General features: G+C 36.7%; 8 protein-coding genes across 12 annotated transcripts; 4 read left to right on the forward strand and 4 right to left on the reverse strand.

Moving 5' to 3' along the window:
- Positions 1–1182: 1182 nt before the first annotated feature.
- LOC137748615 (3-epi-6-deoxocathasterone 23-monooxygenase CYP90C1) lies at positions 1183–9814 on the forward strand. Of its 2 annotated transcripts, none has more exons than XM_068488783.2 (9): positions 1183–1905; positions 4222–4549; positions 4861–5010; positions 5204–5485; positions 8021–8122; positions 8523–8601; positions 8822–8928; positions 9173–9303; positions 9399–9814. In XM_068488783.2, exons 1-9 carry the CDS (start codon positions 1682–1684, stop codon positions 9487–9489), a joined length of 1494 nt encoding a protein of 497 aa, XP_068344884.2. In that variant the 5' UTR covers positions 1183–1681; the 3' UTR covers positions 9490–9814. The 2 variants fall into 2 exon arrangements, with proteins under 2 accessions (XP_068344884.2, XP_088542941.1); XM_088686815.1 differs by having other exon boundaries at positions 1208–1905; positions 5189–5485.
- A 1048-nt stretch (positions 9815–10862) lies between these two features.
- On the reverse strand, positions 10863–12439 carry LOC137746411 (ribosomal RNA small subunit methyltransferase, mitochondrial). The gene is made up of 2 exons (XM_068486433.2): positions 11987–12439; positions 10863–11880 (listed from the first exon to the last, which is right to left on the reverse strand). The coding sequence occupies exons 1-2, from the start codon at positions 12377–12379 to the stop codon at positions 11131–11133; spliced, it is 1143 nt and encodes a 380-aa protein (XP_068342534.2). The 5' UTR covers positions 12380–12439; the 3' UTR covers positions 10863–11130.
- A 12942-nt stretch (positions 12440–25381) lies between these two features.
- On the forward strand, positions 25382–30951 carry LOC137748497 (beta-galactosidase 3). Its single transcript, XM_068488657.2, has 19 exons — positions 25382–25819; positions 25960–26055; positions 26187–26299; positions 26437–26503; positions 26639–26731; positions 26848–26991; positions 27160–27248; positions 27350–27455; positions 27557–27644; positions 27772–27890; positions 27978–28142; positions 28291–28469; positions 28713–28822; positions 28899–29008; positions 29095–29205; positions 29287–29400; positions 29486–29688; positions 29826–30162; positions 30260–30951. The coding sequence occupies exons 1-19, from the start codon at positions 25649–25651 to the stop codon at positions 30404–30406; spliced, it is 2562 nt and encodes an 853-aa protein (XP_068344758.2). The 5' UTR covers positions 25382–25648; the 3' UTR covers positions 30407–30951.
- A 725-nt stretch (positions 30952–31676) lies between these two features.
- Positions 31677–35127, reverse strand: LOC137748498 (thioredoxin H-type). The gene is made up of 3 exons (XM_068488658.2): positions 34962–35127; positions 32131–32253; positions 31677–32033 (listed from the first exon to the last, which is right to left on the reverse strand). The coding sequence occupies exons 1-3, from the start codon at positions 35049–35051 to the stop codon at positions 31890–31892; spliced, it is 357 nt and encodes a 118-aa protein (XP_068344759.1). The 5' UTR covers positions 35052–35127; the 3' UTR covers positions 31677–31889.
- A 924-nt stretch (positions 35128–36051) lies between these two features.
- LOC137748342 (protein RTE1-HOMOLOG) lies at positions 36052–38196 on the reverse strand. 4 transcript variants are annotated; one of them, XM_068488484.2, is made up of 3 exons: positions 38039–38196; positions 36660–36944; positions 36052–36578 (listed from the first exon to the last, which is right to left on the reverse strand). In XM_068488484.2, the coding sequence occupies exons 2-3, from the start codon at positions 36927–36929 to the stop codon at positions 36156–36158; spliced, it is 693 nt and encodes a 230-aa protein (XP_068344585.2). In that variant the 5' UTR covers positions 36930–36944; positions 38039–38196; the 3' UTR covers positions 36052–36155. The 4 variants fall into 4 exon arrangements, with proteins under 4 accessions (XP_068344585.2, XP_088542961.1, XP_068344586.2 ...); XM_088686835.1 differs by having other exon boundaries at positions 36660–36913; positions 38039–38175; XM_068488485.2 differs by having other exon boundaries at positions 36660–36947; positions 38039–38170.
- Positions 38197–39178: 982 nt separating this feature from the next.
- LOC137747317 (protein MICRORCHIDIA 2) lies at positions 39179–46405 on the forward strand. The gene is made up of 17 exons (XM_068487409.2): positions 39179–39579; positions 39668–39702; positions 39792–39870; positions 39978–40067; positions 40488–40563; positions 40930–41008; positions 41104–41232; positions 42132–42230; positions 42940–43047; positions 43175–43321; positions 43420–43512; positions 43865–43916; positions 44005–44116; positions 44811–45024; positions 45610–45698; positions 45833–45875; positions 46011–46405. Exons 1-17 carry the CDS (start codon positions 39279–39281, stop codon positions 46137–46139), a joined length of 1875 nt encoding a protein of 624 aa, XP_068343510.2. The 5' UTR covers positions 39179–39278; the 3' UTR covers positions 46140–46405.
- Positions 46406–47217: 812 nt separating this feature from the next.
- On the forward strand, positions 47218–52507 carry LOC137747033 (uncharacterized). The gene is made up of 13 exons (XM_068487029.2): positions 47218–47489; positions 47601–47759; positions 47846–48094; positions 48197–48316; positions 48885–48965; positions 49097–49192; positions 49477–49572; positions 49921–49974; positions 50077–50280; positions 50364–50489; positions 50785–50850; positions 51137–51436; positions 51570–52507. The coding sequence occupies exons 1-13, from the start codon at positions 47427–47429 to the stop codon at positions 52041–52043; spliced, it is 2088 nt and encodes a 695-aa protein (XP_068343130.2). The 5' UTR covers positions 47218–47426; the 3' UTR covers positions 52044–52507.
- Positions 52508–61035: 8528 nt separating this feature from the next.
- LOC137748611 (protein SHORT INTERNODES-like) lies at positions 61036–63558 on the reverse strand. The gene is made up of 2 exons (XM_068488778.2): positions 62316–63558; positions 61036–61724 (listed from the first exon to the last, which is right to left on the reverse strand). Exons 1-2 carry the CDS (start codon positions 63019–63021, stop codon positions 61321–61323), a joined length of 1110 nt encoding a protein of 369 aa, XP_068344879.2. The 5' UTR covers positions 63022–63558; the 3' UTR covers positions 61036–61320.
- Positions 63559–69950: the final 6392 nt, after the last annotated feature.

Consider the following 69950-nt stretch of genomic DNA (forward strand, 5'->3'; position numbering starts at 1 on the left):
CAATGCAAAAGCTTCTAAGATAATGTTAATTAACAGTTGCACTAAGTATCTTCATGTTATAATCACTCCACTATTTTATTTCTCATATTATAATTCCTTCATTCTTGTTACTTTTATTCTCAAAGAGTCCAGATAATAAGAGTCGGACTTATGTGGTGAGCTTGATTATAAAGTGTCTTACTAAACTACAAGACTCCCCCTTGTTAGGTTTCTTTCAAACCTAAAAAGCTATAAGGTGGTCGTTGTTGAATACCTTCCAAATTAGATACATCTTAAAGAGATTTTTTCTAAATTTCTTCCACCAAGATCACTAGATCACGTGATTTGGATCTTTGAAATTACATTTAAAAACCCACCTATTTTGATCCCTTAAAAACTATTATTTTTTTACTCCGACAATTTTCTTTATTTATTTGACAAGTTTCTTTATTTATTCTTTTAACAACTAACTTTATGATATTTGAATTACTAATTTCTTTGAAAAAAGTGGAGTTTGAGTGTCACAAAAGGAACTGGATCCTCTCCTGAGCTGAGGATGGGGATCCTTATAAGCAGTCCATCCGGGCAGTTCAAATTTGATCCAACAGCTGCAATTATTATAACTTTTAGAAGGTCCCCTGTTTGGAGCCGTTGGATCAAATTTCAACGGCCCGGATGGGCTGCTTAGAAGGACCCCCTTCCTGAGCTCGGGAGAGGATTCAGTTCCGTCACAAAAACCAAAGAACATACCGGCATCAAAGAGCTTATAGTTTCAATACTGAATATTTTTCGCAATTTAAATTAGCTGTAAATCAATCCTTGTCTAAAAACCATTTAAAACTTTTTCTCTAGTACTCTTCTTAGTCTTATATTTTTCCCTATTACTTGTTTCTAACTTCAGAGTCCTAAAAATGAAAGGGAGTGTATAACCAGAAAAAGAAAAGTGTGAAAAACAATTTCGAAAAAAAAAAAAAAAAAAAAAAAAAAAAAAAGCAAAGTATGATAGGGAGATTATAGTAAATGAAATTTTTTTAATTAAAATAATAATGTCATTTTCACTTCAGCATTGCTATCAAGAAAAAAAACATTATTATGAATATATTCAAGACCAATGAATATCATATCAAATTATAGAGAAATATTCCTCTTCCCCCTTTTTCCATTAAGTAAAATCCACTTAAAATCCTATAACTCTATAAAATTATGAACATGGAGGGGAAAATATCAAGGAAGCGTGTCGCATATTTGGTGCACCCAATAATGATAATAATATGACCACCTCTTTAATGACTGTTGAAACCTCATTGATCTGCCGAATCTCTCACTCGATCCTCCTCTCATTCAATTCAATTCATTTCACCCCTCAAAAACAACAACCTCTCTCTCTCTCTCTCTCTCTCTCACACACACACACACACAAACACTACGGTATACAGAGAGAGCTAGCTAGTTGGAGTTGCATGGAATAGTGAGAAGCTCATAACCAGCAGTTGGGTTGCTCAAAAAATCTCAGTGTTACTCAGCTTCCAACTCTGAACCTAACCTGCTCCTACTTATCATTCTATCCATCCTCGCCATTAGGCTAACTCCAGGGTTTTGAATCGTTGATCTAGCTAGGTTTCTACAACCAGGGTTTTACATAAACATCACAAGGAGTTCGAAAGAACCAAAAGTTCTTTTTATCCTTCTACTTTTTGTGAGGATGGGATGGATTTTGGGATGTTGGGTTTTGGTGGGAATTCTTGTAGGATCATTGTATTGGTTTAACAAGGAGAAGAAGAACCAGAACAAGAAGGATAGGGAAATTCAAAAGGGTCAAGTTCCAAAAGGGAAGTTAGGTTGGCCCTTCATAGGAGAAACCCTTGACTTCATTGCTTGTGGCTACACCTCTCGACCTGTCAGCTTCATGGAAAAACGCAGATCTCTGTAAGAATTCTCTCTCCTTTTCTTCTTCCCTTCTCTCTACCCTTACTAATATTAGATTATTTTGTCAGAAATTAGTACTAGTTTCTGATTTAATTCTATTTTCTTCGTAGTATTATTATCCTAGTCAGGGAATTATGTTCTTGAGGCTAAACTATATAAAGTATCCAAATATATAGACATAGATATAGTTTTTTTTCTTTTTTCTTGAAAACTAGATATAGTATATTATACAAATATATGTGTGTATATATTCCTCTGCTGTGCTTCAATGAACTTCAGACGTGAGTGCTCTATGGTGATATTCTTTTCAATTTTTAGATTTTTCCCAAACATTCAACCATGATTATTTGATGTTGTATAACTATTATGAAAATATTTTTGTTATTCCCTAAAAGTTAAGGGTTGGATCGGTTCATGTGTTGGTAAAGAGATTCGAGTTGGTAAAGGTATTGCTTTTAATGGGAATCATCTAACACGTACCAGAAAAAAGAGATAAGAAGAAAGAAAAGGATAACGTTAACCGATGGAAATTACAAAGAAAGGGATAACGTTAACCAATGGAAATATATGTTTTAGTTTTTTTTTTTTTTTCTTTTTCAAATATATGTTTTAAATATAAAGTGGTAATCAACGATGAGACATGAAATAATGATTTTATAGTATTTGTAGTTTAATCTGTTTTCAAAAGCAATTTTATTATTTTAAGCTACACTAAGAAGAGAGAAATTCGAGGTAGAGTGGGTTGAGAAGGAATGTCGTGGCCACCATAACAATTCATATAGTTCAAGTTGTTATTTAGAACATTTATTTCTCCAACCCAAGTTCCCCCGCGCGCGCCGGGGGGGGGGGGGGGGGGGGGGGCGGTGTTTATTCAATTGGGATTTTGAGGGATTTTGATTCTTTTAATAAATTTAGGGGTATTCAATCAAAATTTAAAGTGATTATCTTAAATTCAAGGTGTATTCAATTAGAATTTTAAGATAGTTTATTAAAATCCTTAGAAATCTGAGTGTATTCAAGTAAGATTTTAAAGAAGTTTGTAACAATTCCAGGTGTATTCAATTAGAAATTGATTTTAAAGAAGTTGAGGAATTAGAGGGAATTTGAGAGATTTCGTAGTGTATTTTAAGCATCCACAAATCTCACCTCTTCCCATGAGATTTCGAGGGAATTGAATCAAAATTTTATATGGAATCTTTACAAATCAATTGAACTCCATAAAAATTCATAGATTTATAAATCTATTAAAATCTCTCAAATTCTCTATTGAATACACCCCTTAAGTTAATATTTTCCTTTTACCACGTACCTCTTAGTATATAAAAAAATAATAATGACTCATTACATGGCAGCTTACGAGTATTTTTCTAATACTTAGTAGGAAGTTTCCATTTTAATTCACTTAGATGACAGTTTGGTATTTAATTTTTATGACAGATCAAATTTGTCTTAGTCCAATTCTTCCACCTTCTCACATTAAAATGGCGTAGATAAAACAACATTTGTTTACCACCCTAAATAATTTTAAAAAAAAAATGTTGGTTAGGTCGTTTGGCTTATAAAAGTATAAAATAGAATATTGTGTTATAAAAGAATTTAAAAACAAAGAAAATAAGAAATTAATGGGCAGGCACGGCAGGGCAACAAGAAAGTGTTACCAACATCTATAAATAAAGTAAAAAAAATAAAAGAATGGAATTTCTTCATTCATGGCAGATGGTGACCATAGCAGAAAAAAGAAACAAGGTGGGAAAGGAGCAACCACAAGGAGTTAAAAGAAGGAAAGAAAAAGCCTGCTATATATACTAATTAACTGGCTGGGAAGCCTTGAAAATAGACCTTCCCCCAACCTTTATTGTTTTCTGCAGTTCTGTACTAACTAACTAACAACACATCCTATTCTCCATGGGACCATAGTTTTCAGCCTCCCAATAAAAATGACCATACATATCCTATCATCAATGATAAACTAGCAAATTGAATTGGCTTGAGTAATTGGATTTTCTAGTATGTATCAACGAATCGGTGTATAGTATGTGCATCCTCTTTGATAATGTGTAGTGTGCACGTACAATGTGATTTTCTAGTATTCATCAGTATATGATATACATTGGCTTCTAGATCCTATATATATGCTCGCAATAAGATTTTCTAATATGCATCCGTGTATAGTATGTATTGGGATACTTAACTGTTATATTCTTAGTCTGTTCAATTTTGAACTGTATATTCAACTCTCTACTTATATGATGCATGTTAATAATAAACCGGAGTATAGGAGAATTTTTTAATAACAATATGCCTCTCTAAATATAGGTATGGAAAGGTGTTTAAGACTAACATATTGGGGACTCCTATCATAGTATCCACGGATGCTGAGGTGAACAAGGTGGTAATGCAAAACTATGGAAATACTTTCATTCCTGCCTATCCGAAATCAATTACAGAACTGATGGGAAAATATTCTATTCTCCAAACAAATGGAAGCCTTCATAAGAGAGTGCATGGACTCATCGCTGGGTTTCTGAAATCACCACAGTTCAAAGCTCGAATCACCGCCGACATCGAAAATTCAATCAAGCTCAACTTGGCCCTTTGGAGAGACATGCAGTCTCCTATTTACGTCCAAGATGAAACCCAAAAGGTCCCCCAACTATCTCTGTGCTCAAGTAGTACATTTTACATGCCAAAGTAAAAATTTTGAATAAAGTGAACCATATTAATTGGTTGTAACATAACATGCTAGATATACGATAGGAAATTGTCAGTCATTTCGCATAGAGAAGTGCAAATGTATGTCTGATCAATTGCAATGTGCATACTTTGGTTGTTGATGCATTCATGTACTAGCGACCGAGGTCAGTTTGAGTGCATGAGCGACTAAATGTACTATAGTACTCTTCTTTCATCATGAGAACATTTATAGAGTGTATACTATCGTTTTGGGTATTTCAGATTACCTTTGAAGTACTGGTTAAAGTATTAATGAGCATTGATCCTGGTGAAGACTTAAACCTTCTCAAGAGAGAATTTGAAGAGTTCATCAAAGGATTAATTTGCATACCAATCAAGCTCCCTGGAACTAGGCTATATAAATCTCTCAAGGTAACGTACGTGTGAATTATTTGCGTTTAAACTTTAGTGCATGCTTATATTTGCAAGGGTTTGTTCGCTCAATTAATTCACTCTTGCACCTGCGATCTCCAGTTCGATTTCCGCTAATACTACTCATATCTAGAGTTTTGTTTCAATTATTGCTGTTATTTGAGTGGATGTATCATAGTTCACACGCTGGCAGGCTAGAGAGCGATTGTTGAAGATGGTGGGGAAGATATTAGACACGAAAAAGATGGCAATGGAAAATACAATTTGTGCTCAAAAAACAATTCCTGTCAAAGACGCAATGGACGTGCTGTTAGAAGTTGGTGACCAAAAGAACGAGACTCAAGGCCTGCCGTTGGATTTCATCACCGGAAATATAATAGAGATGATGATCCCAGGAGAGGAGACTGTTCCCATGGCCATGACCCTTGCCGTCAAATTCCTAAGTGACAGCCCTGTGGCGTTAGACAAATTACGGGTACGTACTATATCCACATCAGTTGACATCACAACTTCACTCATTGCTTCTTAATCGAACGGCTAGGATTCGTTTTGTTCTGAGTCTGTGGGTCCAGTCACTTTATCTCTGAAGTCCTTGACTTTTCTTACAAACGTTCCTTTCGTTTCTTTAGAAACGGGTTTGGATTCCATCGGAATCTAAATTGTGAGTACCCTTAAATCTTAGTTATAAATTATTTGATTTTTTTAATTTAAAATTAAACATAAATAGTATCTGATGAAAAATGATCGAACGATATATGATAAACAGTTAAAATGTAAGAATGCCTAGAATTCTTACAAATTAATCCGAAAGGAATCATCTTCCTTTAGAAACTCGAATGCATGCACTGAGGATTGGTTTGGTATTGTTGTGCTTTGAAAAAAAGCTGGTTCTGCTGTGCTGTGAGAATAAGCAGCTGTGAAATAAAGCAACAGAGTGTTTGGTAGACTTTTTTGTAAAAGTGCTTTTGGAAAAAAAAACAGTATGATAATGTTTGGTAAACTTTTATGTAAAACAGCGATGACTATTTGAAATGACCAAAAAAGGTATAATACTATACTATTATTATGATATTTTATTTAATATTATTATTTTTATGTGAGGATTTTGTGTGGCCGTGGGGCCCACACCCCATTTCCCTTATCCCTGTGTCTTTTTTTCCCTCTACACTCTCGAAAACTCTCAGCTCTCTCTCTCTGCACTCTCCTCCACCGTGACAACCCCACACACAAACCTTCGATCTCAGACCATTTCACCTCAGCTCTCTCTCTCTCTGCACTCTCTTCCTCCTACTCGGAATCAACCGCTTGAGCTTGAGATGAGTGAATGTATCGGTGAAATGGAGAAATGGGTTTTGGGAAATTAGGGTTCTTGATGGGTTTGGAGCCGCCATAGCTCGGTGGACGAAACGACATTAGAGGCTGGGTCTGTTTTCCTCCGATTTCCGTTCAGGACGTTCTCCGCCAGCTCCCACTCAATCCGGTCCTGGTAAACGGCATCGTCAATGACCTGATCTGCGAGATTCGCCTAGTCCTCGAAGTCACAAGTGCGAAGATTTTTGGAGACCCACTTGAGGTAGGCTGAAGGGAGGGTGCCCAGCATCTTGCCCTTGTATTTTCCAAAGTTGATGACTTTGTCTCTGGCAGGCAGCGGTGTTAAGACAGATAGAGAAGGTGGTTTGGGGGGTTTTGTGGGTTTGAAGGAGCAGGAGAGGCGGAAGGGGTGCGGAGAGGTGTGGGAGAGTGGTGGGTTTGACGGAGGAGTGTGGAGGCAGAAGAGAGAGCTTAGGGTAGGATTGCCAGAAACTTTCATTAAAGAGTCACTCTTCACCCATGTTTTAGAGGTTTGCGCAGAAGCTGAAAAGCCAGCTTTTCAAAGCTGCATTTTGCTGCTTCTGTTTTTTAGCTTTTTTTCATCCAAAACTGTGAAAAAAAAACTGAAGCCGGAAGTTTACCAAACACAAAAATAACCTCTAACTTTTTTTGATACCAGTTTTTTTTAAAATCATCTCAACCCCAAACCATACCTGAATCGGACACGGAGAGTTTGTGTGGGGGGAATAGGTCCCCACTTTGTTGTGAAGTAACAGTTTTCAGCCGTAGGATTTGGAAATCCAACGGCTTCTGGATGGGATACCACTCTTATAATTAACGTCGTTTCTGTGCGAATTACGACCACTAGGGCAGAGTCGTGCAGTTACTATACGACACTTAGCTCGGGTCAGCAACCCTTTTTGTAAGTAAAATTATGCTAGGGTTTATAGTCCACGATTTATTGTATGAATTACATGAAATTTGTTTTCTCACTTGCCATTAAAGTTTATTTAGAAAAGTACATTATGAGTTCTAAACTGTGAACTCACCATGCACATTCAAGCAAAAACAAACATTGACTAATTCACAAGATTTACATTATGACAATATAAGTAACTTATGTTACGACGTTATCTCACTTTCATGTGAGAGAGTTGTGACAAGAATTGGGTTCCAAACTTAAAACCCCATGTAGGGCTAAAGGCAATATATTAAGAACATCATAGTGGAAGATGAATCTAATAACTGTTTGGTGCTGTACATTGTCACAAAATACCCAACGGGATCCTCTCCAGATCCTTTTGGTGAGGATCTTGAGGATTCGTAAATCGTGCGATCAGTTTTTGTTAGGTATTGTTTGTATTTAATTTTAAATAAAAATATTTAAAATGATTTCTAACTGCACGATGTTGACAAAAACGATCCGGATTCACAGAATACAACCTTTTGTTTCTCTTCTTCTCTATGACACTGCGAAATTCTGAGAAAGTGGGTGAAAAGGTGAAATACTTTGGGTGATCAGTTTGATATTTTTAGTATGATTGCTGTACTACAAAAGGTAGGTTTCCATATATACGTAAGAATTGATGGGCGTTTCAGTGAAAGGAAACAGACGAACATGAGTGTTCTTAAATTTCTTGTTTCGATTTAAAGGTGAAGGCTTATGTTGAATGCTTTTTGTTGTTATATATATTTGCAGGAGGAGAACATGGAATTGAAGAGGCAGAAGAAGAAGAAGAAGATTGATTCCACGGAAAATTATGCATGGACTGATTACATGTCCTTGCCATTTACTCAAAATGTGAGTCCCAATTTGTTTCAAAGAGAATATGAAGGGTGGTGGTATGCACATACCGATTTTTATCTCTCACACATCCTTCTCAATTTCTGATCGTTTGATCGAACAAATTGAAGACGTTCAATGGACAAAAATTAACAAGGATGTGTGGGAAGTAAAAATGAGTGTGAATAGCACTATCCAATATATATAAAATGATTCTTGATTTTTTTATTATTGTTAAGTGCTAAAATAACCGTTTTAAAAATATGATGGGTCTATAAGAGTGAAATGACGAGTCCATAAGGATTATATGATGGGTCTATAAAATACATCTAATTATTTTGACAATCGAGATTTGGTTTTCGTTTCGGTCAATTGCTCTAATTTTTATTTTCTCTTTGTTGTGTTTGTTTTCATTAAGGTGATAAGTGAGACTCTTAGAATGGCAAATATCATCAATGCTGTTTGGAGAAAAGCTCAAAAGGATGTTGAAATCAAAGGTATATATCACTATTTATTTGAAGCAAAAGGGAAATTAATTATTATTTTCGTTGATAGCTGTTATTAGCATTTTAAAAAAGTCCCATTGTAATCTTTCGCATGTATTTTTTCCTTCGTGTTTCTATATAACAGGAATTTAAGACAAATTTTTTAAAGTATCAATAATATCTCGATTTTGTTTTGCCTATGATTTTATGTTGGTTTTTTTTTTTTTTCTAGGTTATTTGATCCCAAAAGGGTGGTGTGTCTTGGCATCTTTTACTTCTGTTCACATGGATGAAGAAAACTACAAAAACCCATATCAGTTTGATCCATGGAGATGGGAGGTAAGATAAACTATCCTAGTTTATCTTGTTCTGGTAACCATGATTATACCACTCAAAAGATCATTTACGCCACCTAGCTGGAATAGTTGGTGTAACAATGATCCAATCGAGTGTTCGTCAAATCAAAGATCATACCTATTAATTTTTAGTTGTACTGCAAAGTCAACAAATCATAAGTAGAACGTCAGCTTTTTAATTTATTTAAAATTTGTTAATTTTTATGCAAATATGTTTTCTTTGACAGAAATTAGAAGCTGCTGTAAACTACAACACTAGTTTTACACCCTTTGGTGGAGGACAGAGGCTGTGCCCTGGTTTGGAGCTATCCAGGCTTGAATTATCAATCTTTCTTCATCATCTTGTCACCAATTATAGGTATTAAAATTGCTGTTAATTAAAAAAAAATGTTAAATAAAACCCAATTTCTGCAATTTCCACTTGCTGAAGGTTTTTTGGGTTCTTCAATTCAGATGGGTTGCTGAGAAGGATGACATTGTTCACTTTCCAATGGTCAAGATGAAGAGGAAATTGCCCATTAAAGTCACGTCCATAAACACGTAGAAAGTTAATTTTTGCCTGCACAAATCGCAACCAGTTGAATAAACAAAGAGTTACTAGGATCACTCACACATGCGTTTCACAAGCATCAGCGGGCAGGACTGGCTTCTCGCCGTACTGTCACGGGCATGCGCAACTGATCCTAGCATTTTTCCGAACTATAAAAGACCAATCATGTTAACTAACAAGCCCCCATGTAAGGTGTATTATAGGGTAGTTCTTGCGTCGCCATCTTGTAAATTGCAGGTGCTTTTGGGCCCTTTGGCTGGCTCCTTTTTCTTGGCCCTTGAAAAATTGAATGCAATTATACAAGTGAGGTTTGAATGAATCTAACTCCTATATTTTTAAAGGAAAAATAACGAAAAATTCTCAAAAATTTTAATGAAAATGAAAATGAAAAAATAAAGGTGTAAGTGCATAGTATCAGGAAAAGTAAAAATGTGGTTTTTCGTTAAAAGTGAACAGTACCGGAAGTGTTTTGTTAAAACTCCCTATTTTTAAGCCCCATCGATCTGATAACTTGAGTTGAGTGGTGGTTATCTACTCAAAGAAAGAAATGTTGCCTTTGGTCCTACCCTGCTGCATACAGGCTCCAGTTCCAGTACCACCATTCAATTTAGTTTTGAGCTGGTGGAGCCACACATAGTACCATAATTGTAACAAGGTGATCATGGTTGCACGTCGAAGCTTGCATCGTAGGTTGCCACGAAAACTTTCTGCAATCACGTGATAAGAAAGATAAACACATGATTGTCTAACTTGGTTAGTGGTTAAATCTAACTAGGAGTGAGCAAAGAAAGCAAGAAGTAAAAGCCGACCAAATCGATAGGGTATCGGACGTAAAACCGAACAAATAACCACTCCAATTATTCTCTTTGATGGAATGAGTTTCAACTTCAAATTTATCAAGGACACTTCCATCAATAATGTTCTAAGTCAAACAATCAAATGATGAATAAAGGATCCTTGATCATTTTGTTCATGAGATTACATTTACATTGAATTTGAGGAATGCACAAGTGCCTTGAGAATTTCAGGCACAAAATAATTGATCATTTTCCCAAGGCTTCTACAATAGTATAGCTTAGGGTGAAAAAAACGAAAACAAATAGACGCAAGGAACATTGACTGAAATGATCAATTTTACAAATCATAATTACACTAAATTGGTCAAAATCAAATACCGACTACATATCAAAGAAAATATAGAAAACTGAGCATTTCATTAATTGAGATTTATGAATTGACTGCTTCAACCAATTTAGCTAAACAAAAACTATTTACAATTATTTGTGAAGGCATCATAAGATCATTGTCATATTATCGTAAGGTTCTCCTATACTTAAGTGTGAGCGCCTCACAATCTAGAGAGATTCTAACATGTAATTAGGATATGTCCTTTATCAGTGTCTCTCTCGTCACGTGATGAGATAGATGCAGCTAACTGAATTATACTCCCTGATTGTATTCGAGAATCCTCAAAATGTGACATCCCACTAATCAGTGAAATTGTGACAACACCATATAGCTAATAGGTTAATAGCTATTGCAAGTTTGGACATAACCAAATTGACTAGAGCGGTGTGCATTTTTTCTCCATGCTCAAATTTGAATTTCCCTCCAAGTAGTTTAAGCTGATAGCTATCAACTGTAAGCAACAGTAAGTGATTCATTCTCTGCATTCCTACTCTTGGACTGATCATGAAAATATATTCCCGCTTGATTAAACAATGCCAGTAGATGAAGTAACTCCTCATTCGACAGCTTCGAAGGCCTCTTGTCTTCGAAATCAGATGATTTCAGAACCCCCATTAACTTCTCCTTGAAAGAACTTGCCCCCATTTCCGAGCAAGGAGACGGAGAAAACTCCTCTTCATCACTCTCTCCTTCATCGTCGTCATTGTCAGTGCTGCTAATATAATCTTTGCTGTCACCATTTGAGCCTGCCAGTTTGGACATCCCCAGTAGCTCCATCACCTTTTTCTTCTGCTTGAATGTAGCTCCAAGCGTCTTGTTCTTCTTACAGAAACAAGCTTTTGTGAAAGCCCACCATTCGTTTAGATCAACATTCGGAATCTCAGCTTTCGGCCTAATTATAACCACGGATGAATCGACTTTTGGGGAAGGAACAAACTCCCTCTTGCTCACATCCATGAAAAACTCCACATCCGCCACCAGGTTCACATTCACAGCCAAGCGGTTGAACTCCGAGTCACCTGGCTTAGCCAACAATCTCCTCGCAAACTCCTTTTGCAGCAGCAGTGTGGCGCTCCGAAACGGCCTTGCCCCGTACACCAATTTAGCCACCAGAGGCGAAGATATTCCGTATGGAATGTTAGCCACAACAAGATCGAACGGTGGAAACTCCGCCTTCAATGCATCTTTACAGATAACCTGCAAAAATACCAGTCATCAAACGCCTAAACCAATGCCATTCATTCCAAAAGCTCAAAACTTCGTTCAGGCATTTCATCGAACATTTAACCGGCATTTAACTTACAGTCAAACGATCTTGAACCCCACTCTCCGCAACTCGCTTTTGAAGAACCTCCACCATCCGCTTATCAAGTTCGACGGCGACGACCCTCTGGGCGGCTTCTAGAAGCTTGAGGGTGAGATTTCCGGTGCCGGGTCCGATCTCGAGGACGGTGTCGGTGGGTTTTATTGCGGATTTTCGAACAATACTGTCGAGAATTCGTTGATTGGTTAAGAGGTGCTGCCCTTTGCTCTTGTGCAACCGCAAATAACCATCCTTCTTCTCCTCTGTTTTCCAAACGCCGCCGCCGCCGCCATCGTTTTTCGGGTGGCGGCGATATCTGTACCTCGATTGCAGCTGCCCAATTGATTGTTGCTTGGGGCTGAATCCAGAAAGAGGTTTTAGGACTCGAAGCATATTACCGTTGAGATTTAAATTTCAGTTGGTGTGGTGGAATTTTGGCTTCGCAAGTTTGATGCTCGAAACTTGAAAAGTGAGAGGGGGTAAACTGCTAATTTGTTATTGGGCTAGTAACTGCCCCATTGTGGCCCAAACTCAGAACAAAAATTGGGCTAGTACGTTTAGTTTTTTTATTAGAAAAGTGTTGGGCCCTTTTTGGGCCCAAAGTACTTTATTTTCACAAATATTGTGGATTTAATACAAAAAATAAACCTATTTAACACGCGAAAAATCACTTATCTAAATATAGGTGAAACCCATATACAAAATGGTTATATTTGTTTGTCTATGTAGCATTAGGGCTTTTTGGTGGTTTGGTTAGGATAGGTTGTGACCAATTAAAATAGACTCGAGTTCAGTCCTTTATTTGTTGTGTCAAATGTGTGATGGACATAACTGAACATGATGGATTGTGAATTTACAATAGAGTGATAATAGAGTGGTTATTGAACCTATCTTTATTACGTGTTACAAGTATTGCCTTACATATCTTTGTTAATCAATTATATCCTTAAAACCAAATCTCTTTAAGCCCACTAAACGGCCCTTATCCTTTTGAGTAAAGGTGGACAAGATTTAGTTTGTTTTTCAGCCCAATTGGAATTTTGGTCTCTGAACTAAGAATACACGAGTATTGATCATTGAACTTGTTACAATGAGAAGTAATAGTCTTTTTTACTAACTCCGTCAGAACTAGCATCCATTTTTTGTTCCTTTATTTTGGATGGAAGTTATAACTTAGTTAGCCAAAAGAATCATTGCTCCATATTATAACAAATTGAAGGATTAATACTCATAAATTTTTAGTTCAAAACCAAAGCTCCAATTGAACTAAACTTCAGGGTCCGTTGCTCCAATTACCTTTTTTTTGGTGCCCCTTATTATTATTTGGTTTGTTGAATGTAATATTAGAAAATAAAGTGAAAGAGATGTGTGGAATCACTCCGTAATGTTTTGATACCCAGAAAAGTATGTGCATCCGTACATAATTATGTTGCAGTGGTCACAAGGCAATATACAACAAAGAGACATGATGATTGAGACTCACCCCAATTTAGTATGCAATTTTCTCTTCCTTTTTTGGGGGGTAGGAGTTAAATATGCAACAACCGGCAGGGGCACCGACAGAAAGTAGCCCCAAGTATATAATTGCTGTGCTAAATGCTACCATTTTATACGAACAAATGTTCCCAACTTCCCATCCTTGACAGTTACGTTTACTTACCCAAAGTCTGGTAAAAAGATGAGTATAATTACTCATCACAAAACAAAACACAAGCTCATCAGTTTTTATATATTCTTGTTAATCCATGCATGTTAAGCTTTTAATTGACAAACTAAAAACCATATTATAGCAGTTTGCAGGGGATCTAATATTGATTTGTATGCTTAGATAAGTGGACCCTTATTACGTAGCATATGAGACTAATTAACCATCAAACATGGTGAATAATGTATTGGAGGCATTGAAACTCCGAAATAATTAAAAAGTTGTTTGGACTCGATTTTGCACGCATTCAACCCATATACTGTAAGCTGTTAGATGAAATAAATATTAAGGATCAAGACTGGTTTCTGGATAAAAGTTGAATCCATCATATAATCAATCTAGGTTCAGAGTCCTAGTCAAAGACGGCGAGACAATAATTTCAAGTTTACTCATAAAATATGCTGAAGAATCGAAATATTATTCAGTAGACTTAGCCATCAGTGAATTCATCGCTATAAATACATGATGTTTTGCAACGTAGAGGCCTCTTTAACTCAACAAACAACTCAAACGATCTACGCAAAACCTTATCACAACCTTAAGAATACTACTAATTATCCTAAACCCTTGATCACCACATCTTCAATTCGTTGGAACATCAGTTGTTGGCAACATGCAACATATTTAGTTCGTTGGAACATCCATGGAGTTGTAGAACTAATTGCTTTGGAAGCACTTCAGTTCGGTGGAACAACACTACTTCTTGTTCGGTCGATTATCTATCTAAGTCTTAACCAGTAAAGAATATTTGATTCCTTCGTTGAAAGATGTCACTTTATTTGCTTTATGGCGCAATGAAATGTTCTATGATTGATTACTCTCAGGTTCATTTTGTAGTTTGACATTCAAACGGTCAAACCACATTTACCATAAAAACACTCATCTACTTTGAGTATATCTGTCCCTATAGCCTGACATTGATTTGGAGCACATATATTCTCACGAATATAGCACATATATTCTCACGAATATAGTTGATGCAGTCAAACCTAGTGCAGGAGATCCTAAACTTTGTAGTGAACTATACAACCTTGCATTCATGTTTTAGAACCCTAGGCCGAAAGGTGTTCCTTCATCAGCTGTAGGTACGCAGTTGCAAAAGTCAGCAGCGCATTCGACAACACCACCATATTTATTCTACTCGCCTAACCGAACTTGGTTGCGAATTGGGACGCCCGCATTCACAAAAAAGATATAATTAACTCATAGTTTCTCGACATGTGCACCACATAAGCTAGGCTTTATAATTTTTAGGATCAATATATAAACATAAATTATATGAGGAGATGGTGGTAGGTAAATTATTATGACCAGAGACTCCACATTCAACGGCAAAAAATCACTCAAAATCAACTTTAAGTAACGGTTTTTTTGTAAGTCGAGTGATGATGGCCCGCAAGACAAGGAAATGGGAAAAGTGAGGTATCCGATAATCTACTTTACAAAGTGTGGTGTTGTTGAAGCAAAGCAAATTAAGAAATAGTGGAACACATAAAGTGATTATCTTCTAGAGCGCAGGGGAAGTGAGTGAGTGCTTGATGTTATAATGCCATTACGCCATGCATACAACCGTAAGAGTAATGAAGGCCAACATCTGAGGCCCCAACGCAATACTGGGAAGAAGATTGTCGCCAAGACAATGATGCCTTCAAACAGTAGATTATATATCCAAACTAAAACTTGTGGGTGAAGGAATAGAATTGCAAGCGCGTGCCCAAAACCTAATCAATCACATTCAACGTTTCACAACTCGTGCGTGCAACTTATGCATTTGGGTTTGTGAGTTTGGTACAGTGGTGGATCTAGGAAATATTATTGGGGGGCCAGTAAAAATAGCGCGTGTAGTTTGTAATTTTATTTTTACTGAAATAGCATGCAAATTTCATCGAATCTTGGTAGGCTTAAAGTCATTTGTAAAGACATATTGCAGGCCTGTTAAGTCCTCATTTGTGTGCAAGCATGCCTTGCTGCCCAACAGTCCAAGCTATTTCTCTAAGGCAGTTTATCAAGCAGCTGAAGGGCATGCATGAAGAGCAACTACAACCTATAAAGAAGCAGACTCAAGTCATCCATGAAGATTTACCGAACTAAGGGTCAGATGACCTCCCCTTGCCCTTAAGTCAGTCCGCCCCTGGTTTGGTACCACAAAAACAAACCTTAATTTACTCTTAACCCGTGATTGGAGCTCATTTGCTCAATTACTACTTCCTAATCATTATTTTAACGACTTAATTACCCTTTTTATTCTTTTTGTTGTTAGCTTGTTATGTCTTGATTGGCTTTACCTAGTTTTCACCTTTTAGTTTCCATTTCCTTTTTGCCGTAAAGAGTGGGAAAACGAGGGTTAAGTTATGGTGTGTTTTGTGACGTACTTGTGTCATATTAGAAGTAATAATGTGTTTCAAAAGTGCAGAATTTGTAAACTTTATTGCTTATTTTACCTATGTAGGCAGATGTCAATTACAAGATTTAGTATGTTTGAGGTTTTGGTGCAACGATGTATTTCTTGATTACCTTACTGATTAGATGGGTCTGCTTATGTGACTTCGAAAACATTAGAATTTATTGCGCATGCATTTATAGATAGATTGTGATTATTCATGTTTGTATGACTCGCAAAGTAAAAACGACCATAACTATATCACATACGTGTAAATAACAATTATGCAATCTTTCTAGAGTAACAATTGGTAAATATGGTTCAAGAGAAATGCTAAGGGGACTCTCTGAAATGTATGACTCTTCATGAACTCTCTTACTGCACAATTTAACATCAATTTTTATGTCAATATTAATAGTAAAAAGTGGGACTCTCTTATAGCGAGACTCGTCATAGACTCTCTGTCAACTCATAGTTTTAGTACAATATTTTATAATAATTGCATAGAAGTAACATTAAATTGTCAAGTAACAGAGAATGTGTTCCTATTTTGAGATAATAACATTTCTCAACTTGTAAATTTGAGGTTTGACAAAAAGAGAGGAGCCTAAAAGCCTAACCCAACACGTGGCAGCAAAGCATGCATCCAAAACAATATTTGGATCCCATCCAGATCCAAATTGTGGGAATCCTGAAGATCATCACATCTTAGTCATTCATCATATATCATGGGATCAGAAATTATTTGAATTTTTTTATGTAAAATTAAACACAAATAGTTCATAACGAATACTGATCGCACGATGTACGATTAAAATGTGAGAATTCCTAAGATTCCTACAAAAAGAATCCGAAGAGGATCCTCTTCCTCCAAAACAGATCCCCTATTTGCTTTGCTACATTTGTTGTTTTTTAACAGTTAAATACATTTGTTTGGATAGACCTAATTTCGGTATTACCCGCTAAGACGCGCCATCACTCGCGGGACATGAAGCCTGCTGAAACAGCCAATAATATTCTTCCTCTCAGATTCTCACCCAGTCATATAACGACACGTCACTCTACACTCACCGAGTGGCAAGTTCGGGAACAAGCATAGAAAGAGAATCTTCCCGCGCGAGAACGAACCATAACGGGAAACGTTTCCACCGACGTTAACGGAAAGGAGGATCACGTGGTCCAGCCAATCAAAGCACGCCACCCATTAAGTAATGTTGGCGGGTGACGGTGCGAAAACGGCGCCAAGTTGATCTAAGTACCTCCTCAGGCAATAATGCACAGCACGTGCACCGACGCATCTCCTAACGGACCCCGCACCAACGACCGCACCTTGGGTCCCATCTTCTTTCACGTGGACCGTCAATCGGCCACGTTAGTGGCTTGCCGTCGCTGGGTGTACGGTGGTAGTGGTCCCTGTCACGATCTTTGTCTCTTTAATGGACCGGATCCTCTTCCTGAGAATTCTGAAAAATCTTCTAATCACATTAGTTTTTATCAAGTAAAATTTATATTTAATTTTAAATAAAAAAATTTATAATGATTTCTAATCGTACGATATACGATAAACAGATGTGATTGAATGATCTTCAAAATCCTTACAAAAAAAATCCAAGATCCTCCTGATCCTTAATGTATCAAGAAAAACATTGCACCCGTCACATGTGTGATGTGATATTATCCTACATCTTTTTAAGAAGAAAACTCTAAATGGAGGATCTATATAGATATTATTTTAAAATTAATCAGATAATAGCTATAAGCTTTTGTAAAATTATTATTTTACCCAATGGATTTAGTTACGTTATTACTTGACAGTCAGATATGATATTTTATGATTTTACTTTTTATTTGATGTGATCTTTATAAGAGTTTGTGTCATGTCTTATGTGTATACATATCGCTTTCATCTATATACTTGAAAATTAAATGCCTTGTTTTTTTATTTATTTTTGTGAGGGAGACATACCCATAGAGATGGGTCTGTATGATTTAGGTGATTAGTGGTGGGATTATATGGAGAAAGGAAGCGATTTCCGCAATCTTGTTTCACTTTATGCACTAGCAAAGATAATTAAAAAAAGGAGAGCAGAAGATGAAATTAAAAATGCGAAAATTACTTCTATATATGATTTTTTTTTTTTTTTGTATGTATTAATGTGTGGTGTTGCTGATTTACAAATCATAACATAAGTGAAGAAAAAATTTACAATTATTTGAACAAAAATATTGGGTATACCATATTCAAAGAAAGCAAGCAAGTGAACAACAGTGTGTACAAACAAAGCAAGATTAAATTACGAAATGCAACGAGTGTACCTAAAAGGCTAAAACATTAAAGGTAGTACTTCAACCTTCTCTTCAAAGTATTGCTACAATAATGTAAGATAGTGATACGGGGAAGATTGGACTGCTTTAATTTGATCATATTTCAAACCTTGAGCTGCTTACAAAAAGTTAACATAATTGTGCCACTAATTTAAACACCCGGAATAATATTGTGGAATATTTGGAATTTTGGTAAGAATTCTAGTGACAAAGTACCTGAAATTGCGTCCTCCGTGGTGGTGGATGCACTACTTTCTCTTTTATTCTATTTTCTTTTGGTGGGTTTGAATTTGACAGAAATTGGTACTCTTTAGCACTAACTCTGTACTTCTCTTTCCTGTAATCCTGTTCACTTGACCAAGAAAGCTGCTTCATTTGTTACTTTAATCAAGCCATGGAGGATGAATGTTTGATAGGTATCACAAACACAAGTCATTGTGTAGTACTAATAAAGATAAACGATACGGCCAACATGTTTTAATTTTAAGCAGGGTTCTAAAAGGTGCTAGGATTAGTCGGGCTATAGGCAGAGGCTTAACGCTTAGGCGTCTAAGCGGGGACCAAGGCAGTTTTTTTATTTTAATTAAATTTATTATATAACATATAAATAAATGTAGGGTTTTTATCACAAATGGTTCCTGAGATTGACCAAACTCATCATTTTGGTCCCTTACTTTCAAAATCAATTAATGTAATCTCTGACATTCATTACCTCACATCAATTTGGTCTTTCCGTTAAGATTTCATCAACTATTCTATTAGTCCACAAATCCAATCAAATGTTGACACGTGGATTACACAAAATGAAGGTTTTTATCGCAAATGGTCCCTGACATTGATCCAACTCCTCATTTTGGTCCCTAAGTTTCAAAAATCGATAAATTTGGTCTCTGACTTTCACTACCGCACATCAATTTATTCCCTCCGTTAATGTGGTCCTCCTAATCCAATTATATGGCTCAACGTGGATTAACTATAAGAAACTTTTTTTTTTTAAGAGTGAACCAAAAGAAAAGTATTCCGCGCTGGAATTTTTCTCGCATCCCACAACCCCAATTGGAAAAAAAAAATCAATCTAAATTCAATAAAATCGAATCCCAATTCAATTCAAATTTGACAGGATTTAGGATTATAACCAACTAGAGAGAATGAGGAGTGAGTTCGGGAGGCCAAGTACTTTAGTGGTGTCATGGTGCCTTCCTTTTCCTTTTGAGCATACCCTGATGAAGACCACGATGACTTTTTTTTCTTTTAGTTTTGGTTTTTAGTTTCTTATTTTACTTTTAGTTTGAAATCTTAAAAAAAAAAAGTTTCTTATAGTTAATACATGTGGCACCATATGATTGGATTAGTGGGACAAAAAATATTGACGAAACTTTTATGGAAGGATTAAATTGATGTGCGATATTGAAAGTCAGGGACCAAATATCGATTTTTGAAACTTAGGGACCAAAATGAGGAGTTTGATCAATGTAAGGGATCATTTACGATAAAACCCTTATTTTGTGTAATCTACGTGTCACCATTTCATTGGATTTATGGGTACCACATACAAACTAATAGAATAGTTGACAAAATCTTAACGGAATGATCAAATTGATGTGCGGTAGTGAATGTCAGGGACGTCATTGATTGATTTTGAAAGTGAGGGAGTAAAATGATGAGTTTGATCAATCTCAGGACCATTAAAAACCCATAAATGTATACCTATACTAAAAAATAGTACATAATTATATTGGGATACATAAATTGCAAAATAAAATGAGATATAGATTATAAAGTATTATAACACATTCAAAACATATGAAACAAGCATATAATGAGTGTTTATTCAAGTATTCAACAATTCTCTTATAATTTATTCAACAAGTCTCATCTAATTCGTTGAAAAAAAAAATGCAAAATTAAAGTTATTTATTTTTTGTCTAAATGAGAGTCGCGATCTAGACGGGTGCCTATTTGGATCTAGACGGGCTAAGTGGGCGCTAGGTAGGTCTAGGCGCCCTTTCATAATTTTTAAATGCCTAGGGTTTAATCGAGACGGTGGCCTGCACTAGGTATAGATTCTTAAAACAATGCTTTAAGATATATTAATAAAAAAAAATCTAAATGTTACAAATTAAAAAAAAAAAAAAAACAAAACAAAACAAAATAGTAACATTCTGTAATTGTAGTTTAAGTACACCGAAAAATTAGTCGTCATGTAGAAAGAAGTTAGTTGTGTTCTCCATTTTAATAGAAGGAGAAGGATTCCCTCCTATCTCTTTTTTTTCTCCCCTTCACTCCTATTTGAACAGTCACTGTTAAGTCACGTCAATATCTTATATTAATTTTTTATAGAAAGAAAAAGACAAAATAAAAAGTGTGAGAGAATGGTAAAGAATCCTAATCCCTAATAGAAATAGGACATCTCCAAGTTGACAGGTATGCTTAGAGACACATGCCTATGTAGGTGTGCTCTTCGTCTTCTCCATGCTCGAGCTTATGTCCTAGTCTCGCATGATAACATGGCTTGAAGCATATGTCAAGTCACAAAACTTCATACAAGCCTAAAAAACGTGCCTAGCATACGTGTGCTCTTCTTAGTACTTAGGCAAGTGTCCATCCATGCATACTTACCCTCCTCAGTCACGAGTTATATACAATTATGTGATTTATCTGTTATTATATGATTGGTAATCATGTAGTTAAAAAGATAAACACAATTATATATATACAAAACTCGTATATGCATTATTCATCGAACAATTGCCAAGATGGGGTTGACATTCTACGCCCAACGCCCAATTATTTGGTGTTCAATGTGGTGCTTATGTGTGGTCGAGATACAAGTTAAATGCAACTCACCCTCGATATATATCATGCATCGCAACATGTCTTAGTCGTCAGTTTTTCTTCTCACTGACAATCTAACAACAAATATAGTATAATATATTCGTAGGCTATCATATTCTAGAGCCACATTTTATTAGAAGGTAAAGACATTTGTAATGTGGTTCATTTAATACTACGATTTTAGTGGTATTCCTCTTCACTTATTCGTAGACTATCATATTCTAGAGCCACATTTTATTCTCACCAAATGCAAATTTAACTCACATTATGAGACTTAGCTCATTTATCCACCCCCTTTAGTGTAAATAATATCATTTAGTTAACAAAAATAATTAGGGATTGTTGGTAGTAAGAAAATTAATACCCTGAAGAATTTAGTGTAAATTATATCATTTAATCAACAAAAATAATTAGGGATTGCTGGGAGTAACAAACTTAATACCGTTGAGGATTTCTGCTCGGATGAGAAGCTTCTAATTTGCTTGGGATCTTGCACCAGCTTGGATATATAGGGATCTACGCAAATGCCCATGGATTGATCCCAACGCCGAATAGGCATAATTGACCCTTTGGTGGGGGCATAATTGACCCCACCAGTTGTTAGTTGAACCCTTGGAAAATGGAAAAGGATAATCGTAGATCTTAGATCTTGTGATCGTGACTGTTCATCGTATATTGTGCATCATGCAGTTATAAATCATTTCAAAATTTAAAATTTAAAATTAAATATATATAGTACATAACGAAAACTGACTGCATGATGCACGATGAACGATCACAATCTCGAGGTCCCTTGAAAAATTGATCCAATTTAACAAAAATATAAGATAGCGTGCTTTGGTACTCACCAAATAATAGAGTTATTTAACTTATTTTAATGATGTTACTAGGACTGTTTTAAAAAAATTGACTAGTTCTGCTTAAGCATTTGTCTACGTCGTGACTCTCACTTAAACAGAAAATAAATAACTTTCATTTTGCATTTTATTTGTTTAATAAATTGTAAGAGACTTGTCATGAATACTTATTATATGTTTTTCTCATGTTTTCAAGTCATACTATTTTGCAATTTATGTAGACTAATACAATTATGTATTTTTTAAAGTATAAGTTGACATTTATTTATATGTTGTATAATAAATCTATTTAAAATTTAGAAACTGCCTAGACTCCTCCTAGAAGCCTTGGTGCTAGGCTCTACTAGCTGCCCGACTAGCGTTTAACGCTTTTTAGAACCTTGATTACTAAAACTATGATTTAGTTGTATTTCACTTTTTATGTAAGTGGATTATCTTACGTTTGAATCACATGAATGAAGAATTTGATACATTTTATAATTTAATTCATTGTGTGGCTTAACTAATATATTTTATCTCTAGACCAACTCCAACTCATGGCCCAAAACCTATAATTTCCCTTTTATTCCCCCCATCTATTCCAACCCTAGTTCTAATTTGGAGTTAGAATCTAAAACCTGAAGAAAAAAAAAAAACCAGAAATTGGCCAGGATTTAGCCTAAAAAATGGTGTGGGCCCCACCAGCGAGAGTGAAGCTGGGTGGTTGAACGCCAGACGCCCGCTTGTGACGTGCGCACATGACCAACACGCCAAGGCAAAGACCCGCATGTTGGCCACTTCATCAGAGAGTCAACAATTACATTTTCGACCAACAACTGAGATCAACTGGCCGTTGGTTGGTCTAACGACCTACATTCAATTTTTTTTTTAGTTTTATATTTATATATTTATTGAATCCAACGACTGAGATCGAATATAATCAAATCTAACGATAAAAAAAAAAAGATCTAACGGTCCAAATTTAAATCCAACGGCTACATCTCTATCATGTGTTTTGTATGAGCTTCATATGTGTTCTGTATGTTTTGTGTGTTTCATGTATTTTGTGTTTATAATCTCTATCATGATTTTCATATTCTTCGATAGTGTTTCATGTATCGATTTAGTGATTTTTCAATAATTATCGGAATTTAAATATTTTTAGGTTTTAAGGTTCACAAAATTAATTTAGGATAGTCAACATAATTTTTTTTAAGTTAATTAAAAAAAATTAGCCTAAATTCATTCTTTAATATTCTGGGGCTAAAATTTAGGCCATAAGGATTAGAGCAGAAAAACTATTTATGGGTTAAAACCTAAATTTTATGGGCTAAAAATTTTAGATTTTAGACCAATGGTTGGAGATGGTCTTAGGGTAAAATACTTTTGTAAAAAATAAAAAAATAATTATTCTTGAATTTATAGTTGACCTCAATGGAGGTGGGTGGGACGAAGGCCCCATTGTCTTAGGGTTTCCATATTCATTCCGTTGTTCACGCCTATGAATGTTATTGCATGTTACAAAAACCAAAGAAGGAACATAGGTACAGGAGAAGCTTCTTGCTAATTGGTTGATTAATTATTAAGCTCACTCCTAATCAAACATGCACGCCACGTGGGGACATATGAATGGACAAAGGATCATAACTTAGATCGTGATCAACCCCGTTGACTCCGGCGCCACCACAACGGATCACTATAATTACAGAGCATATGAAGTTGTGATTATTTTAGTCATAATTAATCCATTTTCGTAATTAAAAACACCAAACAAAGAGAAAGCCGCTACGCCTTTAAACTTTCCCGGCAATCAAGAAACAAATGGAGTAGGAATATGCTTGAGTGGCGCCAAATATTGGATTGGACATTAGTAAGTGGCAACTTTTTGTTGACAAACCCTAGTTGTCTAAATCGTGCTCGAGTCTTCACTGGTATTTCTTTTTCCAAATTGAGAAACGAAAATAACGTTGTTGGAATGGTAATGTTATTTGTACTCTCATTCATTCCAAGTTTGAATTTATTCTACAAGTACAAATTGTATAGAAAATCGTATTGCTTGAAAGATAACTTTTTAGGTACGGGTGATCAGATTATGTGGCTGTTCAAATTCCAACCTAAGATACAAAAACATCCCACCCAGTGAGATTTTCCTAAATATTGTCCGCACCTAACACTGAAAATGAAATACTTAAAAATTATAAATACCTATTTGATGTGTCTTCAGTCGAACGGTTAGATGGTTCGGTCGTCCAAATCTAAGAATTTCTCTTCTTGATCTGAAACGGAAAATGAAAATGATAAATTTGACCTTGAGATGAGAGGGTCACTAGATGCGAGCACCGTAAATATGCCTAGATATTGACGTAGGGGAATTATATAATTCAGTAAAATAACACTTTCCTAAGACGAATTTGCAATTAGTTTACTGATAAGTCCATAGAATAACTAAGCTTGGAACCATACCATTATTAGATCACAATAAAATAATAACTAGCATTGCTTCTAATCTTGAATGACAGCTAGCCCTTGTGAATTGAGTTGAGATCTTCGTCGACAGGGATAACAGATCTACTGGCTACTGAGTGTTGCTACGGGAGAACATCATACATTGCACGATGCATGTTCACTGTCACATGTCGTTTTATGTAAATAAAACAAGGTCATGATAAAAATATATTTTTATTTTATTAGCACGTGATGCCAGTACAACTGTTTATTCGTATTATAGAGGTTCATTTCCCGTAATAGAGTGGAGAGGTTAAAAATTAAGCCGATTCGGAACAGAAAAGGTTTGGAGTCAATGTGAAGGAAGAAAAGTGACAAAAATATGACGGGTCACGGCTCACATTCACACGACCCAAAAGAACCAAAAAGGGTTTCCGGCTCACATGGAATTGCAAATGTGGATCACAAGATGAAAAAGAACAAAATGACGATATTGACCGTTGGTCCTAGTTACCTTGACAGGTTGGCATGGTCAAAGCCCTCTACAAAACATGCCACAAAAAAGAAAGAAAAAGAATCAAGATGGGTGATTTATTAAGTGTTAAAAAAAAAAACTCATGAAAATATTTTAGCTTTCCGTGATCACTGTCGTTTATTTGACATGTTATGCTTGTAGCCAACGGCCACGCAGCGGCGAGCCTTGACACTTGTGATTTGTGAACTGTGATCGACCGCGACCGTTTCCGTATATGTTACACTAGTAATAAATACACCAAACCAAACGCCTTAGAAAAAACATTTATGTATTTTCTCAGTATTTTCCTATTTGATTCCGCTGCCATATTATATATGAATATATATATATATATATATTTATTTATTTATTTATACATGCACAGCACACAGACAAATATATTATATAGCTCTGCTCAGAGTCTCAGACCTGTGAGTTGTGGGTGTGGACACCTTGCTGCTTCACCACACTCTCTGAGTTGCTGCTGCTCTTTCTCTCCTTCCACATTTCACAATTCCTTCTCTGCTTTGAGTTTTGTCTGCCATTAAAGTTTGGAGAGAGAGAGAGAGAGAGAGAGAGAGAGAGAGAGAGAGAGAGAGAGAGAGAGAGAGAAGGCAAAGCCATGGAAACCAACTCAGTTTCCAAGCTGGGTTTTTTCATGGGGTTGTTTTTGTTGCTGGGTTTTCAGCTGGTTCACTGTACTGTCACATATGACAGGAAGGCCATTGTGATTAATGGGCAGAGAAGAATCCTAATTTCTGGTTCAATACATTACCCCAGAAGCACTCCTGAGGTAACCCAAATCTTTTTTCCCATTTTCCCACTAGCCATTTCACAAATTTTTCATTTTTTTCAACAATTCTTTCACTATTGCCCTCTTAAATTTTCTGGGTTTTTTTTATATTTGATTTGAGAAATGTAATTTTGGTTTAGATGTGGGAGGATCTGATTCAGAAGGCAAAAGAAGGAGGGCTTGATGTGGTTGAAACCTATGTGTTCTGGAATGTGCATGAGCCTACTCCTGGCAATGTATCTGCTCTCTCACTTTTAACTCTTCATTTTTACATTTTACTGTCAAAGTTTACTGCTTTGTTCTGCCATTTTTGCTGTTTATTTTCCCTTCTAATTATGACTGCTGCTGGGTTTGTGCTGGGTTTCAGTACAATTTTGAAGGGAGGTATGATCTGGTGAGGTTCCTCAAGACCATACAGAATGCAGGGCTCTATGCTCACCTTCGCATTGGCCCTTATGTTTGTGCAGAGTGGAACTTTGGGTACTCTTTTTTCTCTAGATCTATAATTTAGGCTTTTATTTTTCTAATTTTTTAGGATATTCCACTATTACTCTTTTTTTCTCTCCTAATTTTAGAAAAAAATGAATATTTAATTTTTCTGATTGTGTGGTTTGTAGGGGTTTTCCTGTGTGGCTGAAGTATGTTCCAGGCATCAGCTTCAGAACAGACAATGAGCCTTTCAAGGTTAATTTTCTTTACTTTTTATCTAATATTGTTGCATAATTTGTCTTAAGGAGAATTTATGGAGCTTTTGGGGGTATTTACTATTTACTATTTACTGTTCAGTAAAATTTGATAGTGTAACTTCTGGAAATGCAGAGGGCAATGCAAGGGTTCACAGAAAAGATTGTGGGACTGATGAAGAGTGAAAATTTGTTTGAGTCCCAGGGTGGTCCCATCATTCTCTCTCAGGTATATGAGCCTTTTCGATTTTCCGTTTTTGCTCTTTGATTTTGTTCTTAGGGGTAAATTATGTTATTTCGAGTTGAGTTATAGTAATATGTGTTAAATTTGTTAATTTGGTTCAGATTGAGAACGAGTATGGAGCACAAAGCAAGTTACTTGGAGCTGCTGGCCATAATTACATAACTTGGGCAGCAGAAATGGCGGTTGGGTTGGACACCGGAGTGCCATGGGTGATGTGCAAGGAGGAAGATGCCCCAGATCCAGTGGTGAGTAATTAACACTCTTTGTGCTGCACATCTTAACTTGTATTGTTATACATTTTCCTTTTATTTCGCATTCCTGCAATGGAGTACCAATTCTCGAGAGAAGAGTTGTATGACTTGCGTATGTATTAAGGAAGTCACTCAAATGTTTTGTGGATGGTGGCGTGACAGATAAACACATGTAACGGTTTCTACTGTGATTCTTTCTCTCCCAACAAGCCCTATAAACCTACGATTTGGACGGAGACATGGAGTGGATGGTAAGTTTATTATGCTTGTTTGCTTAGGAATCCCAAGTTTGTTAATTTGCTACAAATGAAAATATATCCATTTGACTCTTTCTTTCAATAAAATTGTGAAGGTTTACGGAGTTTGGAGGTCCAATTCACCAACGACCAGTTCAGGATTTAGCATATGCAGTTGCGAGATTCATACAGAAAGGAGGATCATTTGTTAACTATTACATGGTCAGTTTCCTTACACTGCTTTGTTTTTGAGGTTACAAAAGATGTACAGTATTAAAACCTATCACAGAAAACTGAATTCTTGTGTTTTCTTGTGAAAAAAGTACCACGGGGGTACTAATTTTGGACGCACAGCCGGGGGCCCTTTCATCACTACCAGCTACGACTATGATGCTCCATTAGATGAATATGGTGAGAATTAAAATACGCTTAAGCAAACTGATCTGGTGTCAGTGCGTGTTGTGATATACCAGTTTACTGCACGAATGTTGGGAACTTTTGAGAATATAGCTAACTGCTTTACCGTAAAACTTGATAGGTTTAATCAGGCAGCCAAAGTATGGCCATCTAAAGGAGCTTCACAAGGCTATTAAGATGTGTGAACGGGCTTTAGTATCAGCGGATCCAATCATCACTTCACTGGGGAGTTTTCAACAGGTTTTCACTTTTATTCTCAAACTAGCGTTTGGTGTTTGCATAAGGTATTCTTGTTTACTAAACTCTAGGCATCTTTTGGCATTCCAGGCTCATGTGTACACTTCCGAATCAGGAGATTGCTCGGCATTTCTTTCAAACCATGATTCCAATTCAGCTGCGAGAGTGATGTTTAATAACATGCACTACAACCTACCTCCTTGGTCCATCAGTATCCTTCCTGATTGCAGAAATGTAGTCTTTAACACTGCAAAGGTATTGATTCTGAACATGTACTTGGATTGATGTCTATTCTGACAGAATCCGAGACCACAATTTCGGTAACACAAGTCTTTATCTCCTTTGAACATTGAAATATTTTTAAGGTTTTGAGATGAAACTGTTTGTCATTCCTTCTCCTTAGGTTGGAGTTCAAACGTCACAAATGCAAATGTTGCCAACAAATATTCCAATGCTATCATGGGAGAGTTATGATGAAGATCTTACTTCTCTGGATGACAGCTCAACATTGACCGTTCCTGGTCTACTGGAACAGATAAATGTCACGAGGGATAGTACTGATTACCTCTGGTACATAACTAGGTGAGAATTTCCTGAGGCTAACTCTTTGTCTCATGATTTCCCCAGTTGGTCTGTGTTTCCTTTGTCATTGAAGTATTTTCACCTATGAGTATTCTTAGACAGCCTTTCAAAAGAATGTTCCGATTTGACTAGCTTGGTCTGTGGAAGTACCGACCCAGACAGTGTTACGTATGCCTTCTGTGACGTCCTTTCTGACCTATTGATATATATTAAACTATCATCTTCCTTTCAATGTGTCTGCAGCGTCGATATTGGTTCATCTGAGTCCTTCCTGCGTGGAGGGGAACTCCCGAGTCTTATTGTTCAATCAACAGGCCATGCTGTGCACATCTTCATTAATGGGCGGCTTACAGGTACAATTTTGACTTGCTTCTTGCATGGATATTATCTTGTTGAACAATGAAAAAAAACTTTACAAATACAAAACAGGTTCTGCCTTCGGAACAAGGCAGAGTAGGAGATTCACATATAATGGCAAGGTCAATCTACGTGCCGGAACAAACAGAATTGCACTATTGAGTATTGCCGTTGGATTACCTGTTAGTATTATTTCCCACTATTTTTTTCTTCTTATTCTACTTGTTCTTCTTCTGTAATGCTGACAACTTATTGTTGCTTGTTGAAGAATGTGGGCGGACACTTTGAGGCTTGGAATACTGGCATCCTCGGCCCTGTTGCACTTCATGGACTTGACCAGGGAAAATGGGACTTATCTTGGCAGAAGTGGACCTACCAGGTAGTCGATCTTACTTTGGAAATCAAATCTTTTTATTTATTATGAACAAGACATTTTCCCTTACCCCTGCTATTCTATCAGGTTGGATTGAAAGGAGAAGCCATGAATCTTGCATCTCCAAATGATTTTTCCTCCGTTGAATGGATGAGCGGATCATTAATTGCACAGAAACAGCAGCCATTGACTTGGCACAAGGTATGCAATGAAGGAAAGTGGAACTCAATTATGTAATGTAAACACAGGAGAACAAAATTATTAATACTCTCACTCAACTTTGCAGACTATTTTCAATGAACCAGAAGGAAACGAGCCATTGGCTTTGGATTTGGAGGGAATGGGAAAAGGCCAAATATGGATTAACGGACAGAGTATTGGGAGATACTGGACTGCATTTGCTAATGGTAATTGCAATGGGTGCGGTTATGCTGGAGGATTTAGGCCTACAAAGTGTCAATCGGGTTGCGGCAAACCCACACAACGATAGTAAGCAACTCTACGATGAAAACTTTGTATTTTTATAACAAAACAATTGTACCATGAAAGTATGACATAAACAATTAGTGGCTTACTCAGCAAACAAATTCTCCTCCTAAATTCCATTTGAATTTCATTTTTTTCAGTTATCATGTGCCTCGATCTTGGTTAAAGCCAACGCAAAATCTGTTGGTTCTTTTTGAGGAACTTGGAGGGGATCCCTCCAGAATTTCTCTAGTAAAGAGAGCTGTGAGCAGTGTTTGCTCTGAGGTTGCTGAATACCACCCAACAATCAAGAATTGGCACATCGAAAGCTATGGAAAAGCAGAAGACTTCCACAGCCCCAAGGTTCACTTGCGGTGTAACCCAGGCCAGGCTATCTCTTCCATCAAATTCGCTAGCTTCGGAACACCCTTGGGAACCTGTGGGAGCTACCAACAAGGAACTTGCCATGCGACCACATCATATTCTGTATTGCAGAAGGTACTAAACAATTCTATCTGGTTTTCTAAGATCTACTTATATTCATAACCCTCTTACTGAACCGTGTTCTATCTTTTTTTATCTCCAATTATCACAGAAGTGCATAGGGCAGCAGAGTTGTGCAGTCACCATATCCAACAGCAACTTTGGAGATCCATGTCCGAATGTGTTGAAGCGGCTGTCAGTAGAAGCTGTTTGTGCTCCCACAACTTCAATGAACATGGAACCCAATTTGCGGGGTTAGTGAAAGAGTGAGATAACATATCATAATTGTTGCACCCTAATTCCTTAATTATACACCACAGCAAGAGAAGAAGCGAGCAAACAAGAATAAGATATCGAGTACAGCGAGATGGCAGATGTAGTTAGGAGGAGTGCCGTAGTTTTTTCTTCTGATGAAGAGGAGTCGTAGTAGCAGCGCTTGGCGAAGGGTAATTCATATTCGGAGTTAAAGCGCAATTAGCTGTTAATTTAAGTAAGCTTAAAGGACTTGTGTAAGTAGTGATCTTGTTACTTAGGCGAGTTTGTAGATACCTCGGGGTTCAACAATTCGGACCCTAGGGGGAGTCAGGCTCCGGTCCCCGGCCTTTTAACGGGATATATGGGCACTGGGAAATGATGTGTTTTTCTGTTGAGTGTTTTTACTTTTCATGTAGTTTTGGGGAAAAAAGGATACCCCAAATCCAATAAGGTAAATGTAGGTTCATGTTGGGAGAGGATCCTAGTGTGACACCATTTGTTTACTGTGCAGATTTCATGAATGAAAAGAATCAAAGTCTGTGTTGTCCATTTCGTGGTCTTACTTCCCCTTGTTTTTGGTTGTGACTGATAACTTGAGATTTCCGCACTCCCATTTTCTCCCCCATGCAATTCTCTATTTTCTTTAGCTTTTGGATTGAATAAATCAAAAGACGGGAGAAAAAATGTAGTAAGAAAACGGAAGTGTAAATCACTTCCCTTCGAAAATGGGAAAGGGCACATGACATGATGGTAATTGCTAGCATGCTAGTACCTTCAACAATAAAATTACAGACCTACTAAATTTCTGAATGCCCCAATTCCATCCCTGGCTGCAGTTTGGCGAAGGACCAACATATCTGGTGTACTCTTTTGTATGTCTGTCTCTCTCATGCAATGATACCACGCGAGGAGAGAGATAAGTACAAATGATATATATATAACCCTATTCCATGTAAATTTCAACTTGCAATTCCGACCCACTCACAATGGAGTGAGAGTCACTCAAATACTAATCTTAACGGGTGAGTTGCATCGAGTTAACAGATTGGGTCTCAAATGCCAGGTCTACGTGAGACCCTTATATTGAGGTTAATTTGTGCTTGCACAAGGCCAAGTGGTACCTAAATACAAGTGAGCTCATTTCCTTGTGAGTAAATCCGGCAAGTCCACCTAGTCCAACGGTTGGGCGCAAGAGTCCTCGTAGTTAGCCATTGTGCACCTACCTGCCGCAACCATACAGAATTTCCACATCAAGTAACAATTTCCAAACGATGTATGGGCTAAGTGGAACTACATTTATGTAGCAACCTTATGAAAAGTACCACACACAATACATTTATGTAGCAACCTTATGAAAAGTACCACACACAATACTTAAGGGCAAAAGGTTGAAATATAAGTCTACATTGCTAGCAACTCGCACGGTCCGTGGCCTTGTGCTTTGCTATAGTCTGGATTTATCGGCATAATATACAAATTTATCACATTCAGGCAGAAGCAGTGCCCACATGCTTCGAGATAGTCTGCTGCAGCTCGTCTTTCTTCGCTCCGACCACCTTGTCCACGATCTTACCTTCCTTCAGGAACATGAACGTTGGCATTGCCTCTACCGCCCAGTCCTGCGCGACCGTCTGCAAAGAAATTCACTTGCGACTGAGTTTCTCTTACAGCGTGCAATGTTAACTGATTCCGAAACAAATTGCATTTTGAAACAGATGACGGTATTACCTTCAGTTCATCGACGTCAACCTTCACGAAGATGACATTCGGCAGCTTCTTAGCCAACTCCGCCAAGAATGGTGCAATGAAGCGGCATGGTCCGCACCATGAAGCAGTGAAATCAACAACCATCTACAGTTTTTATTGAAGAGCGCTCGGAACATGAGAAGCGAAAAAAGAAACAAGATGTTCATGTAACCCTTCAAATGACTAGCATATGTGTAATCATGGAACCAGTATTGTTATTGTTTTAGATATGAAAGGAAACAATTGATAGTACGTAGGGTCGAAACGATTCTACTTTACTCCAGTGTATGACATGCATCGAAGCAATGAATGGTTAGATATGCAGTCAAGAATCTAACTGTCAAGGATCCATGTTGGAATTCCTCTGTCCCCACTTAGCCACCTACTCAATTCGTCAGATGTGAGATTTTAATCCAAAAGGCATCGGTCTTAGTTAGAGTGGGGTAATTCTATTTAAAAGGCTTGTTCCCAAGCTATGTGGTCGATGTGGGACAGAGGAATTCTAACACTCCTCCGCACGTGAGACTCTATTTTATGGGTCACACGTGGAGTTTCACACATCAACAATCACGTGGAGCCAAGCCATTAGAGTGAGGTAATTCTATTTAAAAGGCAATCACGTGGAGCCAAGCCATTATAGTGGGGTAATTCTATTTAAAAGGTTTGTTCTCAAGTTCTATGGCCGATGTGGGACAGAGGAATTCTAACACTCCCCCGCACGTGAGACCTTATTTTATGGGTCACACGAAGAATTCCACACATCGACAACCACGTAGAACCAAACCGGGGCTCACTCGTTCGCGCTAGGCCAATGCACATGGCATCTTTTGGCCTACTTGGAGCCATGTTAGGGCTCACCCATTTGCGTGGGGCCAAAGGGGACCCCACACGTTCACGTGGATATACGGGCCCGTCTTCTGACTCTGATACCATCTTAAATTTTAGGTAGACGGGCCATGGGCTCACTCCAACAACACTAATACTGTCTCCACTAGGTCACCTGCTCAATCCGTCAAGTGTGGAGTTTTAATACAAAAGGCCTCGATGATAGTTAGAGTGAAGTAATTCTATTTAAAGAGCTTGTTCTCAAACCTTCTTATTGATGTGGTACAGAGAAATTCTAACACCGGTGCATAATAGAGAATATGCCAAACAAAAACAAACAAGAGGGTTTTGTAGGAACACTTGGCAAAGGGTAAACAACCATAAGCATTTCCGTGTCGTTTGTAATAGTATAGGTCAAAATATAAAACAAAGAATGATTCCGATCTAAAGGCAAATGATGTAGTTCCAATACTCTTTTAAATGCAGATGACATTTTACTACAATGACGAAAAGCGATGCATCCTGATGGAATTTAATTCTCACCGATTTCCTTTATTCTAACAACTAAAAATTTAACTCATTAAATGCTATTGTTTATAAAAAGAAACTCTTTTTATGGGGACAAATAAGTCCTTTACAACCTAGAATTTAGATGCAAAATATAACAAATGAAATAAACGTGGTGGGTAGGAAAATATTGTTTTGTATTATGGCTAAATTGGATTAATGGTTCATGTGGTGATAGGGTAATCGGAAGATAGCCCCGTGGTGAAAAAATTCGAATTTAAACCCTCATGGTGAACTCCGTTAAGATTTAAACCTAAAATTAACATTTATGTGAACTTTCCGTTAACCCAAAATTAAAATCACACCCTTCCCCCAAAGATTTCATTGGATTTTAAATTTTCTGGTCCAAAGCAGTGTCACTTTTTGTGTTCTCTGGGTTAATTCAATCCGAGCAAGTTTTTAAATTTCAGCTCTTTCTCTGAGTAGAATACCCAGAAGATAAAAAGGAGCTTTCTTTACGGTAAAACCAGAAAAAGGAGATTGCTTTCACGCTCAGGTGGCATCTGCGGCTAAGATTTGATCTGGGTTGTGAAGTTTCAAGCTTTTGGCTCCAATCCCTTGTAATTTATTAGCCTTTAGATTTTGTAAAGTTTGAGTAAGTTTATATTTACCACCCAAATTGCCGTTCTTTCTTATTTTTACAAATCCTGAAGCTTCTTTTACTGCAGAGAGGCTCCAACCACACCATCCTCAATCTGTAAGTCAGTTTTCACAACCCAATATTTCGTTTTTTAGTATTTGAATGGAATCGAAGCATGGATCAACGAATTCATAGTCTTGGATGAATGAGTTTTTTTCTCTTTTGGTTATGAAGGTTGAATGGGTTAACCGACAGATGAGGAATATATTAATTTTGGACTTAAATCCTAACGGAGTTCACCACGAAGGTTTAAATCCAAATTTTTTCATCATGGGAACTATCTTCCGATTACCCTCTCACTACAAGGATCATTAATCCAATTTAGCCTTGTATTATGTATGTGGAATGTTATTTTAACATGCAAGAATAAACATAGTATGCCCCAACATGATAAAAAGCAAACAGAAAATTTGTGGCTCTGCTTTTCCAAAACCAATTACAAAAGAAAAGCAAATACGATAGAATTAGCGTTTCAAATCTTTACTTTTTGAACATAAATCTGAATTTATTTTGGACAAACGATACAATAAATATACTAAATTTATCTAAATTAGCAGGGGAATTCAAACTTAGGTGTGGATCGTGGATGGGATCTAGATTAACAAAGTGAATTAATCAAATCAGATAAGAAAAAACCAAACGAACCCCAATATTCAGATTCATCAAAAACAAAAACCCAAATCACAAAAAATAAAAACCAGCAAACCAAATCGATATTAAAAAAAAATAAAACAAAATTTACAAAAAAAAAACAGAAGAAATTTTAAAAGATCATATATACCAGCTTCTTGGAGTCGTTGGCCTTCTGGAGCTGCTGCTCCCATGCCTCCACAGTGTGGCAGCTGAAAACTTGTCCCTCCTCTGTCGCCATTTCTCGCTCTGTAAAATTTTCTCAAGAAACAAACAGAAAAATACACCTCAAAAATTATAAGTGTGCTTCCGATTTTTTTCTGTGGGTTGCCTTAAATAAGCAAAGCTGTGGTTATTTGTCACTTTAAATTCGACCTTCATGTTCTTTATATTCACGATTTTGCCATGGGAGATAAGAACCGTCTGGAAAAAGAAGAGTTTCCCATGCACGGAACGTAGCGGATGCGTAACGCGTGCAGCTGTTTGGTGCGGCTGTTACTGTGAACGTATTGCGACAAGCCCACGGTATGACCTGTGGGTCTTTATTCCCAACCGTCGGATCAGAAGAACTTGACCTTAATTTTTTATTTATTTATTTATTTTTAATAATAAAGAGCATCATATCCATTGGTTCATACTTTTTTGGGCCTATCAATGGGAGCAAATGTATTCGGACTTAGTGTCACTACATCAATAACTAGTTGATATCATAACAAAAAAACCAAGAAACAATTTTGGCATTTGTCAATGGGGTAAGTAACTGATTGGTTGAGTGCTCTTAGGGTTAGCTCAAGTAGATGCTGAGATTAAAATTGAATCTCTTAAATATTGTAAAGTAATTGAATCGGATTTTGTCGCATCATCAGATTACGTTGTAATATGTTTTATATTTATTAGTATTAATCCATATTATTTATGGGCCATAAATTTAAATTCTACATCTTACCAAACATGATCAAGTATAAAATATTATCACATAACTGTAATGGAATTTACATCTTGTTTGGTAAGTATAAAATAATAATTCCGTTACAGCCTTATTTCTAACAACCCTTTTAGCGCATGCAAATGTTAATTATGCCAGTTAGTTGGTGCAGTATGTCCGCTTTTTGCACCCAAGTTTAAATCTCGTTCTCCGTAAGCTAGAGTTACACGACTAGGGAAAAAAAAAACACAACAAAATTAGTACATTCGATTCTTGGAACGCATGCCTTCTTAAGAGGAAAGAGACACTCGAGAAATCAACGGGGAAAACATGCTTTTAAAGTGTCGAAAGTAGCTGGCAATTTTGAATCACAAGTCTCTGAAACCAAAGTTTTCGTACGAAGACTCCAAATAACAGAATCTACAATTGGATCAAACTCTTGAAACAGTACGTACCAAGAAGAAACCAACCGACAAGAAAGGCGGTGAAGAAACCTAAGTACGTTAGGAAGGTTGAACCTGCTAATGCAACTCCGAGACAGAATATTATTAAAAACGGTAGTAAGGACTGCACCACGGCTGCTGTGCTCACCCACTGACCCTTGAGGAAGATCAGAGCTGCAAGGTTCACCACATTCCACCCACCAGACCGAAACCCTAACCTGTTTAGGTTGTTGGCTACGAAGGAGTGGCAATTGCAGGTAAAAAGGTTGTATGCTCGGTGTTGGAATTCCTGAGTGCCCTTCCGGAGTGCATCATCCCATGTCTTTATGTCTCTACCAGGTTCATTCTCCCCATATTGATCCTCACTTTGGTACTCAGACGGATCGGGAATAGTGCAACACTGCTTGTCAAAATTTTAATGAGCATAAATGAAACAGGAACGAGAAGGTGATACGAATTCAGATATGAAGAGATCATATACCTTTTCTTTGTTTATTTGGATGTACCGAGTTGCTGCTCCAAAAGAAAAGTTATCCACGCACACGAAATTGGGCCCCGCAAAGTCCAATATGACGCCATCTTCTCTGCATATGCCAATGTGGCCAACGAAAGGAACCAACCATGAAATAACAGGAAGGGGTGTCCACACAATGCAGCATGGGAACCGGGATCTTTTGGGGTCAATTTGCAAAGTCGGTGAATCACTTCCACCAATCATCAAGTTGTGCTCGGGGCCTGCACTTGTTTCCATTGCCAAAATTGGAAGCTGCTCAATTGCCTCAAAAACATTAGACACTTCACACTTGTCAAATAAGAAGCTAGTTTATCTTAAATCTCACATCCGAACTGGAAGGGCACCGCCAAAATTAGGCATCAACTATTAGACAGAGAATTTTCAAATTGTGTTGTATACAAGATAAAACGGAATGCTTTCTGAACATCTTATGACCAAACATTCTTCAAGTCATACACCATTGCAAGGAATCCCATAAATCTCTCAACCAGATAAAGTCTAAGGCATCTGATGGAAAACATTTTGGCACGAAAACAAACTGCTCCGATGCACGCTCCATGGACTCGTGAATCAAAGTGTAACAAGCAGCATGGTTCAGCAGGTCATCAATCAAATTGTAACAAAAAAATTAGGTGGCACAACAAGCTCTAATTAAACTACGCAATAACATATTATCAATGAATCACAAACAAAAACGATTGTCCATTATCGAATTGTGGTTGTCTGGTATTTCTCCCATCTAAAATGGCATGCAGTCGAAATAGCTCCTGCATCCAACTCCTCTTCACCATAACAAACTTGTCCCCAAAAAAATACGGGGACGAACAAAGTTTGGAAGCTACCCCAAATTCAAGTATGTATCGCACCCTAGAAATTTCCCAGTAGAACTAAAATTCAGGATTTGGGAACCAATATACAAATTGTTCATAGCCTATTTCGAAAATACCAATGTTCAGCTTCATCTTTACCATACTTAAGAGGACCAATTCTGCGGTACTGAGTGTAACAAAGTTGGTTAGTGCAGTGTACTCCGCATTTTCAATTCAATTTCGAATCCCACAGTTTAAATTAAATTAGAATATCGCTCGAATTAAAAAAAAGTGGCCAACTTCCTTATCAATTAGGAACTCTAATTAAACATGTTTAATCACCATTTCTAGCTAATTGAAACCATTTTAAAGGCTTGGAAGCATCAGAACAACTGCCTACGTGTTTTGCTTTTACCTAAATCAGATACCGAACCCTAAGAGAAACCAACGGAAGCGGTTGAATAACCGTGGCTAAATGTAAGAGTAGTAACACGAACACAAACCGTGGAGACAGAGGAAGAGGAGCGGAGGGAGTACCTTTGGATGGGCAGCAACGGAGAAAATGAGCGCAGCACCGCCGGCGATTGCTGGGGGAGAGATCAAAGCAGACCCGAGGCGTATAACTTGCGTCAAAGGAGAGTTGGGATCTGAGTGTTTCTGCAAACTTTTCTTTTTAGGATTATTTTTTAATTTATGAATTTTGATAATTATTTCGTTTTAAATTTTTTTTTAATAAATTATTAAGAATTTGTTTGATAACCACTTTTATTGTTGTAAATATGGATGACATTATTTGGTTTGAACGGACCTTCACGTGTAGGACAAAGTCAAAGAAAGTGGCTCAGTGGAGAGACACATAATTCAAGAATTTCTATCAAATCCTTCTAATTAGCGTATCTCAGAATTCTTATATAATTGTCAATGATAGCTCAAAAATGTTACACAAGTAGAAGAAAGAAGACGGCACACTATAAAGAATCATAACTGCTCTCAATCTTTTGAATTCTTCTATTGTTTCCATTGCTTTTGTAATTCAATTTGATAATGAGAGAGAATAGTGCTACTATCATGAGGATGTAGGTATATTTGTCGAACCTCATAAATATTGAGTCTTATTTACTTTATCTCCATTGCACACATATCGTCGATTTCACAACAGTTTTAATTTTCTAACTGAACTGAAAAGTTAGACTTTATTTTTATAATTTTTCAAAGTTTGGTTTTCCATTCTTCAGTTCTTAATTGAAACAAAATAGTTATCAAACGACCATTTAATAAAAAAAAAATACACAAATATTTGAATTAGGGTAATAAGTGTGGGCATAATCACTTCTCGAATTGTATGACGTGCCAATAGTTTTATTAAAATTATTAGGAGTTCTCTCTATTTGTACGAGAAAATCTTAAATATTCTTAATTTGTGAGTATTAATTTTTAAACTCATCACAATGTAAGTAATAAGTTTTTTAATAACAAAATTAGAATCAATGCTCACAAAAATTTAATTTTAAGAACCAAAGTTCGAATTAAACCGAAATACAAGAACCTATGCTCTTCTCTTCTTCTTCTTTCTTTTTTATTTTTTTTTTAATTTTTTTGAAAGAATGGAAAAGAAATCAGGAATTACAGGTGGGCCTCGTGAAGACTTGAAATGACCGGCCCAAGCCTCGCTACAGAATTTTGTCTCGAAGCGGTGCGTTTTGTCCCTTTCAACGGCAGACAAAAATTTGCAGGCCGAAACAACGGGAGCGAAACAGACTGGGAGCGAGTATTCGGAATGGCGCCTAAAAGGGAGAAGGACGCCACTACCGTGGTGGAGCTCGACAGCGACGACGAGAACGGCGCCGGACCACAAAATCAGACAAACAAAGCACCGCCGCAGACGACATCCCAACCTCCGCAACAGCCCGTGATCCCCAATTATCAAACCCTAGAATCTCGTAGTTTCTGGCGAGCCGGCGATTATGCAGTGGGTCCTACCAGCAGGGCTTCCATTGCACAGGGGCAGCTTGAGCATGCCCGAGTCCATCCCAAGTTTCTTCACTCCAATGCCACTTCGCACAAATGGGCTTTTGGCGGTAAAGCTCTTTGCATCTTTTGGGAGTTAGGGTTTTTTTTTCTTCCTGATTTTCAAAGTTCTCTCATTTAATTTTATACGTTTTGCAGCCATTGCTGAGCTCTTGGATAATGCTGTCGATGAGGTAAATTTCAGAATCTGAGGGCACCAAAAAATGAAGAAAATTACACTGAATTTATGTTTTATTTGTTTACTTTTTCTACATTAATTCAGGTGCAAAATGGTGCAACTTTCGTGAGTGTCGATAAAATCGACATTGCGAAAGATAACTCTCCAGCCTTACTTTTCCAAGGTGTGGTTTCAGTGTATTTAGCAATCACTATTTTTTGGAATGATATGTGGTGTCATGAAAAGAAAAGAAAAGAAAAATTGGAAATGGTTGTGATGCTTTCTGTGCAGATGATGGAGGTGGAATGGATCCCGAAGGTATGCGCAAATGCATGAGCTTGGGGTATTCTACAAAGAAGGCAAACACGACTATTGGGCAATGTAATTATAACCATCTTCTTGTTTTATTTTCTGTTGGCTTAATTCGATGGTATATCATTTGCATAATTATGCGGGTCTGTATGTTTATTTTCAAACATGTCATCTGTTGAATTTTTGTTTCAACGAGTTGCATATGGATAGCTTTCAGAATTTGTTTTTCTTCTGCTAAAGAAAAAATTTTCATGTGTAAAACATGATTTCGCATGGCATTTTATGTCAGTTCAGGGTTATAGTTATTTCATATGTTGTGGCTCAGTGTATATATTGAGCGGTTGAATGCTCGTTGAAATTTTTGTATGTCTGCACTTGAAGCTCACTGTATGATACATGCTGAGTTTTGTAGTTTTTTGTGTCAGTGAAATCCTAGATCTTTGCATGTTTTTGTTCATCTTGACATCTGACAAGTGTGTACCTTTTCAGATGGTAATGGATTCAAGACAAGCACTATGCGGCTAGGTGCTGATGTAATTGTTTTCAGTCGTGCAATTCGTGCAGGGTATGTTTTATTTATTTTTCTTTTTAGTTTATTTTCCTCTTCAAAGTAGTTTAGTCAATCAATTCCCACCACTCTACCACCTTTCTTTTCCACTACAGCCACAAACATTCACAACCATATTAACACATCCAGCCTACTGAAACTAAAGATTACATCTTGAAGCTATGATTTAAACTTGATGGTTGTGAATGGCTCTAGCTTGGACTTGCATGTTTTTTCCTAAAATGTTCATTGATTGGTATACGTGGCTATGTGATTTCACTTGGACTAGTATTCTTAGTTCCTCTGTTTTCGTTGAATATTTTATCCTTGACGTAAATCAATTCAATATTTATGACTTACTCTGCCCTAATACCTGTCTTTTAGAAAAGCTACCCAGAGTGTTGGTCTTTTATCTTACACATTCCTACGGAGAACTGGGCAGGATGACGTTATTGTTCCAATGGTACTGTTTGGCTCTTTAACATTAAGCTTCTCTTTTCCTCCTTGAGAGTTTGCAAGTGACTCACATTTCACACTTTGTTTTTATTTCAATTGTAGGTTGATTATGACATCTCTGGAAATTGGGTGGAACCAATAATTTATGGCTCACAGGATGACTGGACTTCTAATTTGAAAACAATTTTAGAATGGTCTCCCTTTGCATCAAAGGACGATCTCATGGGACAGGTGTTTTGGATGGTTCTTCTTACAGAAATACTATACAGTAGTTTTTTATTTTTTGAATACTTCCATTGTTGTACAGAAGTAAAATCCTGAATCTTGTGGTATCATCACCAGCAATAAGTTCAGTAACATAAAGTTATTTCAGATGAAACAATAGTTGTAAATTGGCGGCATCTGCTTTTAGATAGTAGTCACGTAGTTAGAAGGGGTTTTGTGGATATGTTGCAGACTATTATGTAGGAGATTGAAAAATCTGTAATATATGATTTAAATTTCATGTTAAAAAAGAAAGAAGAATCACATTCTCTACCAGTCTATACAAGTCAAGGAAAGATTGTTCAAAAAGACAACCTCTATTGTTGTTTAGATATATTTTATTATGTCTTTTATGCGTAATTGGTTCTCTCCCATAGCTTTCAGTCTTCATGTTTCCTTTAGCTATTAGAACAACAAAGATTGTATAGGGGTATGTGGATACGAGCAATCCCATTGTGGTGTATTATGGGCAAAAATTTATGCTCACTTTTCCCTTACTTTGATGTTTGTTGAGGACTGCGTTTTAAAATCTTAAGATTAATAAGTCCACCCTATTAGTATGTGAATTAATTCTATTCAACACGCCATGATGCCTTTTGCTCTGGCATTTGTACAACCACAACCAGGCTGCCATTTTTGTACCTAATTTACAGTAATCCAAGACTAAGAGCCATGAAATGCCACTACTTTCTATTTTTCAGGTTGGTGTCTGCATACTTTGTTCACAGAACCGAGTGCAATGGCATTCTAGGATTCATATAGCCGACCCTGCTTAGTGGGAAAAGGCTTTGTTGTTGTTGTTATTGTTGTTGGTGTCCGCATGCTTTGTTCCCTGACTAGCTTTTTTGAATAATTATATTTTGCAGTTTGAGGAAATTGGATCGCATGGAACAAGAATACTTATATACAATTTGTGGCTAAATGATGAAGGAATATATGAGCTGAGTTTCGATGATGATGATGAGGTATGTCAAACTTATTTGGCTGTACGTAATTATAAAATCTCTCTTAAGTCCATGCTTTATGCACATATTTTCAGCTGTCCTCTTTTATGTGATATGCTAAATGTTTGCATCTACAAGTATGAGACACAGCCATGCTTTAGTGTCCCAAATCAGCTCCTTAAGTCAACTCAGTTGAACTCTGCCCTAATAACCACTAATTGGCTATAGTGCTCCTCTTTCATCATTTACGAAGATGAGTCTTCACTTTTTCTAAATAATGATGAACAAAAATTCTTCTCTATGATATTGTATAATAAGTAATAAGTTGTCATTAGTTTCCTGTATATTTAGTTTATTACTTGCTGTTGTGCACTATCGAACCACGTTATTAAACAGCAGTGCACAGAGTTTTTTGTCACATTAAGTCGGCAAAACTTGCCAACTGAGTTTGTTGGTATATCATATTATTTTGATTTAAAAAAGTGATATGTCGGTTTGTATTTTACACTTTTAGTATATTAATGTTAACATTGTATTCCATGCGCCTTTAGTTTTAACTTTTAAAAGTTGGCGGGAGTAAGCATATCCATTGATATAAAATCCCTGACATGGATTTGAAGGATTTATCGTTCTTCATTGTACTCAATGTTGTTGCATGTGCACCAATGAATACATTAGAGAGGATCCTGATTTTGTTAGTATTTGTGGTTCTTCTTTATGTTTGATGTAGGATATACGGTTGAGAGAAGAAGCTACCCGTGTAACTTCGGCTGTAGCGCAAAGGAAAATCAACGATATACAATCACATATATCTTACCGTATCCGCTTTTCATTGAGGGTAACTTATCTAAATTTTACGTATGTTTTTATTTTTCAGCAACATTTGTTTTACTATGACGATTCTATTTTTCAGCAACAGTTGTTTTACTATGACGATTCTTATTCAGTCATTTTCTTATGATCAGGCTTATGCTTCCATTCTGTACCTCAGAAGATTTACAGACTTCAAGATTATACTAAGGGGAAAACCTGTACAGCAATATGATATTAAAGATGACTTGAAATATGTAGTCATTGTACCGTACAAGCCTCAGCTGGCTATATTGAAAGAGGTAAGTTATCTTTCCTTTTTCCCTGCAACATTCTGGAGCTATGGAAGTTTGTAGTTATGAAATGAAAAATAATTCAAATACCTGGTTTCCTGCTTAAGGTTACAGTGGAAACAACCATTGGATTCATTAAAGAGGCACCCGCACTTGCAGTTAGTGGCTTCAATGTGTACCACAAGAATCGCCTCATCAGGGTATGTTTTGAGTACGCTGAAGTGCGATTTCTATCCTTTTGGAACTTATGTTGCTAACTGAAAATTAGTATATCGTGAATCATATAGTATACTATGGTTTGAAGTTGTAAGTTGGGCTAGATGATCAATAAAATGGATGTAATTCATGGAAGTACAATATACAGAATTGACTTTCAGTCACACAGTGCTGTGAAATTTGGCTATTTGTTGCTTTTCTTACTCTTTAGCTGAATCTATAATGAAAATTAATGCAATATCAAGTGAGCTACATGATAAGGATGGCCATTGTGTAATTGTGACCAGTGACATTCCAGTTAACTGATGCAGTGACTTTTTTTTCACGTTGTTGCAGCCCTTCTGGAAAGTCACAGCTGATGGTTCTTCAAAGGGGAATGGTGTTGTTGGTACGATTCCTTAACTCCGTATTTCTCATTGTATATATGTTCTGGACGTATTCGTTTATTTAATATGCTTTAATGTACATATCACCAGGAATTCTTGAAGCAAATTTTATAGAGCCCGCACATGATAAGCAGGATTTTGAGAGATCTTCATTGTTTACCCGGCTTGAAAATAGGCTGAAACAAATGGTAAATGATTTCTGGTGAGTTATTGTAACTTCCAAATTACAGACAACCTTTTTCTTTACAGGGGTTGGGATGTCATTGTTATTGTTGAGGGGTGTCTAGTCCTTATGAAAGAAAAGAAAGAAAACTAATGGTTAAATTATATTCTTTTTAAATGAGGAAAAGGTTTAATAATACCCTGGGCACACTGGGGGTGTACAAAAGAAAGACCAGGCATAGAAGAGAAGTCAACGGCGCTAAATTCTACACACACACACACACACACATAGAATATATTTTGCAGACGTCTATCCATTATAAAGTGGTCTCAGGAAAGAAGCTTCCACTCCATGAGTTGGAACTTGATGCCGTGGAAGGTCCATATCTTTTCATAAAATGGGGGCAGCATAGAAGAAAAATTTTGGTCTCTCTTTTGGATTCTGGTCATTTTCCCCTTAGCATTTATAGAATGAGTGGAACATTAGGTATGGTATCTAGTAGTACTTCATTTTCCATGTTAAACCTTTGTAAAGTGTTTTTCTCATGAAAGATGTTAATATACAATTGATCGCTTTAAATTTTGACTGTATGTGTATGCCATACATCCTTTGATCTGTCTCTCTCTCTCTCTCTCTCCACAAGTATTGGCTTTCTTTACATTGATGTGCTTTCCTGACACAGAATCATGTATTTTCACTGTTCTGAGTTGTTGAATTGTTCTGGACAAGACAGGAAAAGCAAATGTCACTTTGTGGGATATCAGCCTATTGGTTTTACTCGCAACCTGCCAAAGGACCCAACGTATAAATCTTCGGCTAGAGATGGACCAAATTCGATGAATCTTGACCAAACTATGGATGACCTTCCTGATAATATTGTACAAGATACAAGCAATGGGCAGCATGGAAGTGGCCACCAAACTGGTTTTGAAAACGATTTGCCAACTGTAAGTGAGACACAGTGTTAATTTCTTGTTTGCTTCTTACCATTCGTTATTTCAATCTATTTAGTACAGTTGACAGCTAGCACGCAATGGTTAAGAACATTCTTGGTTAAACATCGTACCAAGGATATTCAAGAGTTTTCTGGTAGCACGGTCTCTAGCTTTGGGTCTCAAATGTTTGCAGTGTTCATATTGTCTATGACTATCAAACATTGTTATGTATTACATTGCAGAGGAGCTAGTTTCACTCTTAGAAAACTTACTTGCCAGTAGTTAAACAAGAACAAACACTGTTGATGTTCAACCAACTAATCAGTTGAAAGTTGAAATGCTTAAAATATAAATATAAGGGCATGGCCACTTGGAGGTTTAGGACATATCATGTGCCCAGCAGGTTCACCACACTCATGTTCATAAACCTTATAAAAGAACGATGATGCGTACTGCGATTTCTAGAGCAGTGGACCACAACAGACCCTGATAAACCCCTCTGGGTTCTCCATATTTCAGTGTCATTGTCTTGTTTCTAATTTTGCTTTGCTCTGAGTACAGAATAAACAATTCTTACATTGTTGAATGCCAATGCAGATGTCAAATGAGGTAGTGGGGTCTGCGGACGATATAGAGCCCATGACAGTTGATCAGATATGCGAAGAGAATATACAACTTTTCATGAGGTATCGTTTTAAATTTGCATTCAAGTACCAGGCATACTTAGTTGGGAATGTGGCACCGAGATATTTACATGCTATATAATTGAGTCTCTCTATTTGTTTCTTCTCTTGAACCCAACAAAACCCTTTTGCTACAGGTGTGATGCACAGATGCAGAAGGAGTCTGAGTTGAGGAAGACGGTATGTATGAAGTTCCGCATCACATTGTTGATTCATTACGTCATTAATTCAAGTTGGCAGGCTGAATGACTTAGTGCTCAAGTTTGTTAAATAACGTGATACCGAGCTTTGCTTTTTGTTTGTGGAACGAAATAGGTTGAAAACCTAGAGAAGGAGTTGGAGCTGGCCAAAAGGAAGAACGCACAACTTGCTTCATATCTAGAGACGAAGAGGAAGCACAAGATGTTGAAACAACCTACTGAAAATGATTTGATAAAATCATAGAACTACATTCTGTACCGGTCACTGCAACCAGACCAATGTCTAACCAAGCTACACACCGACGCTTCTCCTTCTAAATGTGTATAGAAAGTAGCTAGAAGTCAGATGCTTCTGTACTTTCCTTTGTCCGGTGGACAGCACTTAACGGCCGGAATCCGACTTTGTTGTGGATGTCACAGTTTATGAAGAGTGCACAAGAGTTGGGAATAATGTATATGAGTGTATGTAGTGAAATGTGAAAAAGAAGGGCTAATCTTTTTACTGGACAAGCTTCAAATCTTTTTATTTTCCAAGTTTCCTTCCTTTGTTTGCTCTTTATTACAGTTTGTTGCCTTAGTTTTCTCCTCTCGAGATTACTAATATCAAAACCACCGACGTCCGTTAAATTCGAGTATTGGGTAGGAAATTTGAACTTGGAATTTTGCATGATAAAGTGAAGGAAAATATCACTAGGCTAACATTTAGCTGATAAATATAACGTTTAACGGTTGAGAAGAAGAGTAATCCAAGTACGCCGACTAAAGCATTGTACTCCGGAAAAAAGGACGACGTTTACTTGCTTAATTACAATGTGCAAATATAAGTAAAAGAAATGATTAATTGCAATTTAAGATGCGAGACATGGCTAGATTGGGGTTCCAAATTTTTTTTTAAAAGTAGCTTCTTAAAAAAATTAGAGTTAAAATTGTGTTTGGTAAAAAAAAAAAAAAAAAAAAATGTTTTTGTTTTTAATATCATGGGTCTAAAACAGAGACAGCTCTAACCATGCTTTTCAAAAATATGTTTTTTCATAAGAGCCGAGTGAACAATAACTTTTAATAAAACTTTCATATTGACAACTACCTTGTCTGTTTTTTTCGTTAAAAACACTTTTAGCATCGTAATTTATCAAATACTTACTTTTTAGCATAACTATATATTATCACATCACAGCAAAAACAGTTTTAAAAAGAAACAACAGCAGCAATCGCACAGTGAAAAAATGGTTTTTCACACTTGTATGCTGTATGTATATAAATATGTAATACAAAAATAAGGTAAAATATTCCTAACAAAAATAAAAAACAAATGAAATAATGACGTTGCAGCACGCTATTGCATCAACCGACGTGGCAAAAGGCCAAAGCAAAAGGACGTTCCGGAAGTCACACGCCGTCTTCTGGAGCACTGGAGGTAAAATCTTCCCGAAAGTAACGGCCACAGTCGCAGATTCTCCAAGGCTCCACTCACCGCTGCAGCTCAACACTCCGTCCTCCGCGAAATTTGATTCTCGGCGGCGGAGACTTCACCATGAGGAAGCGAGATTTGGCCATTCTCATGCTCTCCGCCTTCGCCATCTTCTTCTCTCTTCAGGTCCCCTCAAAAGCCCTACAAAAACTCTAACGACAATCGAATTTATGCATTTCTATTGAATTGAACTCGGATTGAATTGTTTCTGATTGGATTTTGATTTTGGAATTTCAGCACGAGGGTGATTTCTCCTTCAGAGAGGCGTGGATGCATCTCTCCGACGACTACCCGATCAAGTTCGAAGGCGACCGCCTTCCTCCGCCGATCGTCACCGATCTCAACGGCGACGGCAAGAAGGAAGTCCTCGTCGCCACCCACGATGCCAAAATCCAGGTCTCTCTCTCTCTTCATTTTCATTGTTACTTACTTGTTAGGTATGCTGAGGGTTTAGTGTTATTGGTAATTTTTGTTATTGTTAGGTTTTGGAGCCTCTTAGTAGGCGTGTAGACGAAGGATTCAGCAACGCGCGCGTACTTGCGGAGGTGAGCCTTTTGCCTGACAAAATCCGCATCTCCTCCGGCAGACAGGCTGTGGCAATGGCCACCGGGGTTATTGACAAGCTTAGGCCGGGGCAAAGACCCAGGCAAGTTTTGGTGGTTGTTACGTCGGGTTGGTTTGTTATGTGCTTTGATTCCAACCTCAAAAGGCTGTGGGAAGTCAATTTACAGGTTTGTGGAAGGTTTGGAATTTTGTTCATATCTTTATAGGGAAATGGTGACCTGATTGGTGTTATCCGAGTCCATAGTCTTATTCTAGTTGGAATTTTACAGGAGGATTTTCCACATAACGCACACCATAGGGAGATTGCCATCTCAATAAGTAACTACACCTTGAAGCATGGGGATACAGGATTGGTGATTGTTGGTGCAAGGATGGAAATGCAGCCTCATGTATGTTTCTTGTTATATTATTCAGTTCTAATTTGTTTCCATTTATTCTGGAATCAACTTTTCATTCGAGTATCCGTTATGGAGAAAGCATGTGTGGTTACAAGTGTATATCCTACTGCCAAGATTGTTTGCGAACTTTAAAGCCCACGGTTTTCATTCATAACTTCTAAACAATTCATCTCGTGTGATGGCAGAAGCATTATCTACTAGCTTTAGCATCCTTTAATTAGATGTCTTTACAAACTTTGAGGATGTTGATAAATAAATGCTGACCTTAATCTTCTTTGCACTTTTCCATCAAGATGAATATCGATTATAATGGTTCAAACTGGACTTGCTTTTGTTACAGCTTTCTTTTTTCTATATTCATTGCTTCACTGCTCCTGGTATTTCACAAGTTTCTATTTATTGTCCTTTCTTGTCGTCGTAAATTCCTTTTTCTGGAGTACTTGATTGAAACCAGACTTCTACATTTGACTTGTTATTGCTGTTGTAATGTTTGAACTGAAGACTCGCATTTTTAATCAGTCTACAGTGGTTTTAAAAGTGATTTCTTGTCATTTTTTAGATTTTCATGGATCCTTTTGAAGAAATTGGGATGGCGGATCGAAATGCTGAGCAGCATAGAAGAAATCTAACTGAAAAGGAGGTAAAAGCATTTTTTGGTTTATGCATGTGAAACTCTTGTTTTTTTTAATTAGGGTGGATAACTTGATCTACAGATTTTTGCATTTACTGAAGCGTAGTGTTTAGATGGTTTTTTCTATCTATCTTGTGCAGGCTTCTGAGAGTTCAGGAACTGTGGATTTACGCCATTTTGCATTTTATGCATTTGCTGGTAACTCTGGAACTATTAGGTGGACTAGAAAGAATGAGGTGATCTTCGTCTTTTTTGTACATATGCTTTTTACTTTAGCACTTCTATGCTTTATAGTTCATACTATACTTAGAAACTAGGAAGACATTAATTTTCTGGTGTAATATATCCAAAAAATTTATAGCAGGTGTACAAGCTAGAATTTTTCTCTTTTAGCATCTTATTGATGCATGCTGCTACTACCTGGTGTTTAACTCTTATCTGATTGATGATTCCAACTTTTGATTAAGAATATTGAAGTATTTGCTTCTCAAATAGCTGATTCAGTCATTTGGTTGTTTAGAATATTGAAGAGAATTCTTCAGATGCTTCACGGTTAATTCCACAGCATAACTACAAGCTTGATGTTCAGGCTATGAACAGTCGTCGTCCAGGAGAGGTATGTTATTCTACCATTTACAAAACTGAATGGTTACTTGTTACAGTTACCCAGTGTATATGTTAATCAATTTTTCGTTGTACTTTGTATAATGTTGTGAAACTCTTATTCTTTGGAGTTTTGTTTTGGTCAAACATATGAAATATTTGAGTTTTGACTCGAAAAATGGTCCCCGAAGAAGCTTATGGAAATCTCTCTCTCTGTCTCTCAGTACACATTTTCTTTACCTGAAAGTAGGTTACTAGTTTTCATCTTGTTGCTCTAAATTGTTTATGATTCATGCTTGTTTGGACTTCATTTATGATAGATTCTTTTGAGATAATCCCCCTGATATATGTTACATTGTAGTATGAATGTAGGGAATTCAGAGAATCTATCCTTGGAGTTATGCCACATCATTGGGTATGTTAAGAGGACTGTCCTTGACTCCGTTAATTGCACTTCTGTTCAACTGAATGTATTATTTTGTGGTAAGTGATTTGCCAATTTGCATGCCATTACCAGGATAGAAGAGAAGATACTTTGTTGGAACTTGCACATTTCAGGCGGCACAAAAGGAAAACAGTGAAGAGAACATCCGGAAAGACTATTAACTTCCCTTTCCACAAGCCAGAAGAAAACCATCCTCCTGGAAAGGACTCAACAAAAAAAATTTCAAACTTGATTGGAAAAGCTACACAGTATGCTGGTTCAGCAAAATCTAAGAAGGTGCGACCTGTGAACCATTTAAATTTAAGATTGTTTATGGTATGTTGAAATTCATTTTTGACCTGTTTATGTTGCTGATGCAGCCATATCAATATATACCTACCATAACAAACCACACTCAACTTTGGTGGGTCCCTAATGTCGTTGTAGCTCATCAAAAAGAAGGAATAGAAGTTATTCACTTAGCAACTGGCCGCACTTTCTGTAAGGTAAACGAAAAGCCCACTCAATTTCCCTTGTAGCGTCATAACCAAAGTGAAATTACACTTGATATGATTACCATTCATGCTTTGGTTTGTGAAAGAAAGAGAGCAGCCTTTGTTCTTCATTTTTTTTTTTATGTTGAGACTTGAGAGAGATCCACCCTGCTTCAGCTCAGTCCTTCATTTCTTATTTTTACTTTCTATCTGATATATGTACATACATAGAAAAACTTTGTTTCAACTGTGGAATATTTATGTTATCTCTTAACCGATGTAATGCAAAATTTATCGATGTTATCAGCTTCATCTTCAAGAGGGTGGCCTTCATGCTGATATAAATGGCGATGGAGTCCTAGATCATGTCCAGGTGCACATCTCTTGACTTTCTACCTTTGGTCTGTTATCTCAATTCTAGTTGGCTGAACAGCGTAAAAGTTTAATGCTCAGTGGATGTTTGAAGTTAATGTCTGTTGAATTATGCTCAGTGGATCTAAAGCACATAAAAAATTTATGATTGGTGGACAACCACAAAGAAAAAAAGGAGGAAATGCAGGGATAAATGTGGCATAATTAAATTGTGACCAGAAGTGTAGATTTTGTTTATGGCTGCGTCATGGGTGATAAATGTGACAGAATCTGTGCCTTCTCTGCAGGCTGTAGGGGGAAATGGCGCTGAGCAGACTGTTGCTAGTGGATCCATGGAAGTGCTCCGTCCATGTTGGGCTGTTGCGACCTCTGGTGTACCCGTTCGAGAACAACTATTTAATGCTTCGATATGTCATCATTCCCTTTTTAACTTATTCCAACATGGAGAATATTCTAGAGGCTTTGGTCGAACTCATGATTTAGCATCGTTGGAGGTAGCAACTCCCATTCTCATTCCGAGAAGAGATGGCCATAGGCATCGTAAGGGAAGCCATGGTGATGTTGTCTTCTTGACAAATCGTGGTGAGGTATGCATTCTAATCTTGATCGCGTCATGGATTGGGATGAGATCACTCACAAAATTCAATTATAATCTTGTAAGGTACAGGATACTGTTTACTTATGCAGAATTGGCAACTTAAGATGTGTACTTTCTTTCAGGTAACATCATACTCCCCTGGATTGCATGGCCATGATGCCGTTTGGCAGTGGCAGCTGACGACGGGTGCTATATGGTCAAATCTTCCATCTCCGTCAGGGTTGATGGAGACTGGTAACGTGGTCCCTACACTGAAGTCATTCTCGTTGCGAATTCGTGATATTCAAGAGGTGGTCCTTGCTGCCGGAGAACAAGAGGCTGTGGTGATTTCTCCTGGAGGAAGTATCGTAACATCGGTTGTCCTTCCAGCACCGCCTACACACGCCCTGATCACCGAGGACTTCTCAAACGACGGGCTCACTGATCTTATTGTTGTGACGAGTACCGGGGTGTACGGGTTTGTCCAGACAAGGCAACCAGGTGCCCTCTTCTTCAGTACCCTGGTTGGTTGCCTCATACTTGTAATGGGCATCATCTTCGTGGCCCAACACCTGAACTCCATCAAAGGCAAACCCCGCGCTCCATCTTCTCAGTGAAAGCAGCAGAGCTTTCACAACGAAAATACTAACCGAATATCGCCACAACTCGAGAGAAGCAAAGGAGTTCATCGACATCGTCTTTTGGTAGTGAAAAATCGGCATACGCTGGAGAAAGATCGACGAGCTGACAGACTTGCTTCCCTGCGTTCACTGTAATCCTTCTGTGGCGCTTCGTTTTCTCCTCCGAGTTTATTGCATGTAAAAATCTTTCTTCTGCTATGTATCATTTGCATCTAATTTTCCGTCAGTACATTATCTCTTGTTTTTTACTTCAAATTTTCTCCAGGCTCATGACTTCGAGCATCTCCAACAACACTAGGTATATTTTAATTAGTTTAGCATGAAATTCGAAGATTGTTTTGGCTTAGCCGATTTTAAAAATGTTACTCCTACAACTTTGAATATTTTTTTCATTTGATAACTTTGAATACTATTTATTAAAAGGTACTCATTAAGACGTATTTAGTTTGATTTTACCTTATACCATCTTCACTATTACCATGCTCACCTTTATTTTATGGTAATATTAAATTAAACAGGTCTTAACGGTTGTCCATTAATAACTCAATGGGCTGCTAACACTGAATCTCGGCCATATGGAAGGTAAAGAAATCTTGCAACCATTTACAAAGCTAGGTTAACTGGGATATAACTACGCTGTGGATCAAGCTTTTTGTGGTTTTGGGTTAAATTTGTTGAAGTTCAAACAACATGATTTGGTTAAGCCGTTGGAGATGTTCCTGTAGAAAAGAAGGAAAAATGGAGAAAACTTGGCACAGAAATAGTCCTCTCCTCTCACTAATTTTCTTTCGGCCAAGTACCACTCTCAGGATATTTCCCTTTATTTATACCACAAAAAAAAAAAAAAAAAAAAAAAAAAAAAAAGGAAATTTGCTCAAGAAGAAAAATTAATTAGATCGAGTGACTACGAATACAACCAGTACCAATACAATCAAACAGGTGGGCACGATTTGCCACAAGCGGCAAACATTCTTCCCAAATTACTATTGACATCTGACAAAAAAAAAAAAAAAAATAATCCCACAAGAAAAAATGGTTTTGGCCTTTGTATATATACGAGTGATTGACTGCATAAAAGTATTATGTATAAGTATTTATATATGTCATTAATTGTACTGAATTTTAGACCTCACGAGTCACGACATTCCGATTCTCTTTGAAACGGAAATATTGGGTTTCACTTTGATGCATGTCAATTCAGAAACGTCGTCCATATATATGCATATATCAATCCGTTTCAGAGAGATTTGTGGGGGAAAAGTAAGATTGCCACATGAAAATTTCGTGGGGCTGTCAAAGCAAGTGGGAGATCGAGTCTTCGAGAGCTCTACCTAGCTCTCGCATTCAAGCACCTTATCACTAAAAGTCAATATAGAAATAAGTACACACACACACACATATATATATTCCAAGATCATGCCTTCCACCCCTACAATCTCTAAAATTTAAACGGTGTATATATGATATGCACTGGTGCACTAAACCGTTTAATTTGCATGGATTAATATTTGACATGCTTGATCTAACTGTTTAAACACCGATACATTTCATACATGTATATTGTAGATGAACCCTATTTATTATCAAAGCTTCGTGGTTTAGAATTTGGATATTATGCTAACACTAGAGTTTGAACTTTAGGAACCCTAATACGAGATGGGTCTTTAATTAATTTCTCCAGATTAAATATAGGCGTAGTTTTGCAGCAGGGTTTATGTTAACCTAATTCCAAAGACGACGTCCGTGAGATAAGCAACTAGCTAGCAACCGAAAGAATATTTACTGGTCCTCGAAGAGACAATTCACTACATGTAAGAGCTTGGTTTTTTCCAAAATATGCCTCAATTACGCCTTCAAACTTGCAGCCTTGTTTTCTGATGACAGCAGACACAGCCTTTACAAGTTATGGAATATGGAAAAAAACTTCAACTCCCACCAATTTGGCATTCGGTTTTATCAGCACATTCAGCTATATTGGTGCTCTCTCTCTCTTTCTCAGATTGCAAATAGGGTTTGGGACGAAACAGCTAATTGATCGAGGGCAAAGCAAAGCAAAAAAAATGAAAGGAAAAAATAAAAACTTTTTGCAGCAAATTGCCTACTTGTGGGGACCACAGCAACTCAATTATATTGCCCCCCAGGCCAACACACAGAAGATCACACTATGCATTGGGCTCAGCCTACCAACCCTAGAGCTGATCAAATTGCATGCCAACCGCGCCTGCCTATAATTGCCCTAATACACCATGACAAACCCTAGTGCTCCCTTTTGAATTATGACGTTTTTGTGCTTACTAGGGGAATTAACCTAGCTAATATGTTGTTTAGCTATTGCTCTTGGATCTCTCTAAAATATTGCAGACACAGCAGCGATGTCTATACATGATTATATAATTATATATATATTTACAAGCAAAAGTTAGAAAAAAAGAGTATAAATTAGCAGACACTGCACTGATGTCCATATATGTATATATAATTATATAAATGTACAAGCAAAAGTTATAAAGGAAGAGAATATATATTAACGCAGTGCCAAACATCTGGGTTTATACTTTCTCAAAACGTTAGAAATATGTGGCTGTTAGCTAGCTGAGGTCTCTGTTGGCAATGTTGTGAGAGTGATGGAGTATACGAGAGAGCAATGTTGTGGGGTTGTATGGCTATCATGCATCCACCCTTTGGTTGATTGGATGCCATATACAGGAGAGAGTAGTGTTTGATGTTGTACGTCTCTGAGAAGTCTACAGAACATGTGCTTTTTACGAATTTTCTTTAGTATATGTTAACCTAGCTAGCAAGCTACACACCACAAATACGTTTCCTTGTTACGTTAATCTACTCGCTACAAACATGATCTGCCCTTGGATAATATGTCGTACATATATAAGGTTGATAAGATGCATTTGTCAAGGAAAACCTTAGGCTTTAAGAAAGAAGTGGAGTTGAGATTTGAGATTTTCAATGTAGGTCGTGGATAGGATTATATCTTAAAAGTCACCCTAACTAATTTCTATAGGCACGAATATGCTTCCCCAATACAAGACAATTTTTGCCATTTTATTTGGAAGATAGTAAAATAAAGTCACTTGACAACCCCTTACAGAAAAACTATGCTCTAAGAGCAACTCCAGCATGGGCTAGTGCTCAGGGGACGGGGGATGAAATAGGGCCACATAGCCCGGTCTTGAAGCTCCAGCGTGGGCCGCCCGAGGGAGAGTGGAGGCCAGAGCTCCGGGCTTGTGAGGAATTGCCAGCCCAAGTGGATGTGACACCAGGGCTAACGTCATCCTGGCGTCAGCCCAATTTTATATTTTTTTTCTGTCAGGCACGTGCGACTCACCCGCTCATGGGGGCGCGTCAACCGACAACTTTTCAGAGTATGGGGCTCGCATCGCAGTCTGCCGAGATTACCGTTGGGAAGCCACGTGGCTTCCCACGGTCCGTTCAGTCTCAACGGCTCTTTAAATTGGACCGTCCGATTTGCAACGGTAATAAAAATAAAAATAAATCTTATTTAATATCAACCGTTGGATCTGAGATCAACGGTTGATATTATTCTGCTTTATAAATAAATAAATAAATAAATAATAGTTTTAAAATTAAGAAAAGTTACCGTTGTGACACGTGGCACAATCTGGAGTGTTGGAATTCAATTTTTTTTTTAAACCCAACGACAGACATTTATTAGTTCAATAAAAATTTAAAAAAAAATTGTAAAAAATCCGAAAAAAAATATGAAATTTTTTTAAAAAAAATTGTTTTTACTTTTCTATAAATACCTTCTCATTATCATCTACCTTACACCACAATTTCATATTTTCTCAACTACTTTCAATCAAATTCCTATCTTTCTCTCAAAGTCTCAATCCAATTTTTTTTTCAACAAAATGACTACTGATGCAGGTACAAATTGGACGCTTCTTGAAGATATTGCGTTGTGTACTAGCTGGGTTAAAGTTACTCATAGTTCGCTTACAGGTAATGAGATGCAGTTGCGAGAAATGTGGAGTCTTATCCATACCAATTATCTTGAGAAAATGGGTGGGAAAAGAACCAAAAAATCGATGTCCAGTAGTTGGAAATTACTTAGCCAATCGTTTAGTACGTAGAGAGACGCCTTGGCGCAACAAAAACAATTAAAAATCTTATCCAAAATTAGAAATAAAATTATTTTGTACTATTTTATAAATTAAAAAATACTAATATTTTATTGCCTATTGCCAGGGCTATTGAAGTGTAACGGTGGAGATGTAAAAGGCGATTACTGTTCATTAAGGGCAGTTACTGTTCACTAGGTGGATAGCATAGTGTATTGCCTAGAGGGAGGATTCCTACGCTAGAACTACTCTAAAGCGTGTACATACACAGCTAGATCCGCAGTCTGCCACTGTCAATAATTTCCATGCTTAGATATATATATATATATATATATATATATATATATATATGTATGTATGTATATGTATGTATGTATGTATGTAGTTCCTTATATTGAACTTCAGATCTCGAAACTTCAAAAGCAATTAGTTGGTTTGAAGAATCACTGGATATAATCTTAAGACTTATTGAGGATAGTTCTATTTGATTTGTTTGGTGCAACCACTCTTCTTCTCTTAGACTGAATATCGAAAGCTCCGGCAAAGCTATAACAAAGTCATTTTTCATTGCACCCTATCTACCATTGTATATATTATTCCGACGTTTCGATGAATACCGTACTTTCACAACACAAAATCTATGTATCTATATGAAAGTTACTTTGTATAGAGATATGTTGGAGAAGAATTCACAATTCCATAACAGTTTCATGCATCAACTCTTTAATCATGGTGTAGCATTATCTTTCTTCTCAGTATATGCATTGCAGTAATGTATAGCCACTAATGTTAATCCGAATAATTAGAATGTATATTGTATTTCCATCACAATTAGAGATTAATGAGCAAAATTGTTCTCATATCTTCACTCGTTCAGCACTCCTCCCTCGTTATCTAAACATACGACAACAAAGAAAGAAATGCACAAGGAAAAAAATATGAGTTTGAAAATTACTACTCGTAACAAAAACTACAGACTCACAAAACTAATTTTGAAAGAATAATACTCCGGTGCATTGGGGATGGAGGCCTTTGATGATTTCCCAAAATTCAAAGAAAACTGAATGCATGGATACAAAATTGAAAAATTGAAAAATTGAATTCCCCCAAGTACTTACTCAGTTGTCCAGGGGACCGAATATTACTGAGGAGATTTTTTGTTGTGGACGGAAATACGGTCCGAAACACAGTGTAATTTTACAATTAATGTAATATAACAATTGGTGTAATATTCCAATGCATTGGAGATGGAGGCCTTTGATGATTTTTAAAGTTTAAAAAAAATTGATGTATTGAACCGTGTTTCCAAAATTTTCTGCTGCTTTTTCACTCTCTGCGCTGCTCAAGGAAACATAATATGCAGATATTCCGATGGAGTGGAAAGTTTTTTGAGCCAAAAAAACATGGGCGTCAATCTCATCATTATTTCTGTAAAAGTAAATACCAATTATTTTTTGCATTGGGAATGTATATATGCATATGGTTTTCTCTTTTTGTTAAGATTTTGTTCATCAAAAAACAACAAATAATAATTAGGTTTAAAAGTTAATAAGATTTGCCCCAATTCGACTTAATCAAGTATTTTTCTTACGGAATCCAACGACAGAATGTGTTTATTTTCTTTCGGCGGGTCTACAATATATAAAATTTTGTTTAATTTTAAGAAGAAAAAGAGAGTTTTGTAAGGAAAAGAATCTACCATAAAACAGCTGCATCACATGGAAACATACTGTAGCAACACATTTAGCTTTATATATATATATAGAGAGAGAGAGACACACACACACACACTATCCCAACGGTAAATGTAGAAGACTTTTTCTAATGCACATTTAAATTACACATTTGAAAAAGAATTGTTAAATCTTTTAACCTAACAGAATTTAACAGCTCTTGTTAAGTGTAACCTATATGGTCGAAACTTGACCTAACTCGTTGGAACAAAAGCCGCCCTCTAATTTACCAGAAAACATGATATATATGACCAAAAGTTTTACTATGCTTCAATGCATGACGTTTTAAGACAAAAGATGGTTTAATTTGTGATCAAGGATTTAATGGCTAATATATATACTATATAGAAAATTTCGATATAAATTGAAGACGATTAAGAATGTTACACTCACCACATTTATACCATCTCTCTAATAGTGCAGGGCACACAAACACGTATAGAAACAATACAAATATGGTAAGACAAATGTAGTAAAGAGTAGCATTTTTTAATACGATATGATGGGATGGGCAAATCTGTGTTGAACTAAACTGCCCCTTTAAAACAGAATGGTCTCTTTGTAACCGCCACCCTCCATCCATCCATGCAGGATCACTCAAAAGCTAATTCAGTCCATCAGAGGGCTAATACTTCAAGCTCCACAGCAAGAATTAATTTTCAAGCAATTAAATTAGAGATGTGTCATACACATATACTACTACTTTATAGAATTCTATCAAGTATCAACACAACTTAGAAAGCATTTTTGGAGCCTTCTTATTTTCTATCAGAAATATTTTTGTAAGGGGTTGTAGCTCAGTTGATTTAAGATCATTTATTCCTGCACCCGAGATCTTAAGTTCATAAAAAAACTTTCAAATAATTTCAACTGCAATTATTTTATCTACATGAAAGTTTTTTCACTGAATCACTACAAATCTTTTAATATTTCCTGCAAATTCCTCATTATATATATATATAGCTATATGCTATATGCTATCCAATTAATTATAAAACAGCAGGGCAATAGATATAATTTGGCTTAAGAATCTGGACTCATTTCCATGGCTACTCCATATATGGAATTCTCTAAGAGTAACCAACTTGCTTGAAGCAATTACAACAGAGAGAGAGAGAGAGAGAGAAAGAGAGAGAGATGGAGATGTTAACACTCTTGGCACCAACTTGCCGAACCATTTACAGATACAAGACCCTAAACCCCAAACACTCTCTAACCATTAGAATATTGCACAACTAAACACAGGCAAGTGCACAACCCAATTTCAAATACTTGCTACCTAGGATGCATGGACATGGATACGACCACAGGAATACAACACAACATGAGGATACAATACAATACGGGGATACGAAGGGATACCACCATGTCCATTCATCGTAGCTTGCAACACTCTTTAAGTTTTTACATGTTATATTTACACCCCAAGGTACATATATTCAGGCCTAAACCTATATTAAGGGATCTCTCAATTATTTTCGACAAGAAGACAGATTTGCAGTCATGGACGAAAAGACTGATTTGGAGGCATGAACGATTGGAATCTAAGTAAAATATAAACACATACGACAGGCCTTCTTGGGATTAGTTAGTCAAATACTTAACCATGCAAACAAAAGATTAGGTGACTCCTTATCCATCTTGGGGTTATTAGGCTTTAGAATTTGAACATGTGCTTGTGTATTCAAAAATCTCTTAATAGACTTTACAGAGATTTGATTCATTCTAATGCTTCGTTAATTGAAAAATCTCATCTTATGTTTTTGTTTAATTTATCAACCTTAATTTCTTTCTTTTTTTAACAAGAATTCTGATGTTTCTCTTAAAATTAAAATTTTATCTATATTTTCGGAGGTAAAATCGGCACATTTGAGAAGTGTTTTTAAATGATTGAAAGCTTTTTTTAGAGAAAATGTTTTCTAAAACCAATCCTTTGTAAAAATGGAAGTTAATCCTAGAAAAGCACTTGAAGTACTTCCTGCAAGAAGCACATAAATGACGTTTCTAACAGGAAGCAGTTCAAGTATTTTTGAGACTCAAAAGCATTTTCTCTCAAAATGTTTTCAGTCATTTAAAAACACTTCAAAAATGAGCCTTTAAACTCTCTTCCAGTTTCATTACAGATATAAGCTCCCCCACAGTAAATTTATTTATATAAAAATAAAGTTTGTGCTTCGTACCGTTGATATTTTAAGAACTATTAGCGATAACTATAATCAATATTTATTGACTAAATGCAAAAATGTGGCAGCATTAAAAGGTTTAAAAAGACTTCTAGCTATAGCGAAGTGAGAAACAGACAACTCCAGAGAACATTAACGTATGAAATTTAAAGGACATGTCAAAGGTCAGATTGTTTGTAAACTAATTAAGCAAAGCCTTTAAATTTTCTGCTATGTTTACAATTCCTAAATTTTCAAACAGAAAGCAAACAATATTAAATTTAAGCAATTGTCCAACAAACAATTGAGAATATTTCTGTAATTTTACCTTCCTGCAGCTGCATTAAACCACCGCAGGTGAAAATTAAGCAAAGCTTCCAGTTTTCAACATCAAAGTCACAACTATTCGTTTCAAAATTTAGGAATAAATGAAGAAAATATAAAACAATGTTCAATATTCTATGACAATCTAGAGAGAGAGAGAGAGAGAGAGAGAAGGGAGAGAGGGTTGCTTGACCTTTTGAACTTGAATATGCTGGTTTACTCATGCATGGCTGGACCGCCCATACCGAAATGAAAAAAGAAGTCGTCTTTGTAGTTTGTCCAACAAAAGACGAAAACTTCCAAGTTTTCGTGATCCATTTCAAACGGCAAGCATACGGGTAAACAGGAAAAAAAAGCAGCTTTCCAAGTTCAAATCCAACCAAAGAAGTGTTACGGGGTTCAACCCAGTAGAGGAAAAATAAATAAATAAAAACACCGCCACTCTTTTTTACACTAAATTCATCTTAAACCACAAGAAGGCATCGCGTTTTAACCCTGGACGCACTAGATTAAAGAGAAATACCTATCCAGGATAATCCACGAAACACCACCACTCTTTAAAATCTCCAACTAGTCAAAACAAAATGAAGAAAACATGTAGCGCCTATTCATATTTGAATTTGAACAAGATATTAATTAAGATGAATAATGATAACACCAATCATAACAGATGATGACATTCAAATTAACTAATTAACAAGCATTAGAAACTGTCAACAAAACAAATACGTTCCTCGTCGCGCATCAATATTTTCTTTCTACTCTCTTTCTAGCTTCCTGGCCAAGCTAGTCCAAATGGGGGTATCAATTTTTGCTACAAAGATATTTTCAAAAGATTTGAGAGTACACACTTACTACGTACGGAACAGTTGCTCGTAGTAGGTAGGTAGTCAGAAGAAGATGAAGAATGTGGGAAGTGTAAACTTTTGTTCCATCAAGATCTTGGTGGTAGGAAGAATTGCGTACCCATGTATGTGTTAATTGGAGCTGGATATAGAGAAGAAGGATCTATAACTGTCGTCGAACCCGCCACTTCCACTCCCTCGTGGCCGCCACCACCATCAATGGACGCTGTGTTAACGGCGGTGGCGGCTCCCGCGATGAGATTAAGCGGTTGGAAATTAACTCCACCACCAGACGAGGTGTCAGCTGCCATGTTCATGTTGTAGTTAGGGGATTCGGGTCCTTGGTCGTAGAGAATTCCTTTAAACAAATGGCCTGCGATGTTCACAGCCGTCTGGTACGCGTACTGATCCTCGTTGTCCATTGCGCTCACTTTCATGCAGCGAAATACAGCCGGCGAACTCACTTCCGGCGGGAAATTCACCACATCCAAGCCTACACACAGACATGTGTAAATCCCAAGCCGCAATACATAAAACTATACAGTTTTTCATGAGAAGGAAAGACCCAGAGTAGGAAAATTAAATTAAAAAATTGCTTAATCTTCTTTAGATTTTCTTTCTTTTAACACAAATAAAAAAAGAAGGGCACACAAAAGCAAGCAAAACGCACAAACATGAACACGGAATTTTTAGAGAGAGAGAGAGAAACAGTGTATTTATTTCTTTGTTTCTTTCTTCCTGTCAATGTAATAGTCGTCAGGACTACTGCAGAACAGTATTTTTTTGGAAAAGGAAAAGATGAAAAGAAAGAAAGCTGGTGATTTCTGATGGGTTTTTGGAAGAATGAGTTTTTTACTATTGAGGGATCGATTTCTCCTCACACGCAATCGATATTCTCTTCTATTTGTTTGGTTTTGCGCACGCTACCTTCCAAAAACCCTTCCCCTTTTTTCTCCCCTTGTTCCATTCTCTCTTCGTTCACTCAAACCCTCCTTTTTTTTTTTTTTTTTTTTTTCCTTCTCTCTCAAACGATCAAAAGACCTCATAAAATGTGTATGTATATGCGTGTATATAAATAGTATACCTGAAGTGTTTGTGTTTGTGAGAATACGAAGAGAGGGATTCGAGCTCGGATTTTCTCTGAGTCTTTTCGAACTTTCTCCTCGAATCACTTGAAGCTGCTGCTGTTGTTGGTCGTGGTGTTGTTGTATATGACCTTGGTGTTGGTGGTGTTGGTGCTGCAAGGCGGCAAGCTGCTGCTGCCGCTCACGGCGTTTCGACGCCGGAACCCATGTGCTCTTGACGTGGGTCGGACAGTGTAACCCTCGGTTCTTGCAGCAAGTCCTGCACCTCATGTGTATGCAGTCTTTCTTCGCTTGGTTCCCGCAGTCCTGACAGCTGGCGCCTCCTCCGCTTCCTCCTCTTCCTCCTGACGACGACCTCATCATCGTAAACCCCGCTGTGGCCGACCTCGACGATGAAGTGTCATCCGATCCCCTGCTGCTGGGACCCACCCCTAGAGCAGCCGCAGAAGTGTAGAGATCTTGATGGTGGTGGGGATGAGGCTGGTAAAGCCGTGGGGGCGGCTGGGTTTGGAGCTGGAGGAGCTGCTCCTGTTGCTGCCACGGCTCGAAGCCCTTGTACGGCTGATTTGCCACGTCCTCATTCTTGTACCAGAACAACGTCTCCGGAGCAATTTGATGGTGGTTGTGGTGATCAGGCGGCGGTGGGTTGTTGCTATTATCCTGGTCGTCGCTGCCGCCTCTGCCTAATGAGAAAAAACCAGCCATTGCTGCTGCTTCCTTAACCCAGACCCAAATTGTGACCGAAAATCCATATCAAGCTCAAACTCCGACCCAATTCTCTAGTGGGTATTTACTATTCACCTTAAAGTTTTAATTTTTATGAAAATATTTGAAGAGATTGTGGTGAAAAATGAAAATCTGCAGAGAAAGACAGAGATAGCTAGAACTCAGTTTGGCAGCGTTAATCGCGCTTTTAATCCCTCCTCCTCACTGTGCTGCCCTGTTCGTCTGTAATTTCCAAGCATTTATGAATCCCGCAGAACTTACCTCTCTCTCTCTGCAACCGCCGCCATACCCTCTCTGTCCTCTGCACTCTGCAAGCAGCTCACACAAGCTCAAACCTCTCTCTCCTCTCTATCTCTGATTTGTTTGCAGGTGATGAGCTTTTTAGCTCTGAGCAGTGCCTCTTGTTGCTTTCTCTGTGTGTGTGTGTGTGTGTGTGACTGTATAACATAAAACCTCTCTCTCTCTCTCTCTCCCCCTCCCCCCCTCTTCTCTTTCTTGGTTGGTTATGGATGTCATAATCTCGTCTCAAAACGGTAGAAGAATTAGATCAAATCACTGTTAAATTCGCATGCTCATCCAACGGTCATTCTCATCGCCACGTGTCGCGTCGTTAGCTTTTTGCTTCTTCGTCCTTTTTGCACCGTAAAACCCGCCACTTTTCTTTAATGACTCCCCGCCCAATTTTTCTCTTTTTTTCTATTCTTTTATTTCCTTTTTACTGCTCAAAAATATTAGTTTTTTCATACACATTCTTATTAACCCCCTAAAATTTTAGTTTACATACTCAATTTTTATAATTAAAAAAATATATATACTTATAAAAAGTATATAAAAATATGATATAGAGACAATTTCTTTTTTTCCCATTCAAAACATTTATTTATGTGGAAATATTCAATATGATGATCTAAACAAAGAAAAATGCGTAAGAAAAAAAGACGTGCGGTTATGAATTTTCGTGTTATGATTAACATTTACAATTCTGCAAGCATTTGTCTCTATTTTAATAGAAGATCTTAAATTTAACCGCATCGGTAGTAAATTTAATATAAATATATTATAGTCGACTCAACGAGAAAAATCATATTCATTCTTGATATTAGGCACGGAGATATAAAAAAAAAAAATTTGTCCCCTATCCTTTTCATTTCACATGACCAAATTGTTTATCAATTTTTGGTGAAAATTATGGTCTTCGTCGCACCAAGGTTTAGCTGTAAAGCAAATTCTCCTCCACTCCTCTACTCACGTGCGTCTTTGGATGGTAATTTAGTAAATTTAATATGAATTTCTCTCAATAATATTACACCCTATGTTTCTTTTTTTTTTTTTTATGAAATATTTGACACACCCCGACCCGGAATGTTCACTAGGACCCCTAATCGAGTCGTGCTGGGCGACATCTGGAAGGTGACAAAGTCATAAAGTGTGATAGTGTATAAAACGTGAATAAATCAAAACCTAAAAGTGCCCTGTAACATGCGTGAAATGAGTCCAAATCCGCTCTCCGCACACCCGTGTAGTTCTCGTGTGAGTTCCCAGAAACAAAACGTGAGGACGTAGTCGGGGCCCAAAGCAGACAATATCGTGCTACAGTAGAGTCGGGACCGAATTATGGTGAGGGCCCGGACCAGGATGTGACAATATTACACCCTATCTTTGTTAGTGACTTTGATACACAATCCGTACAAATTAAAGTTTAGTCCAAGTAATTTTTATTACCTATAACCAGGTCAGCAATACTATATTACTTGCAAGTGTTGGTTGCTATAGTAAATAGAGTCTTTCTTTTTAATCCAATGCGTTTCGTGTTCATAGTTTTCCTTCTTCCCTTAATATAGTTTAAGTGATTTTTGTACTTAATATAGTTTAAGTGGAGAGAGATGGTTTGAACTCAGAACGCTGTGAGTTGAGGAGAAAGGCTCAAACTATGATAGCAATTCATCATTTTGGTCTTCCATAATAGACCAAAAAACTGAGTGTGATACTAATATTATAAGGATCACACTCTTACACTAAAACTGCTTGATTCATATATATATATATATATATATATATATATATATCAAACTCGTTGTAACTACTAAATATAGTTTAAGTGGAGAGAGATGGTTTGAACTCAGAACGCTGTGAGTTGAGGAGAAAGGCTCAAACTATGATAGCAATTCATCATTTTGGTCTTCCATAATAGACCAAAAAACTGAGTGTGATACTAATATTATAAGGATCACACTCTTACACTAAAACTGCTTGATTCATATATATATATATATATATATATATATATATATATATATATATATATATATATATCAAACTCGTTGTAACTACTAAAGAATGCCTAATATAGTAAGGTTTTTTTTAACCAAAATAGTCGTTGACATTGATATAACTCCTCGCTTTATTCTGTGAAAAACTTTGTGGGTGCATTTGTTGCACCGGACTGTCTCAAACTGGACTAGCTGCAGGGACTAAGCTGGATTGACTTAGACTAGACTAAACTGGACTATCTTAGTGAAGTGTTTGGTGCAGTGTTAGGACTAAGGAACAAACTAATAACAAATTCCAATATTATATTATTTAATTCATATTTATTAATATTTTACATTATTTAATAAATATTTAGTAATATTTTATTATTACTTCGGTCTATTTTCTCATTCTAGAAACCTCATTCCTTTCCCAATTATGTTCCGTTCATCCCCTCTTTCTTCCTTAATTTTCTCCACCCCTCTCCCTCTGTTTTCTTCCTACTTTTTCTTCGTCCATCTCCCTTGTTTTCTTCATCCCTCTCCCTCTTCGTCTCCATCTTCTTCTTTTGTTCTCCGTTCATCTCCCTGTTTTCTTCCTTTTGTTCTCTGTTCATCTCCCACTTTTGATGAAAGAAATTAACATCAAAATTAAACCCAGAAGCTGTTTGTCTCCCAACTTCATAATCGACTGCAAATCTTCACAATCAAACCACAAAGCAAGAAAGAGATTGAAAATTTAGGAGTTGGGAGTGGGTTGCATGTGCGATTGGCTCAAAGGTGGGAGATGGAGAAGGTATGCAATCAAGGAGTTTCATGTTTTCTGGGTTTGGTTTGTTTTCAGTTAATCCTATCGTTGATTTAAGCTCATACCCACTGCAGATTTTTTTTTTTTTTGTGCGTGTTTAATAAGTTTATGGGTTCGGTTTTCTGGGTTCTATTTTGCAAGTTGGATATCGATTTGAAAAAAATGGAACGACTGCATATTTTTTTTGTTTTGAATTTTGTGGGATATGGGTTTGAAAATGGTTGTGGAAGCGAGGAAGAAGCTGATGGGAGGGGCGAAGTGAGGAGAGGCAAAGCGGACAGAGGTGGTATTAGCAATCCACCCGATTTCAGGGGGCCTCGCCAAGCCCTTCTAGCGAATCATTTAGTCAGAGTTAGTGTAGGCGAGTCTCATTAACGCTAGTTCGTGTGTGCAACAAACACGAGATTATAGTGACATTTAGTCCAGTCGAAGCGAAAGCTAGCGAGCTCAAACAAACACACCTGTTAATAAGGAATAGAATAACAAAAATACCCTCAATTTCATAAATAATAGGACAATCATCAGGACAAAATGATTTGACAAAAAATGAGAGTATTTTTGTCATTTTATCCTTATTTAATATAGATTTTCATGGAATTACCAAAATGATTGAATGTAGGTAAACTCGATGACCACTTCTATCAATTTCAAATTTTAGAGAGCCAAGTGAGGAATTATGTCAATTTTTATGAACTATTTTGGTTTAAAAGCCTTATAGTGATTAGAAAAATAATTTACATTATTTATTTTTGTAATTAGTTTATTGATGTGGAGAGATTTGTACAATTTAAAAGAGAAATAGTTTGTCACTTAGTATTATAGTCTAGTGATGCTCATCTTCACTTGTAAATAAAAGGTTTTAGGTTCGATTCTCGCCAAAAAATAATTTGAACTAAATTATTGCTACTCCATTGTGAGTCTTAACTCACTTCTTCATTCTTTTAACGTAGATAATATTATTTGTTTAAAAAAAAAAAAACCGAAGGAGGAGTGGTTTGTCGTGTACCTAGAAAATAATCATGTTGCATGCATCTGTAGTGGAAATAGAGGGAACACAGAGCTGCCTCCTCAGACCTTTCTTTTTTCTATTCCATTATTATTTTAATTTCTTTTATGTTTATTTCTTTCCCATTGTTTTATTTTATTTTTTAATTTCACCTAATCATAACATACTCACCGGAGAACCATGGCAGTTGACTATTTGGGAATAAGATCCTGGCTTGATCTTCTTTGTGGGATCCAAATAATTCATTAATTGTGTTCGTTCATCGTATATTATTCGATTAAAAATTATTTTAATTTTTTAATTTAAAATTAAATACAAACAGTACCTAACGAAAATTGACCGTACGGTGAACGGACATGATTGATTGATCTTCTGGATTTCCACGAAGAAGATCTGGAGAGGATTCCCATCTGATTATTTGAATACAATAGATTCTCTCTACAGTAACACTCTAGTTATAAAAATCTTGATCTCAACTTCGGTTGGTTGTATATAGAAATAAAAATCACATCGTAGTAATTTTTTTTTTTTTTTTTTTTTTTAAGTTTCGCATCAACAAAATTAATCTGCATAATAATAAAGATGAAATAAAATATTTCGCTTTTTAGAGTTGCTTTGAGCTTGTTTGTGCATAATAACTCGTAAATATGAACACTCTTGTTGTTGAGCCAAAATGTACATTTAGCTTATTAATCTTATTGGCATGAAATTGGGCAAGAAAGAGAATGCCACACACAGACAAGTTTCTCTCTTTTTCAGTGTCTAAATCTTGAAAATTGACATGCTCTATTGTTAAATGTGTTTATCATATACATACAAATGTTGTTAAGGATAATAAAGTCAAAAAATGAGTTTTTTTTTGTCTCATCTTGTATTTTCACTATGTTTTCTGCCGGGATAAGCTCGTTAAAAAATGAGTTTTTTTTTATAAATTTTCTGTCATCTCATGTTTTTTGTAAAATGTTTTATAATGTTACCACGAAAATTTGACGTTAAACTATGATATGTAGGGAGAATCTCACTTTGAGAAAGTTTTCTTAGCATTTCTCATATGGGTAATGCTAAAGAGACTAAATGTGTAGACTAAATTTTGTAAACTAAATGACATGAAAATGGATGATTTAATTATTACCTAAATTTTAATTAACGTTTTTTTTTATTGGTAACAAATCATTTGATTTCCAATTTTAATTTATCTAGCATTATTCTTCTCATTTGCTATTCCCACCCTTTTCTTATTTTCCCACAATTCTATGTTTTTTTTTATTTGCCAACACAAAATCTCTGTTTTTATGTCTCATCGTACTTTCATTAAAATGTGAGCCGAAGACTAAGTCAGGTGAATGAGAATAACAAACACTCTTAAAAATATATGGTAATGTTAGGACATTAAAATTTTGAATTAAATTTTATAAACTTAATGATGTCGTTGTTGATAATTGGATTATTACTGAAGTGTTGTTTAACCTGCTTATTTCTTATTGGTGACACATCATTTAGTTTGCAAATTTAGTTTAGAAATTTAATCTCCCTAACATTGCCCTAAACTAAATTTTGTAAATTAAATAATATGGTTGTTCATGATTGGATTATTATTAAAATATTGATTAACGTGTTTATTTTTTGTTGGCGACACATCATTTAGTTTGCAAATTTAGTTTAAAAATTTAATCTACCTAGTATTACCCAAAATATATGATACAATAATTTTTTAATTACCATATTGACCTTTCCCTATGTGCCAAGCCTATAATGCACTTGGAAAGCATTACCAGTGAACTACTCAAACACTACAACGCTATTACTAAAAGACCCTACAAAGCTATTCCAAGGGACATTTTTCAAGAGTAACTTAGATTTGCTATTTAACGCAAAATTTTAAACTAAAAAAAATAACGGAAAATTTAGATTTGCTATTTAACTTATTTAAGAGCAACATAATATTCATATTTTTAGTATACTGAAAAATCTCTCTCAAATTTGAATCATTAGGACGTCATGGACCTTCAAAATAGTGGATTTGGATCTCATCTGGATCCAAATTGTGGAGATCCTAGAAATCCTCACATCTTGGCCATTCATCGTGAACCGTGTGGTCAGAAATCATTTGACTTTTTTATTATTTAAAATTAAACATAAATAGTACCTGACGAAAACTGACTGCTCGATATACGATGAACGACTAAAATATAAGAATCTTTAAGATCCCTACAAAGTCGATCTGGAGAGGATACTCCTCCCAAAATAGTATTACATTGTGGGAGTTAAACGTCCCTACCAATTTACCAAAAGTTTCTCCACGTCCTCCGGGACCCCCCACTTTGATGGGCCCATTTGCTGAGCTGGCACGGTTTCTAGTGGGTCATGAGTGGGCCAAGTGCAAAAGCTTTCCTCGTCAATATTCTGTCTCCCCTATTATGTTATTATATTTGCCTTTCTTTTCCACAAAAGCATGAGGGGCTTGCCTAACCTCCTAATTAAGCATCGCATATCTCATTTAGGAAGCAGACCAATGGGAAAAGCAAGGCAAAGTGCACTCAAACTTTCCACCAGTCTAATTATTTCAGATTACGTAATCAAATAATGAAATCTCATTACGCATGTAAAAAAATTACAAAAATTAGTGAGTGTTGTGTTCACTTCACAACTAAAAACGCGTGTAAATGTATAATGTGCTTTGATCAACTAACGAGACAAGATTCAAAATTTCGATCTCTTACGACTTTTGACTAGACTAAAAGCTAGTTAACAGTCCTCGTTATCAAAGCGGATCTAAGAATTTTTCTTTAGGTGAACAAAGTATATAAGCTTAAATTATTTTAAATAACAAAGAACATTTAAATTG

This window comes from Pyrus communis, chromosome 2, assembly GCF_041283825.1.
Source record: "Pyrus communis isolate YQ-2024b chromosome 2, ASM4128382v1, whole genome shotgun sequence".
In the NCBI taxonomy this organism is placed as follows: Eukaryota; Viridiplantae; Streptophyta; class Magnoliopsida; order Rosales; family Rosaceae; genus Pyrus; species Pyrus communis.

Coding starts and splice junctions, on each gene's coding strand:
- LOC137748498 (XM_068488658.2), bottom strand. CDS start 35,051: ATGGCGACAGAGGAGGGACAAGTTTTCAGCTGCCACACTGTGGAGGCA. Junction 32,254..34,961: donor CCAACGACTCCAAGAAGCTG/GTATATATGATC, acceptor TAAAAACTGTAG/ATGGTTGTTGATTTCACTGC. Junction 32,034..32,130: donor TTGACGTCGATGAACTGAAG/GTAATACCGTCA, acceptor ATTTCTTTGCAG/ACGGTCGCGCAGGACTGGGC.
- LOC137747033 (XM_068487029.2), top strand. CDS start 47,427: ATGAGGAAGCGAGATTTGGCCATTCTCATGCTCTCCGCCTTCGCCATC. Junction 48,095..48,196: donor TGTGGGAAGTCAATTTACAG/GTTTGTGGAAGG, acceptor GGAATTTTACAG/GAGGATTTTCCACATAACGC. Junction 49,975..50,076: donor GAGTTATGCCACATCATTGG/GTATGTTAAGAG, acceptor TGCCATTACCAG/GATAGAAGAGAAGATACTTT.
- LOC137748497 (XM_068488657.2), top strand. CDS start 25,649: ATGGAAACCAACTCAGTTTCCAAGCTGGGTTTTTTCATGGGGTTGTTT. Junction 26,056..26,186: donor ATGAGCCTACTCCTGGCAAT/GTATCTGCTCTC, acceptor GCTGGGTTTCAG/TACAATTTTGAAGGGAGGTA. Junction 28,143..28,290: donor TAGTCTTTAACACTGCAAAG/GTATTGATTCTG, acceptor CCTTCTCCTTAG/GTTGGAGTTCAAACGTCACA.
- LOC137747317 (XM_068487409.2), top strand. CDS start 39,279: ATGGCGCCTAAAAGGGAGAAGGACGCCACTACCGTGGTGGAGCTCGAC. Junction 39,703..39,791: donor TGGATAATGCTGTCGATGAG/GTAAATTTCAGA, acceptor ACATTAATTCAG/GTGCAAAATGGTGCAACTTT. Junction 44,117..44,810: donor CAAATGGTAAATGATTTCTG/GTGAGTTATTGT, acceptor TGGACAAGACAG/GAAAAGCAAATGTCACTTTG.
- LOC137748615 (XM_088686815.1), top strand. CDS start 1,682: ATGGGATGGATTTTGGGATGTTGGGTTTTGGTGGGAATTCTTGTAGGA. Junction 4,550..4,860: donor TCCAAGATGAAACCCAAAAG/GTCCCCCAACTA, acceptor TGGGTATTTCAG/ATTACCTTTGAAGTACTGGT. Junction 9,304..9,398: donor CATCTTGTCACCAATTATAG/GTATTAAAATTG, acceptor TCTTCAATTCAG/ATGGGTTGCTGAGAAGGATG.
- LOC137748611 (XM_068488778.2), bottom strand. CDS start 63,021: ATGGCTGGTTTTTTCTCATTAGGCAGAGGCGGCAGCGACGACCAGGAT. Junction 61,725..62,315: donor CACAAACACAAACACTTCAG/GTATACTATTTA, acceptor GTCTGTGTGTAG/GCTTGGATGTGGTGAATTTC.
- LOC137746411 (XM_068486433.2), bottom strand. CDS start 12,379: ATGCTTCGAGTCCTAAAACCTCTTTCTGGATTCAGCCCCAAGCAACAA. Junction 11,881..11,986: donor GGGTTCAAGATCGTTTGACT/GTAAGTTAAATG, acceptor GTATTTTTGCAG/GTTATCTGTAAAGATGCATT.
- LOC137748342 (XM_068488487.2), bottom strand. CDS start 37,134: ATGTTTGGTCATAAGATGTTCAGAAAGCATTCCGTTTTATCTTGTATA. Junction 36,948..37,056: donor TGAAAATTCTCTGTCTAATA/GTTGATGCCTAA, acceptor GAGGCAATTGAG/CAGCTTCCAATTTTGGCAAT. Junction 36,579..36,659: donor TCCAAATAAACAAAGAAAAG/GTATATGATCTC, acceptor TTTGACAAGCAG/TGTTGCACTATTCCCGATCC.